The 72,089-nt window shown below is 34.7% G+C and overlaps 1 long non-coding RNA gene and 1 other non-coding gene across 2 annotated transcripts; one reads left to right on the top strand and one right to left on the bottom strand.

The window, feature by feature from the left end:
• Nucleotides 1–17,145: 17,145 nt before the first annotated feature.
• Nucleotides 17,146–64,013, bottom strand: LOC118143681 (uncharacterized). The gene is made up of 3 exons (XR_008473371.2): nucleotides 63,861–64,013; nucleotides 18,655–18,758; nucleotides 17,146–17,325 (listed from the first exon to the last, which is right to left on the bottom strand). It is a non-coding gene; the product is annotated as an uncharacterized LOC118143681 (long non-coding RNA).
• A 5,824-nt stretch (nucleotides 64,014–69,837) lies between these two features.
• On the top strand, nucleotides 69,838–69,978 carry LOC118143879 (U4 spliceosomal RNA). Its single transcript, XR_004728369.2, has one exon. It is a non-coding gene; the product is annotated as a U4 spliceosomal RNA (small nuclear RNA).
• The last annotated feature ends 2,111 nt before the right edge of the window (nucleotides 69,979–72,089 follow it).

Here is a 72,089-nt window from a genome sequence, read left to right as displayed (position 1 = left end):
AAATTTACAAAAATGGGAGGTGAGATGTGCTGGGGAATGGAAGCAAGTGTGTGTATTACCTGGTGATGACACAGCACTATAAGGTGGAGGAGACAAAGGGTAAAAAAGGACCTATGAAGAACCTATAAGGTCAGTAGAAGATAAAAGAAACAAGAATATCATTATTTTTAATTTTTTGTGTAAGAAGACAAGTTTGGGGGCTTTTTTCTTAATGGTAACACCTGAATGTGGTAATGAATTCACAGAACAACAGTAGACCTAGACACACACAAATGAGTAGCTCTTGTGTTAATGTAGGAAAGTAGAAAACTTGCCAGTGTTTAAACTATAAGTTCCCAAGTGTCTCTTTTCCTTTTTGTTGCATGCCTATTCCAGTAAATTATTGGTAAAAAGCATGTTTTCTTTAAAAATACACTAAAATGGTTTCAGATGGTAATCATGTTTTTCCTTATTGGATATAAAATAACAGATACACACTTTAACTGTTCCACAAAAATTACAGGTTCCCAAACCAAAAATAGCACCCTTAATATGTATGTGTTTTATCTTCATTGCCCCTTTTCCTTAAAATACTTAGACTGACAGCTCTTATTAGTAGGTAAGTTGATTATGGGTATCTTCTTTTCATTCAGTTGAATGGACTCCTGCAGTTTTTGACTGATAAAATATTCCTACATTTTAAAAATGAGAATATAGAAACTCAAGACATGAAATTGACCATATCATGCATAATTCACACATGAGTTTTGGGTACATTTTTATTTTTCTATTAATTTAATATTTGAACTGTGTAGCTTAACCTTCTTCTATATAAAAATCATTTGCCCTTGTGGCCAAATGAAGTTATGTAGAAACAAACTATTATGCAAGTAATTCTAGTCTTCCCCAACAGAGACAAATAATTTCCCTAATTGTGAATGGGAAAATGACAAAATTAATTTGCATGAAGTAAAACAGTTTACAAATAACAATCATGTTACCCTTTAAATTTTTTTTTATATTTCAAATTTTCTTCTGGAGGGCTCAATTTAAAAATAAAAAATTATTAAGAGAGCTTTCATAATGTAAAGGGCAAGTGGGAATCAGAATGGAGACTTGAGTGTAAGCTTCTTGAAGGAGAGGACTTGATCTCTCTCATTTACTATTTTATTCCCAGTGCCCTGAGCAATGCCTAGCTGAAAGTAGTTGACAAATAATTATTAATATAGCAATAAACTGTTATTGATACCAGTGGGCGAGGGAAGTCCTCAAATGTCAGTGGGACCCCACCCTAGCCAGTGTCCAGGGTCTTGACAACATCTCAAAACTGACTTCAAGGATGAGTTGGAAAATACTGAAAGTACAGAAATTGTAAAGTGAAAAGTACGCACTCAAGAAAGGGGAGTTCGGATGTACTCAAGAGATAGTGGCATAGTGCAGTTTGGGGCTTCTATCTTTATGGGTTTTTTAACCAAGGGGTGGAATATTCATGATATCTGGAGAAAGATGGAGATGAATGGAATTGTGGTACCACCCATTTTTACGCCAAACATGGATGTTCCTGGAACTGTCATGATGCTAGTGAATGTGTGATTTAATATGCTAATGAGCATATAATGAGGTCCTAGATGAAACCTAAGTTAAATCGAAGCCATGTTGGGTCCAGTCAGTCTTAGCCAGCTTGGGCCACACCCTGGTTTTTCAGGGCTTCCTTAGCCCCTAGATTCTATGGGAATTTCGACAGGTTCCTTTCGCTAGTTATATGAAACTGCTGCCTGGAATTTTCTATTCTGCTGCAACCACCCTATATTTATCCTGCCTCATTATTGCTTAAACTTATCTTATGTATGCTTCGTATCTTACTGGGATTTTGCGTGTGTGTTTTGGGGTGGGGGGAAGCAGAGGTATTTCCATATATAGGCAAAATCTATACTTGAAGAAACAAAAGTTAAGCATTCCATTTATCTGCTAAAATCATATCCAAATTACTGCATCATTGATTAAACTGTGATTTAATACCCAATACAAATTAAATGGGAGATATGCTAGGGGCAGCTTAAAGTGTTAATTTTATTTGCTTATTTGTATCACTGAAGTGATATGCTCAAAATCCCCTTATTAAAATATGTTTAAAAATTACATTACAAATTATATGTTTTACCTTTAAAAACATGAAACAGAGGCTCAGAGTGGATCTTGTTGCTGAACTTGTTTCATAGAAACTTCTTTAAAACTTCAATATAATAGAATTTTTGTGAAAATTTTGCATATTTTCTTTTTCACATTACCAAAATAAAAATAATCAATTTAGATTTCTTGCTAAAAATATGAGGGAAAAAATACCGTTTCCCAGTTATCTTGTTTTCCAAAAATTGTCAGCATCTTCTTTCAAAATTTTCCTGTAAAAAATGAGTGCCATCACTGAGTATAAGGTAGTAATTGATGAGCACGCTGAATAAAAAACATCTTGCTTTTACAGTTCTTCAGTTACATTAAGATTTATTCACATTGATAAAGCAAGATACTCATTACCCATTTGGTTTAGTTTTTATATGCACATATCAGTCATTTAATTTAGATGATTAAAATTAATATTGAAAATGTAAAAAAAGCTTTTACAATTTTGTTTCCTATTTCTAACAAGGTAAGTAATTTTTCAGTCTGATAAAATTATACTCAATTCAAAAGTCTAAATTTATATTAAAATAGGTAGGATTTGTGTTTCTTTAAGGTAAAATTTTCATGATTATCATCAAGATATTTTTGCTTTACAGAATGTTGTCTAAATTCTGGTGTGTGTGTGTTTTTTATTCTTAAAGCAAATAGGCTATTTTTCTTCATGAGCTATGTAGATATTTTCACTAACCCATCTGGTTTAGAAGCCACAGCTTGAATTTTAATAAGGCAATATTATTTACTGTACTTGTTCATGCAGATTTTTTGGTGTTTGCACTGTCTTTGTAATCTTCTCTGTGAATGGGTCAAATTACCTTTGCCTCTTGGGAATTTGGAAATACATTTTGGCACTGAATTGGACAGTGAAGTTCAGGGTTGTGAGACCTTAGTATTTACAAATACAAAGTGATGCACACTAGATTTTAAGCCAGGAGTCAGATTCCTTTGCTCACCATGATATTTCCTGTAGATAGTCAGATGAGCTTCCGCTGCAGCTCTGTTATTTTTTTCAGGCTCCTGGGACATTATTCCATATAAAGAAGCAGAAATACATTAAATAGCACATTTATGAATTTTAAATAGTTAATTCAAGCAAATAATGACAGCAAAACTATTACTTTCAACATTGATAATGTTATTGTGAAACATGTTACATTAGTTGAACTTGACTCTTTGTAGGTCTGCCTTGATGAGTTTTAGGTTATATTAGGTCATATTGAGAGAAAATCATAGCTTGAATATTTTAAGATTTACATTTTTCCTAAAATATAAGGGCTGGGAGAATATTTTCTAACATTTACATTACATATCTTGATTTTCTATCTTTTAGAAAAGGGCACTATAGTGTTTTAATATTAACACTGTTTCCATTCAGTTAATTTTTTGTTTTGTTTTAGAGACAAAAAGGTTTGACTTTGATGGGAGATTATTAAGAAATGAATATTTCAGATGGTTGCCCACAAGTTCTGTTTTTCTTAGGGACTTCTTTTGTGCAAATGAATAATCATGTAAAGTTTAAGTCATTAAAATTTCAGAGTAAATGTACAGAATGATATAGATTTTTAGAGGTCTTAATTAAAGTTCACGAAACTTTAGAAAATTGAGAAAAAAAAAGCCCTCCCTTGACACTTTGTCTACTGTGTTATTTGGTTTTCTGATTTAAATATGTGTTTAATTAGTTATTATTAGTATACAATAGCCTACAGAGAATTGAAGTGAATGCCCTCTGACTGTAAGACAATTTGGCACTTTTCAGAGAGAGTGAAATGAAGGGTTATTGACTAAAGGGTTCCAGCCTCTTCTAAAGCGTCTCACCTCCCATGATACTCTCTAAACATAACTGGTCTCTGGAAACACTGAGATCAGACACAGCAGAAACCACATGTTCCCTTCCTAGGAGTTTGCAGTTCTGCGACACACCATAGATGTTTTGTCTAGTTTCTAATACATAATCCACTTAGTCTGAAGTGAATAAATGGGCAGGAAGTTAACATGAGGAACTGAACATAAAACTAGTGACTGAACCAGTAGAAAAAAATAGGGATTTCTATCTGTACATCTGTTGTTTTCTGACAGTTGTTCTTTGCTTATAAATGTGATGCTCCTCTGGCAACCCACCCAGAAGTGACCAGGGACTTCCAAGTCTAGGTGAAACCCAAGCTTTTTCTCTGGTTAGGGGAGTATCCTTTTATGTGCTCCCCAATATTTGGGAAAGGTATTTCAAATATGACTATTTAATTAAGGAATAGAAACACACACTGATATGTTAGCTGAATGAGCTCCTTCACTCCAAATACTTAAAATCTATTTTATAATGTATGGTTAAGAGTCTAGAAACATTTTTAAATTTTCCTGCACTATATTTTTGAAATTGAGGCTGCTCTTTAAGGGATGCAATGTAATGGTGGCATTTTGGATTAATAATATTCCATCTTCTAGAAAAGAGTTTATATGTTAAATGGTTCCTATGAGGAAAGATTACTTTGGCATTTAAATTTGCTGCTTGATTTTACCTTTTTTTTTTTTTTTAAATAGAATTTCCTTTAGTTGTGACTTTGGTTCTTCCTGCTAGGGTTTTATAAATCTAACAATTGAAGTTCTGGCTCATAAGATCAGAATGTGTTTCCAAGTTATAGCTCAAAGGATATGCAAGGGATGCACATAATGAAAACTCACCCTTATGTACCTAGTGGTACAACCCCTTTCTCCTTTCTCTGCTAAAGTCATGGAATACACTACTATACTCTTAAATAAATTAAACCAAATTGTCTTTTAGGGTAGGCAGAATAAACAGAAGTCAAACAAAATCACAACAGCATAACAAAGTTTTGCTGAAATCAGTCCACAATCAGTCCATCTAATCTTGGCTTCAATCTTTTAGGAATATAAATGTATTAGCAATGATATTTTTCCCACAAGAAATATAGCTTAAACACATACTGTAAGGCAAGGAGCTTCATTTTAAATCTCTAGTCGTGATCACTGGGGAAGACTCGTCAAAAACCTTTCTTTGTCTTATTAGCAACTACTAGGCGGCAGATACTGTCAGTTTCCTCAGAGCATTTTTATAGAACGGCTCATTTTTTTGTGGAGAAGCAAGACACTTCATTTAGAAAGAAAGTTGTGAATGGGCCCAAAATTTTCTATGAAATGTACTTTCTCATTAAAGGAAAAAGACAGTCAGGAAAAGCCTTTACTGATCATTAATGAAAACACATATTCAGAAAAACTAGTAAGTCAATTTTGAATTGATAGGGAATAAGTGTAATTTCTTACTGATTATAAACATTTATATTTGAGGCGACATAAGATTTTGTTTAATAATTTGCTTACTGTTGTTCAGGCTATAGTCCCATAGACATGACTGTCTGGTCCTTTTCATTTAAGTCTTTACATTAGAGGTTGAAAGAAGAGAGTCATGGCTAGACGAAGAAGAGGCTCAAAGACTGCAGGGACTAGATCATTTAGAATGTGTCAAATATTTCACAGATATTTACTTCCTAGTTAGGAAAGTGTATATATACAGATAGCCTATATGATCTAAAGCTCTTTATTTTTTAAATTATGTCTTTTTTTTCCAGAAACCAATCAATTATGCCATAATCATAAATGAATTGACTTGCTTCACCACATTCAAATTTAAAATTTACTTAAAAAAATCTTCTGGATAAAATATCCAGCACTTCAGCTACAAAATACATGTTGAATGAATATATTTTCTTGTTACTGTTGCATGACTATAGTTCAGGGATTTAAAAAAAATCTTTAGGATATATACCTTATACTGAATTCTGATTGCATTAATATTTATAGATAATATAAAACATTATAGGAAGATGTCATTTTAAAATGCTAATATACTTGTTCCAATGTTAAGCAAGTCAACCAACTCACTTGGCCTCCAGTTCTTATATGTAGAACTGTCTTCTCTGCTGAAATTATTCTCTGGAAAATTTGAAATTTCTTGATGGTTTTTACCTATTCAGTTAGTAATAAAAGTCTATTTTTTTCATCTGAAAAGTAAGAAAGCAAAAGAGTAATCATAAGGAAAAACAATAATAGTGATAAGTATGGAGCATAGGTTATTACATGCCTTTAATAATTTGATAACAATTAAAAGCCTTTGGGTTATATATAATTCCATTTTTTCTAATTAAAATAAATTATCAGTCACAGCGAGAAATGGAACGCTGTTGTAATTTTTTGAGGGGCAAAAAAAAAGTGGAAAACAAATTTGTAAGATTTCAATTAATTTCCCTGCCGCATATATCAGGTAAAAGTTTCAGTATTATTATTTTTAGGTAAAGAGTCTCTGAATGAATCATGTTTCTGTTTTTTAAAAGACAATGTCCAAAACTGATTCAGCATATGCTCTGCAATACAAAACTCTCTAGGAATGCAGTATATACAAACAATTCCTTTGTCTGAGGAAAAAATTAGTTTATAAAAGGCAGAAAACTACCCCAGAAGTAGATGGCTTTCAAAGATACTGCATTAAAGATGTTTGAGTACATAAATAGCATTTTTGAAATATTAGAATCTGTACTAGAATTTCTACAGAATTACATGTAGGGCTATTTCATTAACTTATTGTGAGAACAAAGAAAATTCTTTGCGTTATACACCCACAACTTCATTGATATAAAATGTTACCACTAATTGGAATAAATTCTTACCTTCCCCATTGAAAGTCAGTGCTGCTCAAAATTTCTTTCTGATTATGTGGCAAGAGTAGCCTCACTTTCATTTATTAATGTCATCTCTTGCATTCCTGCAAAATTTGCCAGGACTGATTAGAGAAGATATTAAATGATAATTGGACATTTAGTGCTCATCAAACAGAAAGTGACAGATGGGGCACTAATTAAATTATAGTTTTGACATTATTCACAATGGTTTATGACTCTTCAGTGATGACCTTCATGCATCTCTTCTCCATATTTTTTCCTTTGTTGGGAGGGAAGGATAGGATGTTGATTAGTAGAAAGAAAAACTATATTTTAAAAACACTGAGCAAAGCTGAAATGTTTATGAAATTTCTAAATCTATCTATCAAGATAAATCATTGATCTTTGCTGAAATGAGTAATCATAAAGCAAAAGGAAAACTCAGTATAAAACTAATGGAGTAGAAAGAAAATAGGTAATCATAAAGAATACACAAAGAAAGTTCACAACACAACAAACGTATTTCTTGGAATGGTAAAGACCTCTTTTCTAATTTGAATTAAAAAATATAATTCTGATATCAGGAATGAGGATGCAGTGCTTTTTGATAATGCCGTATTTGTGTGTTAACTCAAGCTTGCATTACCGGTTATCTCCGCCAGCTAAATGAAGAACCTTGTTGAAATGGAAGGGGTGGGGGTGAGAGGGGGGATTAAAAGAAATTCTAAGCCATAGTTGCTGAACCAGAACTGCATTTTCCTTTTCAATTAAAAGAAAAAACACAGTGTTGATTACTTTCTAACTTTAGTTTCTTTAATTTTACTCCAGTGTTTAGTAGTTGTCTAAAAAAACACTAAAAGCAAAAATTTTAGACTTGGATGCTTAGCTTTGAGTTCCCATAGTGAACCCACTCTGTCTAGTGATTAGCCATAGTTTATATTTAAAATTAAATCGTTTGATATAATGTCTCTTCTTGGTAATTTTTAAAGTATACTATCTGCTGACATATATGCACTGCTTTAGTTACTACTAATGATGAGACTTAAGTCTGATAACTCATTAGGACCCATTTTCTCTCCTACCCCTACTATACAATGAGTAAAACAGGAGGGATGATCATTTATTCTGACTGATGTAATCTTTTCAACATGTAGAGATATAGAAAAGATAGTAAATGAATATATAATTTGTTCAGATTCTTCTGCCTAAATATATTCTGTAGTTTAGACATGATAACCAACTAGCTAGCCTATTCAATATAAGGGATTGAGTGGAATGGCCACAGTCATGGGAATTCCAGTTCTGCCTAGCTATCCCTGTAAATTCAGAGAAGTATGTCACTGTATTATTCAATGAAATGCAAATATATTCACTTAATAAAACTGAACATTAGCATTTAAAAATTTTTCTGGTTAATAGTAGGCTACTCAGCTATTCAAAATCTTTATGATATTTTTCATGTTTTTTTTTTTTTTGTTTAATAGTAAAAGGCTAAATGTGCAGGCTGCATTTATGGGCGTTAAGGATATTTGTGTATGTTAATGCATTTTTTAACTTTTTTTGTTTTGAGCCATGTTGCCCAGGCTGGATTGCAGGTTACTGCAACCTCCCAGGCTCAAAAAATTATTGTGCCAGCCTCCTGAGTAGCTGGGATTAGAGGCCGATGCCACCCTGCTTGGCTAATTTTTGTATTTTTAGTAGAGACAGGGTTTCAAAAGCTGACAGGATGTGGAAAAAGATCTCTCATGCACTGTTGGTGGGAATGTAAATTAGCAGAGTCATAATGGAAAACAGTGTGGAGGTTCCTCAAAAAATTAAAAGTAGGACTACCATATGATCCAACAGTTTTATTACTGAGTATATATCCTAAGAAAGTGAAATCAGTATGTTAAGGAGATATCTGCACTCATGTTTTTTTCTTGCAGCACCATTCCCTCCACAATAGCCAAGATACACAATTAACTTAAATACCCATGTACAAACGAATGGGTAAGGAACACCTCCCCACCCCCACTACACACATACACAGGAATAGTATTCAGCCTTAAAACAGAATGGAACTCCTTTATTTGTGGCGACATGAATAAACCTGAAGTGTATGTAAAGTGAAATTAGCCAGGTACACAAATACTAACACTGTATGTTCTCGCTCATATGGGAATCTAATAAAGTTGACTGCATAGAAACAAGAAGTAGAACGACGATTAACAGAGGCAGGTTTGATGTGGGGAGCAAGGAATGAGAGACACTGGTCAATGAATAAAATGTTACCTTAGACAGAAAAAATAAATTCTGGTGTTCTGTTTCACAGTGAAGTGACTATAGCAAATAACAGTGTTCATGTTTCAAGATAGCTACAGGAAAAGATTTTGACATCAGAAAGAAATAATAAATGTTTAAAGTGATGGTCACGGTAATTACACTGATTTGATCTCATGCAATGTACACATGCATTGAAATGTCACACTGTACTCCTGATAGAGTTTGAAGGGTTTTCCCCTCCAAATCTCATGTTGAAATGCAATCCCCAGTTTTGAAGATGGCACCTGGTGGGAGGGGTTTGGGTCATGAAGGTAGATCCCTCATGAATGGGTTGGTGCTGTCCTCATGATATTGAATGAATTCTCACCAGATCTGGTTATGTAGTAGGTGTGCGACACCTACTCCTTCATTATTTTGCTCCCACTCTTGCCATGTGATTTGCCTGCGCCCACTTCACTTTCTACCATGAGTAAAATCTCCCTGAGACTTCCCCAGAAGCCGCTGGTGCTTCCTGGACAGCCTGCGGAAGTGTGAGCCAATTAAATTATTTTAAAGTTTCTCAGTCTCAAGTATTTTTTTGTAGTTAGGCAAATGGACAAAGACAACTCCATAACTAAGTGCATTTATTATGTGTCAATTCTAAATTTAAATATAATATTTTTGATAAAAAACTAAGATACAAACACACTCATTAATTTACACAAAGTCAAGGTGATCAATGTCTCTGTCTTCCACACCTTTATCTTTGCTCACAGAAAGGTCTTCAGGGGCAATAACATGCATAGAGCTGTCATCTCCTATGATAACAATATCTTCTGGAATACCTCCCGAAGGACTTGCCTCAGGCTGTTTTATAGTGAACGTTTTAAAAACATAAGTAGAAATACACTCTAACAATAAAAAATGTTGTGCAGTAAATACATAAACCAGTAACATGGCTGTTTATGTTGAATATCAATTATTATATACTGTATACAGTTGTATATGCTATACTTTTACAGAACTAAGCATGCAGCAGTTTTATTTACACCAGCATCATCACGTGAGGAAAATGTTGTGCTATGACATCACATTACAATGGCTATGATGCCATTAGACAGAAGGAATATTTTAGCTTAATTGTAACCTTATGGGACCACCATCATATATGTGGTTTATTGACTAAAAACATCATGATTCCTCATGATCCCTCATGAATGGGTTGGTGCTTTCCTCATGCTACTGATTGAATTCTCACCAGATCTGGTTATTTAAAGTGGGTGGCACCTACTCCATTATTTTGCTCCCACTCTTGCCATGTGATGTGCCTGCATCCACCTCACCTTCCAACATAACCTTATATCTAAGATATACATAAACATTCACACGGTGAGGTGACTACTCCTATAGTTGAGTAAATTAACATATCCATTGTCTCAGTTACTGTTTATGTATGTACATGTAAGTGTGCATTCACTCATATCTTACCACATAAGATCACCTCAAATCTAATCTCTTAGCAAATTTCTGTCCATGACATAGTAATACTAACTAGAGTCATCATGTGGTACATTGGATCTACAGACTTATTTATTCTAGACAACTCTATCTCTTTACCCTTTGATCTATATCTTACAATTTCCCCTCCCTCCCAATCCTGATAACCATTTTTCTATTCCGTTTTTATATATTTGATTTCTTTCTCTTTTTTAATCTTTCACATATAAGTGAGATCAGCAGTATTTTTTTCTTGTTCTGATTTATTTCATTGAACTTATGTCTACCAGCTTCATCTATGTTCTTGCAAATGGCAGGATTGCCTTTTTTCTTGAAGCTAAATATTATTCCATTGTGTATATACAGCACAATTGCTTTATCCGTTCATACTGACCATCACGTAGATTATTTTGACATCTTTTCCATTGTGAATAATACTGTGATGATCACAGGAACACAAATTACTTTCATTTTCTCTTCAGATTGTACGCATCTTTCACTTTTTATTTCAGCACAGATTTTAATAAAGATGTTATCCTAGTTTATTACATATAAGATGCATTTCATATAGTTTTCTATTGCTACTTCAGTTACTTCTATGTTTTAGTGCCTTAAAGCAATAGGATTATATTATCTTATACTCCTGTAGATTGGAAGTCTAATGCAGGTTGCATTGGAAAAATCAAGATGTCAGCAGGGCTGTATCCCATTCTGGAAGCGTCCACAGGATATCTGTTTACTTGCCTTTTCCAGCTTCAGGAGGCCAAACACATTTTTTGGCTTGTGGCCCCCTTCTTTAATCTCAAAGGCAGAAGTTTGAATCTCTTTGACAATTTTCTATAATCACACCTCCCTCTGACTCTTGCATTCTGCTTCTATCTTTCATATTCAAGGATTATCATGATTATTGTTTGCTCCCCTGAATAATTCAGGATAATCTCTCTGTTATAGTGTTAGCAACCTTAGCTGAAGGTCATCTGCAATCTAATTCCTCTTTGCCATGTAAAATAACATTCACAGCTTCTGGGGAGTAGGATGTGGGCATATTTGGGCTTAGAAGAGTGGTGCATTATTGTGCCTAACACATTCATAAATAAATTTTTTTCTTCCCCTAAAGTATGAATAAGCTAAGGAAATATTGCCTGGTAGAGATGTTCTGGTGACTTCTTTTGCTGAACAGATAAAAATGGTTTTATTTATTTTTTATTTTTAATTGAACATAGTAATTGTATATATTTATGCAGTACACTGCAATGTTTTGATCTATGTATGCATTCCGGAATGATCAAATCAAGCTAATTGGCAGGTCTATCGTCTCAAATGCCTAATAATTATTTGTGTAAAAGCATTTTAAAATCACTCTTTAAACTATTTTGAAATAATCAATACATTATTGATTATTGAGACATTTCTCAAAGACAGACATATAGATGACCAATAGATATAATAAAAAGTGCTCAACATCTCTAATCACTGTATTAAATGTCATTGAAAACCACAATAAGATATGACCTTATAACTGTTAGGTTAGCTGAAAATGATTATTTGTCAGTAAAAAAAATACTGTTATGTCTCAATAATCAATCATATCTTAGTTAATATAATCATTACTAACTATAGTCACTAGGCTATACAATAGATCACCAGACCTATTCCCCCATATAACTGAAACTTTGTATCCTTTGACCGAAGTCTTCCATTTCCCTATTTACTCTCTTTACATACAACCCTCCCCACAACCTCTAAATTGTGAGTAACTATCATTCTACTCTCTAAATCTATGAGTTAGATATTTTTAGATTTCACATGTAAGTGACATCATGTGGTATTTGTCTTTATGTTTGTTACTTATTTCACTTACTTTAATATCCTCTAAGTCCATCCATGTTGTCACAAATTACAGAATCTCCTACTTTTTAGTGGCTGAATATCATTCCATTGTCTATTTTGTAATGGACTACATTTTGTAAATCATCTGTCAAGTTCTTCAGTTGTTTCCATATCTCAGCTATTGTGAATAATGCTGTAATAAACACAGGAGTATAGGCATCTTTTCAACATAATAATTTTAATTCCTTTGGAAAAGACCCAGAAGCAGCATTGTTGGATCATATGATAATTCTAGTTTTTATTTTCTGAAGAAGCTCCATACTGTTTTCCAAAGTAAGTGTACTAATTTACAGTATCATCAACAGTGTACAAGATTCCTTTTTCTCCACATCCTTTCTCAGGCAAGTAAAATTTTTTTTCAATATGAAATTTCTTTTTCAAATGAAAAAGCCTAAATGCTGAAAAAAAAACCATTATTTTAGCAGATTGAAAGTATGGGTCTCCATAGAGCACCCCTGAGATATAAGTACTAAAAGTCATTTCCTCAAACTAGAACCTGATGATACAATTGCATTCCGTTAATTTCTGAATCTGGTGCAGCTTACAATATTGTAGGCCAGGTGCTGTGGATCATGTCTGTAATCCCAACACATTCAGAGGCCAAGGAAGGAGGATCACTTGAGCCCAGGAGTTTGAGGCCAGCCTAGGCAACATAGGGAGACCTTGTCTCCACACACACACAAAAAAAAACTAAAAAAAAAAAAAAAAAAAAAAAAAGAAAGAAAAGAAAAAAAATTAGCTGGCATGGTGATTTGTGCCTGTAGGGTTAGCTATTTGGGAAGCTGAGGTGGGAGGATCACTTGAGACATAGAGATTAGAGCTGCAGTGAGCTGCGATCATGCCACTGCACTCCAGACAGGGTGATAGAGTGAGTCTCTCTCTCTCTCTCTTTCTCCCTCTCTCTCTGAATATATATATATATATACACACACATACACATACACACACATATACATATATACACATATTACACATAATCCATAAGATATACATCCCAGAACTTTATAGGCTGGTCCACTCCTGGCATCTTGCACCCCTTTTCCATCATTTTTCCCGCAGGATAGGCTGCCTGCACGTGCAGTGCTCTCCTTTCTCTTGGGAAGTAAGCACACACAGTTTGTTTAGGAAGTTGTAGAGTGTCCATCTGAGGCTTTCTTCTCCTTTCTGGTGGTACGCTCCGAGAAGGTTATATTCCGCCATTTTGACTCTTAATGCGCATGCCTGGAAAGATGCTTTTTCCTGGTGTCTGCATTCAATTAAAACTTTAGTGCAACAGGCGTGGCCATCGGAAATTGGCTTCTTCCTGGATCTGGCTGACAATTTATCACTTTTAGAGAGGCGATATGATAATTGTCGAACCATCATCCAACATTCCTAGTGGGTTAGGAAAAGCCCTCTCTTGCCCCACACATGCCTAACTATGTGTGACAAATCAAGGGTTTATTTATAATACATGTAATTCATTTAGAAAACAGACAGTTAAGCAAAGATTTTTACTATCTTAACAACTCTCACTGTTTATTGTGGCTGAGTCAGACAATTACTAATTTTAGTGGTTAAAGTGACCAAGCAAATAAACTCATCTGTTGCTCAGTCCTTTCATACCTAGTTGCAGGTAATTTTTTTTTTTTTTTTGAAAATCACAAATCGTGTGAACAGTAGACAAACAAGGCAGAAATACAAAAGCAGTTTGTTAAAGCAAATACTGTGTAAAGTATTTTAAATACTGAGTTTGAATTTTTCAAAAGTAAATTACATTTTATTAAGAAAACATATTAATTTATTTAGAAATATGCCAGTATTTAAGAATCAATATATATAATATAAAAAAAGCTTATCAAAATTTACTATGAACCAAGAACTTCTTTGTGCTTTGCTGATGTTTTTGTTGCTCAACACTGATAAAAACTCTTTGAGGTCAGCAATTTTATTAACTCCATTTGATTGATAAAAACATTGAGTCAGAGATTGGCTAAGAATATTCCACAAGATCCAGTAGCCCCAAAGTGGCTGAGTATGGCTTGAAATCAAGGCTTTCTAACTTCTGAGTTTACTTCTTAAGTGCTACACTATATAAATTACCTCACTATCTTAATGTTATACATAAATGCTAGGAACAATGTCAGCTTTTTATTCATTTTAAATAAAGGTGAGAATATCTAGGGTTTAACTAAGTCATAAAAAATCTGTCATTTCTTCTTTAATAATAGGGATATGAGCTAGACTCCCATTTAGTTGGCCTTTCATTTAAACACTCTTTTAAAAATCTAATCAGCACAGCAGGATAACGATAAACATATCGTTACATGTGAACTAGAATGAGCCATATAAACTACAATCATTGTGAAATAGTCATTCATATGTGATAAAGGTTAAACATTATTCTGTTCAGCAATAACTCGTGTCCCATTAAGCAGTATCTTTCACAGTATCTCCCAAATTAAGTTGAGTTGAGCTATCAACCCCCGAAAGGGAAATTATTTACAGCAGTCATGGATTATCTCTTCATATATACACTTTGGTCCCTTCTTCAGGCCTCTCTGTATTTTAAGTTCCAGATATTTACTGCTTTTGTTTTCTTTCTTTTAGCATAATTGAGAAACTTCATTGCATAGCTAGCATAGTATGCTCGGTTTATAGTTTAGTAGATTTCCTTAACTTGAGAAGGCAAGAGGTCAACCTCTGTCACATCGTGAAATGAATTCAAAACGTATAAAGCTATTTTGATCCTTATCTTCATTTAGAGAATGAAAATAATAGTACATTAACCTAAAATCCAAGTAACATCAGAGATAGGAACAATTAGCATTTTACGTGTCTCATCCCATAAGATGCTTTCTCAGTAGCTGAAACGATGTTCTCCAGTAGGTGATGGTGAGAAATAGCATCAGATGCTTAAGGAAAGTAGCTATGCTATGAAGTTGTTTATGACAAGTAATCACTGTTTCTAGGACAGGTAACACTGCAAACATATCAGAATTATAAGACAGTTTGTTTCCAGCTACCTAATAAAAGAACCCAATTCTTTAATAAAAACTAAACATGGATTTTAATAATACTTCAACAAGATAAAATTATTAACACCCTCCACATGCCTGTAATATGCCTCGCTCTTTATGTACATCATTGCCTTCAATCTTCACAACCTTTTCTGCAGGTTAGATGTAATTATTTCCATTTTGTAGAAGAAACTTGAGTTTAGAAAGGTTTATTTGAGTTTACCACCAATTGCAGATCATAAGCAACAACCTCATTAGACTGCCTAGTGGACTAGAATGGAAAGAAAATGCAGAAGATTTGCCATGTGTCTGTATACAGTTAAGCTGTGCTTATGTGTTTTTGAGATTGTTTCTTGCCAGGAAGTGGCTTCAGACTAATTCATCCATCCCTTGCCCTATATATTCTTTACAATTTTTCCTCCTCTGTTTCTATTGCCCAGTAATAATGGCAATGAAAGCCAGAGATTTTAGATACCAAGTGAATAGCATGTGAGTCTGTAATATCAAGTACAACTTGGGGAAAATTTTATGCAGGGGAAAGTAATATGTTTCTCCACAATACCTACATAAGGCCAAGTGAATTTATGATTTTCCACATTTTATGATTTCTTGACAATTGGAGTTAGAGGTGGGGCATGGTGGCTCATGCCTGTAATCCCAGCACTTTGGGAGGCTGAGGCAGGCAGATCATGAGGTCAGGAGTTTGAGACTAGCCTGGCCAATATGGTGAAACCCTGTCTTTACTAAAAATACAAAACTTAGCCAGGTGTGGTGGCACACGCCTGTAGTCCCAGCAACTCGGGAGGCTGAGACAGGAGACTCTCTTGAACCCAGGAGACAGAGGTTGCAGTGAGCTGAGATTATGCCACTGTACTCCAGCCTTGTTGACAGAACAAGACTCCATCTCAAAAAAAAAGAAGAGAAAAGGAAAGAAAATTGGAGCTAGAGGAAAACTTTAATTTAGTCCCTACTATGGAGTGAACCTACACTCCCAGATTTTACATGTTAAATCCTTAACCCCTGATGCGACTGTATGTGGAGATACAGCCTTTAAAGAGGCAACTGAAGTTCAATAAAGTCATAAAGATAAGGCCGTAATACTATATGACTGGTATTCTTATAAGAAGAGGAAAACAAACCTGGTATGCTCACATGTAGAAAAAATGGTATGTGAGGAAATAGTGAGAAGGTAGTTCTCTGCAAGCTAAGGAGAGAGACCTAGGAATAACTTGCCCTGCCGGAACCTTGAGTTTGGACTTCCAGTTTCCAAACATGAGAATATATATTTTTATTGTTTAAGTAATTCATCTGTGGTATGTAGTTGTGGAACCCCTAGCAAACTAAGACAGTTCCTTCACATTTTACTAAAGCTAAAATTGTAATATGAATAAACATTTTCAAAATGTTTGAAATAAACATTTTCAAAGCCTTTAAGTTAATAATAAATAAAAAATTAATATGCATTCAGTGCACTCTACCCCATGCATATTCTAGGTTCATAATTTTATATCTATTGTTTTATTTTATCCTCTGCAAGGCACTCATTGAGGTTAAAAAAAAAAAAGCATTACTGTTAAAGTTCAAGTGCATTTTTTCATTTTTTTATTCAGTATTATTTGGTAGATTCCAAGGTTAAAATGTGAGCACATTGACCATAACATTTGTCCTTGAACACCTAGAGAAATAAGGAAACTTTTATAATCTGATCCCTGTTTATTTCTCTGCCTTTCTGCCCATTCTCCAGTCTATAATTCTATAATAGAGGGTGAAAGCAGCACAGGCTGGTTTTCTCCATTCCTTTGCCGTGGGTAGAAATTCATCCTAGTTTTGTATGTCTTCGGAGTGTTGGCAAGTGGTGTGGAAAAGCAATACTTGTGCTGAAACGGAATTATAGAGAACCTCATTGAATACCCTGCCAGCCAGTAAATAATTTCCCGTGACCATATAGAATATAGCTGAAAGGTTTTAAGTAGACACTTTTTCCACACTAACTTTTAAATTTAACCTTCTCATTAGGAAATGTAACAAATAACATAAAATTTCAAATAAGAAAGATATACAAATGAATATATCTTAAAGTATACCCTGATACAACTTTTGCTTATCAAGAAATACAATACTACTTGCTCTTAATAACTATGCATTTTTTCCTTGGAAGAGTAGCTACTACTTTGTATAGTAATTTCTTCCTTTTATTTTTATTGTTTTACAGTTTTATATATAACTCACAACACTATACACTTTAGTTTTGCTTGGTTATTAAATAGTATTTAAAGAAATGTATGTTCTTTTATAGTTTTATTTATTCAAATTCTATTTTTGAGATTTATTCATGCTAATTTATGCAGATATTCATTTATTTGGATTTTGTGTCTATTTCATTGAATGTACATCTCATAGCTTATATACTATTAATGGACATTGAGTGGTTTACATTTTTGGAAAATATGAATAATGGTGCTATGGATATTCTTAATATATGTTCATGTTACTTGGTGTACATGTATATGAATATACTTAGGAGCATAATTAATACATTATCAAAAAAGCATTGACTTTTTAAATTAATGCCAAAATATTTTCTAAAGTACTTGGACTTGTCTGCACTACCACAGCAGTTTTAGTACCTCCACATCCTCAGTATAGTCAGGCACTATGTATTTTTCTTTTGCATCTAGATGTCATGAACTCTCTCTCACTGTAGTTCTATATTTTATTTCCCTGACTATTAATGAGCCCAAACAACTTTTCATACATTTATAGATCACTCAATAATCCTTTCTTTTGCAATACATATTCAAGGCTCATACCCTTTTTTTGGACTCTCTTTTTTGTGTGAATTTAAAGGACTATTCTAAATATGAGTCTTTTTTAGTTAAATATATTATAAATATCTTCTGACAGTTTGTGACATTGCTTTTAACTCTCTTAATAATGTCTTTTGATGAATAGCATTTCTTCCTTTGAATATAGTAGACTTTATTAATCTTTTGTCCTTATGATTATTGCTTTCTGTGCCCTAAGAACAGTTCCTCAGACTAGGCCCAATGGCTCATACCTCCAATCCCAGCACTTGGGATGCTGAGGCAGAAAGATCACTTGAGACCAGGAGTTTGACACACTGGGCAACATAGAGACCCTGTCTCTAAAACAAACAAACAGAATTAGCCACGCCTGGTGGTGTGCCAAAAGTCTTAGCTACTTACAAGCCTGAGGTAGGAGGATCGCTTGAGTTCAGGATTTCAAGGCTGCAGTGTGACATGATCATACCACTGCACTTCAGCCTGGGAAACAGTGCAAGACCATGTCTCTAAAACAAGAATAAAAAATAAAAGTAAAAATAGAAATGAAAACTAGCTCTTTAACCTGGGAATCATGAAAATACTATCTTTTGTTATCTTTTACGGTATCTTTCAAGAAACAGAAAATTATTTGTCACAGTTCTGGTGGCTAAAACATCAAAGATTATGGTGCCAGCAGATTGAGTTTTGATGAGAGTCCTCTACCTGGCTTGCAGAAAGCTCATTTATTGCTGTGTTCTCACATGGTTAAAAGAGAACTCTGGCCTCTCTTCCTCTTCTTATAATAACTCCAATCTCATTATTTGGGTCCCACCCTCACAACTTCCTTTAAAACTAATTTTCTCTGCAAAGCTGCACCTCCAAACACGATCACATTTCAGGTTAGAGCTTTAATATATGATTTTGCTAGTGACAAACATTCCATTTATAACGCTCTGCTTCTGATCACCCCAAATTTACACCCTTCTCTCATGCAAAATACATTAATTTTACCCCAATAGCCCCAAAAGTCTTAACTTTCTAGCCTAAATCTAACGTTCAGAGTCTCATCTCAATATTATCTGAATAAAATATGGATAAGACCCAAGACATAACTAATATGGAGGCAAAATATCTCTCTAGCAGCAAACCTGTGAAACCTGATGTTTCCAAAATACAGTGATAGGAAAGGAATAGATAAGCATCCCCATTCCAAACAGAAAAATTTGGAAGAAAGAAAAGTGTGTCAGGTTCCTAGCAAGTCCAAAATCTAGCAAGATAAATACCATTCGATGTTAAGGATCATGAATAATTCTCTCTGGTTCAATGTTCTCCCCTCCAGGCCGACTGGGGTTGCAATGTCACACTTACATCATCTTCACAGCTCAGCTAGGCAGCTCTCTTCAAGGGCTCCACCCCTGCTTTCTGTGAAGGCAGCCTTCAACACCTCACCATAGTGTAATCCTAGCCCATTGAAACTGAAGAGCCAGCTCCAGTTTCAGCTCCTTTTCTCCAGGACTGATAATCTCTGACTTGTCTTTGGAGTCATTCTTTCCTTTTCTTAAAGAGTATCATATGTATGTGGCCAAATAGCTCCATGGTATTTCCTTATAGAATCCAAGAAGTTCCACAGACTGCTTCATTCTGCCTCATTTTCTCTGTCCTTTCAGGTCAAAAATTACAGCATTTTTGTTGGTATAATCCCAGTTCTATTTTTGGCTTCCACTGAGGTGACTGATTAAATCCATACTTATACCTATATTTTTTTTATCAAATAGTTGTCCTTTTCAGAATAAGTTTTCTTATTTTTTGCAGCCTACCTAGGCTGAGACTATTTTAAAACTCCAGGTCCTTCAGGATCTCTTACAAGCCAGGCCTAGTGGTGACAAATGCCCTTACCATTTACTTGTCTGAAAAATATTTTCTTTTTTCTTCATTTATGAAGCTTAATTTCTCCAGTTATGACATTCTGGGTTGAAAATTCTTTTCTTTAAGTATGTTGAATATTGGCCCCAATCTCTTCCAGCTTGTAGAGTTTCTCCTGAGAGATCTGCTGTTAGTCTGATGGGCTTCCCTTTGGAGGTGTCCTGGTCTTTCTCTCTGGCTGCCCGTAACACATTTTTCTTCATTTTGACTTTGGAGAATCTGATGAATATGTGTCTTGGTGTTGATCTTTTCTCATTGAGTATCTCACAGAGGTTCTCTGGATTTCCTGGATTTGAATATTGGCCTGTCTTGCTAGGTTGGAGAAGTTCTGCTGGATGATATTCTGAAGTGTGCTTTCCAACTTGGAGTACCTGAGAGATTCTCCCCATCTCTCAGGTATTCCAGTCAGTTATAGGTTTCATCTTTTTACATAATCCCACACTTCTCAGAGGTTCTGTTTATTCATTTTCATTCTTTTTTCTCAAATCTTGTCTGCCTGTCTTATTTCAGCAAGACAGTCCTCAAGCTCTGAAACTGTTTCTTCTGCTTCGTCTATTCAGCTATTGATACTTGTGGTTGCATTGTTAAGTTCGCTCTATCCACTCATTTATGTTTCTCTCTAAATTGGTTATTCTAGTTAGCAGTTCCTGTAATAATTTATGTTGGGTTAGAACATGGTCCTTTAGCTCAGCAAAGTTCATTACTACCCACCTTCTGAAGCTTACTTCTGTCAATTCATCCATCTCACCCTCTGCCTAGTTCTGTGCCCTTGCTAGAGAGGTGTTGCAATCATTTGGAGAAGAGGCAGTGTAGCTTTTTGAGTTTTCAGTGTTTTTTTCCTTGACTATTTCTCATCTTCATGAGTTTATCTAGTGTCAATATTTGAGGCACCTGACCTTCGGATGTGGTTTTTGTGGGGACATTTTTGTTGATGCTGTTGTTGTTTCTTTCCATTCGTTTTTCTTTTAACAGCCAGGACCCTCTTCTGCAGGGCTGCTGCAGTTTGCTGGAGGTCCATTCCAGACCCTATTTGCTTGGATCCCTCCTGCATCTGAAGGTGTCACCAGTGGCAGCTGCAGAAAAAGCAAAGATGGTGGCCTTCTCCTTCCTCTGGAAGCTCCATCTCAGAGGGGTACTAACTAGATGCCAGTGGGAACTCTCCTATAAAAGATGTGTGGTGATTCCCGTTGTGGAGTTGGGGGTGGGGGAAGTTCACCTAGTCAGGAGGCATAGGATCAGGGACCTGCTTAACAAATCTGTCTTCCCCTTGGCAGAGGAGGTGCACTGCCCAGGGGGGAAATCCCACTCGTCTGGACTGCCCAGATTCCTCAGAGTCAGCAGGAGGAAATACTAGGTTCACTGATTTACAGAGACTGTGACTGCCCCTCTCAGGTGCTCTGTCCCAGGGAGATCAGAGTTGGCTGGAGTGGCTGAAATTCCCGCAGGGAGGCCCCACCCAGTGAGGAGGGATGGGTCAGTGACCCCTCTGAAGAAGCAATCTGGCCATGATCTGCCACAGCCACTGTGCTGCATTGTGGGGAACTCCTCCTGGGTCCACACCATCCTGTTTCCCCAGCTCCAGCAAACGACAGACTGGAGCTGCTTGATGTTTTCTACCCCTCCCTACCGGAGCTGAGTCATCTTAGGCTGTGGGCAGTTACGGTGATGGTAGCCACTCCTTCACAAAAGAGCTCAGTCATCTCAGGCAGGAGGCAGCTGCAGTGATGGCGGCTGCCCCTCCCCCTGGGAACTTGGTAGTCTTAGGCACCTAGTCTCCAGCCCAGTGGCTGCTGAGAATCTGAATAACGCTGTGCTTGGTACCCAAGCTGCTGGTAACATGGGCGCATTAGGGGGATCTCTTGATTCATGGGTTGCAAAGATCTGTGGAAAGCATGGTTTCCTGGGTGGGGTAGCACAATAATTCACCGTCTCTCTTGGCTGGGGGTGGGAGTCCCCTTTCCCTGTGTGACTCTCAGGTGGGCCATCACACACCCTGCTTCTCCTTGCTCTCCATGGGTCATGCGAACACCTAGTCAGTCCCAATAAGAGAACCTGAATACCTCAGTTGCTGGTGCAGGATTCACTCGCACATTCATTCTTCTCCAAGTCTAGTTCCAATTTGCTTAATAATTTATTTTTCAATATATCTCTCTCCTTTCACATTGCACTATAAACAGTTTGGAGAACCCAAGCTGCCTCATGAATACTTTGCTTAAATGTCAAATTTCATTTCTTGCAAGTCCTTACTTCTACAATACACCAAAACACAATTCAGCCAAGTTCTTGCCTCTTTATAACAAGAATCCTCTTTTCTCCAGTTTCTAAAACCACCTTCCTCATTTCTGTCTGACATCACCAGAAACTCCTTAACATTTATATTTGTCACATGCCCCTCAAAACTCTTCCAGCCTCTACCTATTACCCTGTTCTGAAGTCACTTTTATGTAGTTAGGTATTTGTTACAATAATACCCCGCTTCTCTGCATCAAAGTCTGTATTAGTAAGCTGGAGCTGCCATAACAAAATACCGTAGACTGGATGACTTTAAATAGCAAAGATTTATTTTCTCACTGTTCTGGAGGCTGGATGTCTGAGATTAGTGTGCCAGCATGGTCATGCTCTGGAAGGATCCTCCTCTTCATTTTTGTGTGGCCTCCTTGCTATGTCCTTGCATGGTGAAGAGAGATAATTGTAGTAGTCTCTCTTCCTTTGCTTATAAGGATACTTATCTAATATGAGGGTCGCACCGTCATGAACATACACAGGTACCGTTCTTTGTTCCACAAATTCTCAGGAGGGATACCTATCCCCTAGCACCTCCCTTTTAGCTGCAGGAGAGTTTAGATTGAGTCAGAAAATATTATATTTATTTTTAGTTTTATTTTCCCTATTCTGACCAACTCTTGATGATATATTTTTTTTAAGATTCTTGATCTACACCATGTTTTTTATTCCATCCCTTCTCCTTGCTCTGCCTTTTGTCTTTTGTATCTATCTGGCCTGAGAATGGCTCGCCAACCCTAGGACTCCAGGAGCTCTTAACTTCTTAATGCTCTTGTTTTTACTTTCTATTCTATATTTAGCCCTTGGGACTTCTCTTGGTTTCTTGAAAGCACTACTAGCCATTTAAATAATGCTTGCTATATTGTATACAGTCTTCCTAGGCACTTTGGGATGCAAATATATTTAAGTTAAATAGATTGCCATATTGTAGGCCATACAAGTGTCCGTATCATGTTTATGACTGCCTTTAGTCTTAAAGGAATATGGAAAATTATAATGCAAATATTGAGCTTGTCTAAATACAATGAATTATCTTTTATGGGGAAGAGATACACAGCATTTCAAAGTGCTACAGGAGACACCTCCAGCTTTTCTTGTTAATATTAGATTTTAGTCTTATTTGGAGCTGGTTTTCTGACACTGCTCATGCCTATTGGGCACTATTGCTCAACTGCATGAACTGCTATCATTTTCAGATAAATTCAGAAACAAAGTACATGAAAATGAGCCTTTCGTTTTCAGGAGAAAACAAAAGAAATAAACTGACCTTTGATAGAGTTTCCAAAGGGCAATACCTAGTGATTTATCTGTAGCTTCAAATACAAACTTCACTTACATGAAAATATACAACATTTTTTACTTCCTCCTATTGTCATCCAAACCTGAAGTAGTGTAGAAAGAAAATTATTTCAACTATGAAGATAGCGATGGTAATAGTTCCTAACAGAAAATTCTGCTTTCCCTCTCCCTAGCCCTCTCTCTCCCACGTTTTTTATCCCTCTCTTCTTTTTTCTTACCCTTTTTTGCTATCACCCTGTCTCCTATATCTCTTTCCTTTCTCCTCTTTCAAGCTCTTTCCTAAATTCTCCTTAAACAAACATTCAAACAATTCAATTAAAATGCCAAAAAAGGGGTGAAGGGCAAGATGGCTGACTAGATGAAACCAGGTGTAACAGCTCCCACCAAGGGACCCAAACAACTGGCATGCTCCTAACAGATGGTCAGAGGGAAGGTGCTGAGGATGGATGGAAGGAAGATACAGAAGCTGTGCTGAAGGGAAGAACGCTGGGAGAAAGCCCCTGCTTGGGGCTACTGTGCACTGGGACTCATTCCTGGCCCCCAGTGGCTCTGGGGGAATGAGTGAGTTGAACTGGCAAGGAGCAGCTCACTCTTGCCAACCTGCTCCCTGGGGCCTCTGGAATCCCAGCAGGAGGAAACCCCTCAGCAGCCACGAACACTCAAGTTGGCAGGAAAAGCTGCTTAGCTAAGTGATCCTTGAGAGAGGGGGAATCTCTTAGATGAGCAAGCTGAAAGTTTTCCTAGCGAACTGCGTGAAGAAAGTTTCCAGGCTGCAGAACATGAAGAGAGAACCCAGGTAGAGCCCAGTGGCGTGTCTTAGGCGAGGATGCTGAGCTGGGTTTTGGGGAGGCCAAGAGAATTGGAATTTATGGGGCTGAGTAACAGAGAGGAAAAGGCTTTCCAGACTTGGAAAGTTCTAGGGATTTGTAGAAAGTCTTCCTCAAATCTGCAGCTGAGAACAGAGAAACACATTCATGTGAGGAAATATAGAGGGCTTAAAATGGAACCATCCAGAAGGAGTGAACAGAACAATCCTTGGGGAAAAAAAAGAACAAGGGATAGCTCACGTTCTCTGCAGTCGAGGAAGAAACATGTGACAGTGTGCAGAGTATTCAGAAGGGCATTAAAGCAGGCAAACGTTTTCTGTAGAGTCAGATTGTACATTTTTGTTGTTTGGGGCCATTATAGTCTCCATAGAAACTGCCCAATTCTGAATTATGGCACAAAAGCATGTGTAAACAAATGATCATGGGCTGGAGGGGGTGGCCACAGGCTCTGGTTTACCAACCCCTGGATTAAAGGCAGCTTCAGTTACACTTACAAATCTTGAAGCAAGTCTTGAAATAATCAATTATTTTTCCAAGTAACTTAACTGTGTCACAGAACAAAGCACAAGAATATTAGAAATAATACAGGAATATCTAGTCACCAAGAAAGCAAAATCACAATGTTCAGCACCAAATAAACTATTACCAGGCATAACAATAAATAGAACATTTTAAACTATAATAAGAGGAAATAGCAGGTAATTAGCAGTTACCTGAAAATAAAAGAGATCATAGAATTAGAAGACAAAGATATTAAAACTGGTATTATTAAAACTATATTACATATGTTTAGGGATTCGGGGAAAATTTGAGCATGTAAAGTAGAGCCATAGAAAATCTAAAAACGTGGAAATTAGACTTCTAGAAATAAAATAAAAATTCTGTTACAAAAAGTAAGCTGGATGAAATTTACAGAACAAATTAGACATTGGAAAAGAAAACAAACTATTCAAAATTAAACACCAAGAGAAAAAAAGACAAATAAATTAGAAGTGTCAGTGGTGACTGGGACAGCCTGAGGCAGCAAAATGGAATGTAAAGAGAGTCCTCAAAGGATAGGATGTAAACAGAAGGCAAAAAAGTATAGTTTTAAAAAACCCTAAAAATTGTATTGCATTTTTGCAATAAAATGAAAATTTTCAATTTGTACAAAGTTAAACATTAAAACAGCCAAGGATAAAAGGTGTAATACATTCAGAGGATCAAATATAAGAATAAAAAATACTTAGCTTTGGAAACAATGCAAGCCAGAAACCACTGGAGCAACACCTTGAGGTAGTAAAATGAAAAAAACAAAACAAAACAAAATAGTCAACTAGAATTATAGACAGTTAAAATATATTAAAAATTAAGGTGAAATAAATACTTTTTTTGGTAACAGAAAAGCTGAAAGAATTTATTCCCAGGAGCTTTACTGTAAGAAATGTGAAAGGAAGTATTTCAGGGATAAGGCAAAAGCATCAGATAAAAATATAATTCTTCAGAAAGAAATGAAGAGCCTTAAAATGTAAAGTTTTGATATAACATTTTCGTATTTTAAAAAGTAATTTATATTTGTTTAAAATATAATTACTATAATCTATAAGCTTAGAGATAAAATTTATTATAAAAATAACTAGCTCAAAATGAGGCAGAACGTCAGTAGGAGGATGATGTTTCAGGTGTATAGTCTGTAAGTGAAGTGGTTTAATATGTTTACAGGTATATTGTGATAAGTTAAATACGTACTAGAAACAGTAAATCATCCACTATAAAAACAAACAGTTATATCTAATATGTTAACAAAATATTAAAATGAAGTCATTTAAAAAACTCAAGACAGGGTAGAAGTTGCCTAAAGATAGATATAAGAACAATGGAACAGAATAGTGAACCAGAAATAGATCAACACAGATGCGGCCAATGACTTTTATGATTAGTGCCAAGACATTGGGAAATGGATAATCCTCAAAACAAATGGTGCTGGAACAAGGGGATATTCCTATGCAAAATTAAGGCCTCTGTTCTTACTTCATACCATTTGCAAAAATTAGTTCAAAATGGATCATAAAACCATGGGGCATGGGGTGAAGAGGGCATAGCCAGTAAAGAATTAGTCATAAAACATCTAAATTAAAACAAGACAAAACCTTGTGATCTTGGTTTGGTCAAATTTTTGTGAGTAGATGCACACAAAAGTCCGAATTGTAGAGCTTTTTTGGGGGGTGGGGAGGTTGGGAGAGACAGTGTCCCACTCTGTTGCCCAGGCTGGAGTGCAGTGGTACAATCACAGCTCACTGTGGCCTCAAGCTCCTGGGATCAAATGATCTTCCTACCTCAGCCAGCTAAATAGCTAGAACCACAGGCATGCACCACTACACTCAGATATTATTGTATTTTTTGGCAGAGACAGGGTCTTACTATGTTGCCCAGGGTGGTATCAAACTCCTAGCCTCAAGTGATCCACTGGCATTGGCCTCCTAAAGTTCTGAGATTACAGGCAAGATCATGCCCAGACAGAAAATATTTTCAAAACATGAAATGACAAAGGACTTGTACATGGAATATTTAAAGAACTCTTAAACTCAATATATATGTTAGGAAGACTATTAAGTCAAATATGTTATATAAAAAAAGGAAAAAATTCTCAGCAAATTACATGTACAAAGAAACTAAACACATAAATATATGCTCAACAGCATTGGCTAGAAAAGTACAAATTAAAGCAAAATGAAATATCATTACGTCTATTAGAATGGCTTAAATTTAAAACACTATTACTAGTATTGTAGAGGATATAGAACAATTAGAAGTCTTATACTACTGCAGGAAAGATAGAATCATTTTGAAAACCAGTATGTGGATTTCTTTCCTTCTCTCTCTCTCCCTCTCTCTCTCCTTCCAACCACCCCTGCCTCCTGGGTACAAGTGATTCTTGTGCCTCAGGCTCCTGAGTAGCTGGGATTACAGGTGCACACCACCATGCCCAGATAATTTTTCTATTTTTAGTAGAGACAGGGTTTCACCATATTGCCCACACTGGTCTTGAACTCCTGACCTCAGGTGATCCACCATCTCGGCCTCCCAAAGTGGTAGGATTACAGGTGTGAGCCACTGCGCCCAGCCTAAGGATTTCTTAAACCATTAAATATACACCTGATATTCAACCTAGTCATTTTGCTCTGAGGCATTTATCTAAAGAAAGTGAAATTATATGTCTACACAGTTTTGTGCACAGATTTTGTTGTAATAGTCAAAAACCTGGAATAAATCAAATATTCATCAAAAAGTAAATGAATTAACAAACTGTGGTGGTATATCCATACAATGCAATACCACTAGACAATAAGAGAGAAGCAAACTATTGATACATACAAGAACGTGAATGAATCTATAAATAATTACTTTAAGTGAAAAATATTAGGCAAAAAATAGCACATATAGTATGATTCCATTTATATTATATTCTAGGAAATGAAAACTAACGTATAGTGACAGATAACCTCTATTATCAGAAAGTGCTTGGGGATGGGATAGAAGCTGAAGGGGAAAGATATTACAATAGGGCACTAAGAAATGAGGGCATGAGGGATATGTTTATTATCTTGCCTGTTGTGATGTTTTCACTGGTGCCATCAATGTAAAACATTCATCAAATTGTACACTTTGTTTTTGAAAGAGTCTCATTCTGTCCCCCAGGCTGGAGTGCAGTGGCATGATCATGGCTCACTGTACCCACAACTTATTGGACAAAATAATGCTCCCACTTCAGCCTCCTGAGTACTTAGGATCATAAGCATGTACCACTATGCCCAGTGAATTTATTATTATTTTTTTTGGCAGAAATAAGGTTTTCACTCCATTGTTCAAGCTGTCCTCCTATCTATGCATCTCAAAATGCTAAGATTATAGGTGTGAGCCACTTCGACTGAACACTTAAAGTGTACACTTTAAATGTATAAAATCTATTGTCCTTAATCGAAAAAAATAAAATATCAGCCCACATCACCCCCAATATTCTTTTTTAAATTTTTGTGGGTATATAGTAGGTGCATATATTTATAGAGTACATGAGATGTTTTGATACAGGCATGCAATGTAAAATAAGCACATCATGAAGAATGGGGTATCCATGCTTCAAGCATCTAACCATTGAGTTGCAAGCAATTCAACTAGACTCTCTTGAAGTTATTTGTTGAGTATAATCACCCTGTTGGGCTAGCAAATACGAGGTCCCATTCATCTTTCTAACTAGTTTTTGTACTAATTGACCATCCCTACCTCTCCCACAGTTTCCCACTACCCTTCCCTGTCTCTTGTATCCATCCTTCTACTCTCTATGTCCATGAGTTTAATTGTTTTGATTTTTAAATCTCAAAAATAAGTGAGAACGTGTAATGTTTTCCTTTCTGTGCCTGCTTGTTTCACTTAACATAATGATCTCCAGTTCCATTCATGCTGTTGCAAATGATTGAATCTTATTTTTTTTTCCTATGGCTGAGTAATGCTGTTGCATATAAGTACAACATTTTCTTTATCCATTCATCTGTTTCCAAATCCTGGCTATTGTAAACAGTGCTGTAACTATCATAGAAGTGCAGATATTTCTTTAATAAAATGACTTCCTTTCTTTTGTGTATATGCCCAGTAGTGGGATTGCCTGATTTAGCTAAATTCTTTGAGGAACCTCAAAGTTGTTCTTTATTGTGGTTGTACTGGTTTACATCCTAGTAACAGTGTACAAGGTTTTCCTTTTCTCCACGTTCTTGCCAGCATTTATAGTAGCCTGCCTTTTGGATAGAAACCATTTAAACTGGGGTGAGATGATATTTCATTGCAGTTTGATTTGTATTTCTCTGATGATCAGTGATGTTGAGCACCTTTTCATATACCTGTTTGCCATTTGTGTGTCCTCTTTTGAGAAATGTCTGTTCAAATCTTTTGCTCATCTTTTGATCAGATTATTAAATTTATTTCTACAGAGTTGTTTGAAATACTTATATATTCTCTTTCTAAATCCCTTGTCAAATTAGTAAATCACAAATATTTTTTACCATTCTATGGGTTGTCTCTTTACTTTGTTGATTGTATCCTTTGCCATACATATCGTTTGCTTTTTAACTCGTGATCCCACTTGTACATTTTGCCTGTGCTTGTGGGGTATTGCTCAAGAAATTTTTGAACATACTAATGTCTTAGAGAATTTCCCTGATGTTTTCTTGTAGTAGTTTAATAGTTTGAGGTCTTTTTGTTTTTAATTCATTTTGATTTTATATTTGTATGTGAGAAGAGAGGAGTCTTGCTTAATTATTCTTCATATGGCTATCCAGTTTTCCCAGCATCATTTTTTGAAGTGACTGTCTTTTCCCCAGTATATGTTCTTGGTATATTTGTCAAAAATGAGTTTACTGTAGATGTGTGGATTTGTTTATGGGTTTGCTATTCTGTTTTATTGATCTATGTGTCTGTTTTTATGCCAGTACCACTCTGTTTTGGTTACTGTAGCTCTGTAGTATAACTTGAAGTCAAGTAATGTGATTTCTACAGTTTTGTTCTTTTGGCTTAGAACAGCTTTGGCAATTCTGAGTCTTTTTTGCTCCCATATAAATTTTAGAATTTTTTTTCTATTTATGTGAAGAATTTCATTGTTTTTTTCCAATGGAAATTGCATTGAATCTGAGTAGATTGCTTTGAGTAGTATGGATATTTTAACAATACTGATTCTTCCAATTCATGAATATGAAATATTTTTTCAGGTTTTTTGGTACTCTCTTCAATTTCTTTCATCAATATTTTGTAGTTTCATTATAGAGATGTTTCTCACTTCTTTGTTTAATTTCTAGGTATTTTATGGCTATTGTAAATGGGATTATTTCATTTTCAGATTGTTTGTGGTTGGCACATGGAAATGGTACTGTTTTGCTTTTTGATTTCATATCCTACAGTTGTACTGAATTTGTTTATCAGTTCTAATTGCTTTCCTGTGGAGTCTTTAGTTTTTTGCAAATATTATATCATCTCCAAAAATGGATAATTTTACCTCTTCCTTTCCAATTTGTATGTTGCTTTATATCTTTCTCTTGCCTGTTCTTGCTAGGACTTCCAATACTCTGTTCAATATCTTAGTGAAAAGGCTTTCAGTTTTTCCCCATGGAGTATGATACTACCCCTGTGTCTGTCATATATGGCCTTTATTTTGTTGAGATATGTTCCTTCTATCCTCAGTTTTTTGAGGCTTTTTATTATAAATGAATGCTTAAGTTTATCAAATGCTTTTTTGGCATCAATTGAAATGATCGTGCTGTTTTTAGCTTTCATTCTTTTAATGTGATACATCACATTGCTTGATTTGCAGATGCCTAACCATTTTTCTCAAATGCTAGCATAAGCTCCACTTGGTCATGATGAATGATCATTCCAATGGATTGTTGAATTTAATTTGCTAGGATTTTGTTGAGGATTTTTGGGGGCATCAATATTTATCAGAGTTATTGGCCTATAGTATTCCTTTTTGAATGTGTCTTCGTCTGGTTTTGGCATCAGGGTAATACTGGTCTTGTAGAATTAGTTTGGAAGTATTCCTTCCTCCTCTAATATTCAGAATAGTTTGAGTAGGATTAGTGCTACTTCTTTAAATTTGGTGGAATTTAGTAGTGAAGCCCTCAGGTCCTAGGCTTTTCTTTACTGGAATACTTTTTATTATGGTTTGAATCTTGTGACCTTGTTATTGGGCATTTGGGTTGGTTCCATGTCTTTGTTGTTGTTAATAGCATCAATGATTTTGAATTTTGTTTGCTCTTGCAATTCTAGTTTATTGAGACACATCATTAGATTGTCTATTTGAAGTATTTTTCTCTTTTTAAATGTAGACACTTAAAGCTTTAAACTTTCGTCTTAGTACTGCTTTTGTTGTATCTTATAGGTTTTGGTATGTTGCATTTATATCATCTTTCTTAATTTCCTTATTGACCTACACTAGTCATGCAGTGTGGTTACATCATTTAATTTCTACTTATTTGTATAGTTTCCAAAATTCTTATTATTGATTGATAGTTTTATTACATTGTGGTCATATAAGATGCTTGATATTATTTCAATTATTGTGAATGTTTTAAGACTTGTTTGTGACCTTACATATGGTCTACCATTGAGAATGATCCATATGCTAAGGAAAATAATGTGTGTTCTGCAGCTCTTGGATAAAATGTTCTATAAATATCTATTACACCATTTGGTCTATAGTCCACATTACGTCTGATGTTTCTTTATTTTCTGTTTGGAACATCTACCCAATGCTGAAAGTGGGATATTGAAGTATCCACCTATTATTTTATTAGGATCTACCCTTCTTGTTAGCTCTAATGATATCTGCTGTACATACCTGGGTCTTCAGGGTTGGTGCATATATATCCTCTTTTGGATATATATGAATTGACCCCTTATTATTATATATTGACTTTCTTTGTCTCTTCTTATAGGTTTCTGTCTTGTAATCTATCTTGTCTGATGTAAGTCTAGTGTGTCTTGCTCTTTTTTTTTTGTTTCCATTGGCATGTAAAATCTGTTTCCATCCTTTTATTTTCAGTCTATGTGTGTCTTGATAGGTGAAGTGTATTTCTTCTAGGCTATAGATCAAAGAGTCTTGTTTTTTTTAAATCCATTCATTATGTCTTTTGATTGGAAAGTTTAGTCCATTTACATTCGATATTATCATTGATAAGTAAGGACTTCCTCCTGCCATTTTGTTATTTGTTTTCTGGTTATTTTTTGGTCTTCTGCTGCTTCTTTCTTTCATCTTTGTCTTCCTTTAACAAGGATAATTTTCCCTGATAATAGGATTTACTTTCTTACTTTTTATTTTTTATGTATCCATTGTATTATTTTTTTACTTAAGATTATCATGAGACTTGCAAATACTATCTTATAATCCATTATTTTAATCTAATAACAACTTAATGTTATTTGCATTTACAAAAGCAAAAAAGAAAATAAAATCTCAACTTCATGCCTCCACTTTTAAACTTTTTTTGTTTGTTTGTTTCTATTTCTATCTTACCATACAGACTATATCTTAAAAACTAGTTGTTTTGGTTGGTTCATTATTCTTTCTACCTAGGATATGAGTAGTTTACATATTGTACTTACAATATAATAATATTCTGTGTTTCTCTGTGTGCTTAATAAGTTTTGTGCCTTCAGGTAATTATATGTGGCTCATTAACATCCTTTTCTTTCTGAATGAAATATTCCTTTTAGCTTTTCTTGTAGGACAGTGCTATTATTATTGATTGAAGCCCTCAGCTTTTTTTGTCTGGAAAAGTCTTTATTTTTTCTTGATGGTTGAAGGATATTTTTACCAGCTATACTCTTCTGTGATAAAAATTGTGTTCCTTCAGCACTTCAAATATGTCATGCCACTCTCTGCTGGCCTGTACAATTTCCACTAAAAACTCTGCATCCAGATGTATTAGAGTGCTATGGTATATTATTTGTTTCTTTTCTTCTGCTGCTTTTGAAATCCTTTCTTTGTCCTGGACCTTTGGGTGTTTGATTATTAAATTCTCTGAGATAGTCTTCTTTGGGTTAAATCTGCTTGGTGTTCTATAATCTTCTTGTATTTGGATATTGATATCATTCTCTAAGTTTGAAAAGTTCTCTTTTTATTCTTTTAAATAAATTTTCTACTCCTGTATCTTTTTCTACCTGCTCTTTAAGGACAATAACCTGCTCTTTAAGGACAATAACTTTTTGAGGCTGCTTTCTAGGTCCTGTTGGCATGTTTATTGTTTTTTACTCATTTTTTAATCTCTTTTGTATTTTCAAATAGCCTGTCTTCAAGCTAACTAATTGTATCCTCTGCTTGATCCATTCTGCTAAGGACCCCAATGCATTCTCCAGTACACCAATTTCATTTTTCAGCTCCAGAATATCTCCTTGATTCCTTTTAATTATTTCAATCTCTATCTCACAAAATTTTGAATTCATTCTCTGTGTTATTTTGAATTTCTTTGAGTTTTCTCAACATGTCTATTTTGAGTTATCTGTCTGAAAGTTCACATATCTCTGTTTCTCTCAGATAGGTCCCTGGGCCTTAGTTTATTTCGTGAAGTTATGTTTTCCTGGATAGTGTTGATGCTAGTAGATGTTCCTCAGTGTCTAGGTAGATAGCTAGGAAGTATCTAGTTAGATATTTATTGTAGTCTAAACTGTCTGGACTTATTTGTAACTAGCCTTTTTGGCTTTCCAAATATTTGAAAGGACTTGAGTGTTGTGATCTAAGCTGTTTCTGCTTTAGAAAGAACCCCAAAACCAGTAACATTATGGTTCTTTCAAAGTAGTAGAAGCACTACTTTTTTGGTCTTTGACAAGATCCAGGAGATTTATTTGCATTACCAGGCAGGGGCTCTTGTTCTCTTCCCTACTTTCTCCCAAATGTATAGAGTCTCTCTCTTTTTGTTTGCAGATACTTAAAGCTGGGGGTGGAGTAACACAGGCACTTCTGTGGCCATCACCACTATGACTGTGCGGGGTCATACCTGAAGCAAGCATAGCACTGAGTCTTGCCCAAGGTCTGCTTTAATGACTCCTTGGCTGCTGCCTATTTACACTCAAGGCCTGGGTCTCTACAATCAGCAGATACCAAAGCCAGTCAGGCTTATCTGCTTCCCTTCAGGATGGTGAGGTTCACAGGCCTCTGTTAGGCTCAGAAGTGCATTCCGGGAGTCAGAGACTAGAGTCAAAAAGCTTACAAGTCTACCTGGTATTCTATTGTATTGCAGCTGAGTTGGCATACTTACCCTAAGACACAGTTCTTCCTACCCTTCCCTTCCCTTTTCAAAGGCAGAGGAGCTTTACCTCAAAGCCACCACCACCCCTGGTCACAAGGATTACTGCCAGAATACCACTGAGGTTCACTTAAGGCCCAAGATCTCTGAACAGCTTGTAGTGAATGCTGCCTGGCCACAGATTCACCCTTTAGGGTTGTAGCCTCCCTTCTGGCTCAGGCCAGGTTCAGAAATGCTATCCAGAGTCAAGTGCTGGAATTGGGAACCCCAAGAGCCTGCTTGGTGTTCCGCCCATTTATGGCAGTATTGTACCTGAAGGCAGCAAGTCTCAGCGGCTCACCAAGGCCCTCAGTGATGTAGTACTTAGGTATTGCTGTTGTTTATTCAGCACCCAAGTCCTCTTCTGTTAGCACTTAATATATGCTTGCAGGACTGCATCCTTTCCTTCAAGGCAGCAGGTTCCCTTCTTGCCCAGGGTGTGGTCTAGAAATGTCATCTGGGAATTAGGGCCTGGAACAGGGGCCTCATGACTGCTGACCTATCCTCCTGTGGCTGAGTTGGTATCCAAGATGCAAGATAAAGTCTTCACCACTCTTCCCTCTCCTTTCTTCCAGCAGAATGAAGGGTTCTCTTTTGGATCTAAGAGTTATGCAGCCTAGGGTTAGAGAAGGGGCAATGACACCACTCCCTTGGATGCTCCAGCTGGTGTCTCAGTGTGCCACATGCTCTCCTAGTCTACTGTTTCTGGCCTAGGTTAGCCCTAGCACTCGCTTAAAAGCAGTATATTTTCAGGCCTAGACTGCCTTTCAAGTCTACGTAGAGACTGAGAAAGGCAAGGTTTATGGACACTCAAGTTCAGAATGCTTGGATGGGTGAATTCCCCTTTTGGTAGGGCTGTTTTTAATGCTCCTTCCAGAAGCAGGTGTCAACTGAGTATGGTCCGGTGTTCCTTTCTGCTCTAACAGGACAACACTGAGTTTAGTGCATCATAATTGCTGTGTTCTCCCTCCCGCAGTGCCCAGGAAATCTCTGCACTAGACCACTACAGCTGGGGGCGGGTGAGGCATTTGGTTGCCAGTTCAGAACTGTTTATCTCTTAATTTCCTCTTTCAGTTATATGAAATTAAAACCAGTTACTATGAGTGCTCACCTGATTTTTGTTTCTTAGGAAGGTATTTTGTTTTCTGTGTAAATAGTTGTTACGTTGGTGTCCTTGCTGGGGAGAATGATTGGTGGAGCTTTGAATTCCACCATCTTGCTTTGCCTCAATCCCAATATACTTTCTGTCTTTCTTTACTGCAGATGCGCTCATCATTCTCTGACTCATTGTTCATAGCACCTTTCAGTTGTCTATCTTCTCATTAAAAATTGCTTCAAAAATGCTGCTTTAAAACACTGACATGTATTTTCTTAGGAATTTGCAATTTGGAAGGTGTTAATTGTGGACAACTCATCTCTGCTCCTGTCATTACCAGTTTTGGCAGCTCAGAACCTGGGAGATTAAAATTATCTGAAGACCCAGTCAGTTATATTTCTGATATTGGCTGCTTTCTGGTCCTTCCATGTGGCTGTGGGGCTTCTTTACAGAATTATGTGTGGGTTCCAAAGCAGAGGCAGGCAGAAATTGTATTATTTTTATGTCACAACCTTAGAGAGTACGTAGTTTTACTTCCATAGTATTTTATTTTTCAAAATAATCACTTAATCTAATCCATATTCAAAAGAAATTATATTTCTCTATTTAATGGGACAAGTGCCAGAACTTGCAGACACATTTTAAGACATCATGCAAACCTCGTCCTAGCATATAATTGTATGTTAGGTTTTGTTTAGCTTTCTATCTTTTCCATTAGCCTCAATTCTTTGACAGTAGGTACTTTTATATATAGCACAGCTTAATAAATTATTTAATCAATATAAGGCATTTAAAACATAGTTCGGCTTTTTTTTCATTTTGTAACAAATCAACCTATCTGGGTATGAATCTCCAATTAATCCATAGCTACATATGCCCAAAGTCATTATTGGTTTTTATTATAACTAAGTTAAATAGGATTCTAATATTAAAATTATGCTACAATGATGATAATAGATTGATTGTTAAATGCTATACAATATCTCTTTGGAATGCCATCAGAAATGTGATGATACGTATAATAAAATAAACACAAAGAAATCAAAACTATTTTTTATTGTCCTTGTATATCCTCTGCATTTTCTAATTAAACTTTTCAAGTTAAATAATAATTTCTATATCTTTGGCATAAAAGATACAATTATTTACTTTCTTGGAAAAGTAGAAGTGATTCAGGAGTGAATTGGTACAGTAATGTTTGATTGTTTAACTGAAAAATTAAGTACTGAAGGGCTATTGACATATGGAAACTCTTTTATCAATAGTTCTCACAATATTACTTAAAAATTAAATTAAAATATTGCTTCTGTACTTCACTTTTGTTTGTATATTATACTTTAAAAATACAGACAATAGAAAATATTCCCTACCTCCATCCTATCTTCAAATGTTAAAAAGTATATTAAAGCATCCAAAAATAAATTGTATAACTGTATATTTGAATTCAAATTCTCTTTGTGTGAATTCTGAAGAATTACATAGATTTACTATCTAAATTTAACTTTCATTCTATTCATCCTTTTTGCATTTTGTTTATTATATAAGCCTTAGTTATTTACAGCAACTGACATGTTTAGCCCATCACAATTGAAGATCTATATAATGAAATAAAGTCTCTTCAGGAAACACAGCCATCTGTTCTCCATCTCAATAATATTTTAATTTTCAGCAAATATTTGAAAGGTAGTATTTTATATTGCCATTGTGATTGTTCACTAACCCTAAGTTCTAGACTAAATGTTAATTAATATACTACATTTTTTAAAAGGCAGTGAAATAAACTAGCTTTTCCATTTTATTCATTGATTGTTAACAGCATTAATAATATATACATTGTTGAAATTTAAATTTTTGAACACTCAAATTATAACGATTTCTTTCTAAAGGTGAACTTAGAAGGAAATGCTCTTAACTTGTATCAAAGAACAAGTTAAAGTTTAGTTAAAGGAAGCCCTTTGACTTCTATAGAGCTATGCATTACGAGTTTTGAACGAAGACAGCAATGATTATTCTGGAGATAGCATGAAGCAAGAAAAATTCTTAGCTGTTTGAAGAAAGTCAGCATCAAGACATGAGCTATAAAAACAGCTTCTGTAGAGAAGAACTAGGGGGAAATGAGTATTTACCAATAAATGGACATAAAGTTTCAGTTACATAAGATGAATAAAATTTAAAGATCAGTGTATTTAACATCAACAATAATGTGTTATACCCTTAAAATTTATTAAAAGGGCTGCTCTCATGTTAAGTATTTTTGCCACAATAATATTTTTCTAAAACAAACTAAGGGGGACAAATTTTAGGAAATTATATTAAGTTGGCTATGTGAAGAGAAGCACATACATGTGGACTTAAAGTTATGCTACTACTGAAGTTGCAATAAACATTTACACCAACTTCTTAAACATGTAATATTTTAATTTGCTTCCCACTTTCTTTCTTCGAATTGAACTTATTTAGGATCCTGTCTTTCGCTCATCTGGATGTATTCTCTTGATTGCTAATGTATACTCCTATATTTTTGCTCTACCTCACAAAATCCTGGGATAAATATTCTTTAATCATTTTACCTCCTTTCCTTTGATAGAAATGTTACAAACTCTTTATCTGCTTCCCTAAGAACTTGATATGTGTGTTTTGTAATGGTACAGTCATAGCTTAAAAATTTATTTCTCTCTGCCATCTTCCTTTCTCTTAGAAGTTCCTCTCGATCCTGACACAGAAATGTACATGGTTTTAACAGCAGTCCACTTAAGAAATGGTGCATTATTTTATATATATATATATATATGTGTGTGTGTGTGTGTGTGTATATATATATGTGCAAATTGTGTGTGTGTGGGGTGTGTGTGTGTGATGTTTCCTCGAGTATTTACAGATATAATATTGTCACTTGAAACACATAAATTTCCATTTTATTATATTACCCATTCTCATTGTTTGCTTTAACAATTTAATGTTTATTATTCTGTTTCCTCCCTTATATCTTTATGGGGAAAGGTAATTTTCATATAAAACTGAAAAGAATCTAATATTAGTGCCTTTCTTCAACAAAGTAATGCTTTCATACTGTGTGTCGACATGCATTTGTTCCCCTACTGCAATGTATTTTTTACTTTATTTGAGTTGAAATACATTAAAAAAATCAACAGCATAGTTATATACTATTGTTCTTATACACCCTCCTCTCCTGGGTCAGATGCTTAAATTGTCATCAAAATTTTTCTGTGGGTCCTACAATGGAGAATAATGTCTCAGCAGAATCACAAATCTTATTCTAGTGAATAAATATGAGATTCTGAGACAAGAAATTACCTGCCAGTCTTAACCTTACCTTTTTCCCCATTTTATTCTTTTGCCTATTCAATTTATGTTTGAACCTTTTTCCTCCATAAGCCAAGATTTATGGAAGACTTAATATACACTTTTGTGTTTTCAATAATATTTTGTTTCCTTTTGTTTCTCATTTTTATGGATGTATGCTTACTTTGCTGAGTTTTTATTTGTGCTTGTCTGAGGTGTTCTATGTACATTATAACTCTGATCAGACTAATGCTATTTCAAAAAGCTGTAACTTGTTTCTTCCTGACCATTTATATTATTTATCTTGAGTCACTCAATGTAATGATAATATTTTATTAGACTACTGAATACAATTTTATTAGTCCCTATTGAATACCGGAAAGACTAATTACATTGAATTGACTATAATCTCTTCACATATTTTGATAATGTATCTAAACTATCATAGTTGTGATAGATAAAATTATATTTTAATAAAGGAAAACTTTAAAAAATCCAAACATACTATTCTACCCAACCAGTTTCTTTATTCTCTGGTAGCTCTCTCTTTGATTTCAATGTTTCTGGACCAGCTAAGGGATAAGGATATGCCTTGTATACCACATTTTTCAGGTTCTTTTCAAATTCTACAGCACAAGACTTAGGAAAAACATATAATTTTAGTGCTCAGAAATGGTGTTGCTGATGATCTCTGATCTCTTTCTTCTCTTTTCTCTCTCTCTCTTTTTTTTTTTTTTTTTGTGATGGAGTCTTGCCCTGTCACCCAGGCTGGAGTGCAGTGGCGCGTTCTTGGCTCACTGCGACCTCCGCCTTGCAGGTTCAAGTGATTCATGTGCCTCAGATATGTGCCACCAAACTCAGCTAATTTTCCTATTTATAGTAAAGACAGGGTTTCACCATGTTGGCCAGGCTGATCTGAAACTCCTGACCTCAGACGATCCACCCACCAAGTGCTGGAATTACAGGCGTAAACCACTGCACCTGGCCAGTGTCTGATTTCTCATACATGTCATCTCTTCTCGGTTCTTCTTTTAAATTTTTTATTAAATATTTTTTTAATTGTCAGAGAAGAAGACCTTAAATCATTTCTGTTATTGATTCATTTGACTGGTTATTTACTTTTCACTCCACTTTCATGAAAATAGACTTTGAATTTTATTCAACCAAAGCCCAAAAACAATGTGCAGTGCACAATGTCAGAATGTCTGCTATCCACAAACCCTTTCCTGTTAGTTTCCTAAATTCCAGTAGCTTCCATAAATTTACCTGCACTCTTTAATTGATGTACTTTTTAGTTTTATTTTTACATATTACATTTATATTTATTTTTAGTTGGTGGTAGGCTTTTAAGAATTGTCTATTTCTTTATTTTTCAAGATTCCACGAATATGCTTATTTTAAATTCGATATTATCTTCAAAAAAAAGAAAAAGGCAGATAGGAGGCAGGACTAAATTGCAGCTTCCACTCAGACAGACAAGGCAGTGTGTGGAGACTCATGCTGTGAACTTTTACTCCAAGAAATACTGCAGGAATATACCAGAAAAGCTGAGAGAACCCACAGACTCTTTGAAAGAAGTGAATTGCTTCTACAGGTCCCAGGAGACAGCTCAAATACTGTGAATGCCCAAACTGTGAAAGTGGGAAAGGGTGATCATCTGCCCAGGAACACACACTCTCACTGGGGAATCTGAAGGCCCAGATCACAGAAGGATTTGACCTTACCTGGCTATGAGACAACTTGAAGAGCCAGATGAAATGCAGGGGTAGAGGAAGCAGCAGGAAAAGCCCTATGGTCTGTCTGGGTCCCCAAGAAAGCTGTCTCTGACTTATCTCACAGGGGTCCTTGGGGAGGGTTGCCAGAGAGAGGTACAGGGAAATGACCACGGCTGAAAGCCTCCAGCAGAACTTTCTATCAACTCCAGCTGAATGTAAAGTTTCCTGGCCAAAACTCAGGGATGTGAATCTGGCGTGCAGATTCAAGAGGTGGGTAGGCACAAAAGCCTTGCTTGCTTACTCAGCCAGGAAGCTAATAGCCTGAGGCAAGTTCTCAGCCCTCTTCACCTGCTGTCTAGAAACAAACTCAGTGCTGTAGGTGGGGTCATGGTGGAAGTGAGATGGGCCTTTTGGGTTGCATGGGAGGTGGGTGAGGCTTATAACTGCCAGCTTTCTTCCACTTCCCTGACATCCAGCCTGACACACAGAGGCAGCCATAATACTCCTGGGAACATAACTCAATTGACCTAGGAACCACACTTCCATCTCTCAAAGCAGCCACAGCAAGCCCCACCCAAGGAGAGCCTGAGTTCAGACTCACCTAACACTACTCCCACCTGATAGTCCTTCCCTACACACCCTGTTAGCTGAGGACAAAGATTATTTTCTTTTGGCAGTTCTAGGACCTTGCTCCTTATCCGATCCTCCCCTATGCTACCACAGCTCATGCTTTCTTGAAAGTTCCACCTCCTGGTAGGAGGCCAAGAAGCACAAAACTAGTGCATTAAACAACTACAACTAAGGACCCTCACAGAGTCTATTTCACTACCAGAGCAGGTGCTAGAATTTATGGCTGTGAGACCTGAAGATGGTTCATATCACAAGACTCTGTGCAGACACCCCCCAGTACTAACCCAGAGCCTGGAAGCCCTGCTGGGTGGCTAGAGTCAGATGAGAAATAATACTCACTACAGTTTGGCTCTCAGAAGCCACATTCCTAGGAAACAGGGAAGAGAACTACCTCAAGGGAATACCCTGTGGGACAAAATAATCTCAACAGCAGTCTTGAGCCTCAGATCTTCCCTCTGACATAGCCTACCCAAATGAGAAAGAATCAGGAAAACAATTCTGGTAATATGACAAAAGGAGGCTCTTTAACATCCCACCAAAATTACACTAGCTCACTAGCAATGGAACCCCACCAAGAAGAAATCTCTGAATTGCCAGAAAAAGAATTCAGAAGGTTAATCATTAAGTTAACCCAGGAGGCACCAGAGAAAAGTAAAGTACAACTTAAGGAAATAAAAAATATGATACGATATATGAGGGGAGAAATTTTCATTGAAATAGATAACATAAATTTTAAAAATCACAATTTCAGGAAATAAAAGACACATTTAGACAACTGCAAAGAGTACTGAAAAGTCTCAGCATAGAATAAAACAAGCAGAAGAAAGAACCACAGAGCTCGAAGACAAGGTTTTTGAAATAATGTGATCCAACAAAGACAAAGAAAAAATAATTTTAAAAAAATGAACAAATGCTCCAAGAATTTTGGGATTATTTTAAACACCCAAACCTAAGAATAATTGGCTGGAAAAGAAAAATCTAAATGTCAGGAAAACATATTTGGGGTAATAAGGAAAACTTCCCTAGCCTTGCTAGATATCTAGACATTCAAATACAAGAAGCTCAAAGAACACCTAGAAATTTATCACAAAAAGATTATTACTTAGGTACATAGTCAACGGGTTCTCTAAAGTTGAGATGAAGGAAAGAATCTTAAAAGCTGTGTGACAAAAGCACCAGGTAACCTTTGAAGGAAAACCTATCAGATTAACAGTAGATATCTCAGCAGAAACACTGCACACTAGAAGAGATTTGGGCCAGATCTTTAGACTCCTTAAAGAGAACAATTATCAGCCAATAATTTTGTATCCAGTGAAACTAAACTTCATAAATGAAGGAAAGGTACAGTCTTTTTCAGACAAACAAATGCTGGGAGAATATGCCACTAGCAAGCCAGCACTACAAGAATTACTAAATATTAAAGCACTGAATAGTAAAACAAATCCTGGAAACACATCAAAACAGAAACTCTTTAAAGTATGAATCTCACAGATCCTGTAAAACAAAAATTAAAAATAATCTTTAAAAAAACCAAACCAAGGTATTCAGGAAACAAATTGCATGATGAATGGAATAATTCATCACATCTCAATACTGATGATGAATGTGAATGGTCTAAATGCTTCACTTAAATGATGATACAGAATTGCAGAATGGGTGAGAATTCACCAACCAACTATCTGTTGCCTTCAAAAGACTCACTTACCACATTAAGACTCACATAGATGTAGGTAAAGCAGGGGAATAAGATATTCCATGCAAATGGACACCAAAAGCAAGCTGAAGTAGCTACTCTTAGATGAAAAAACTTTAAAGCAACAGTAGTTAAAAAAGACAAAGAGGAACACTATGTTATAATAAAAGGCCTTGTCCAACAGGAAAACATCACAATCCTAAACATATATGTACACAGTACTGGAAGTCCTAGCCAGAGCAATCAGCCAAGAGAATGAAATAGAAGGCATCCAAATGTGAAGAGAAGAAGTCAAACAATCTTTTTGCAGCTGACAAGATTCTACACATAGAAATCCCACAGTCTCTGCTCAAAAGCTCCTGGAACTGATAAAATAACTTAAGCAAATTAGGAAACAAAAATTAATGTACAAAAATTAGCATCATTTCTATGCAACAATAATGTTCAAGCTGAGAGCCAAATCAAGAATCCAGTCACATTCAAAATAGCCACAAAAAGAAATACAACACCTAGCAGATGTCTTGTTGGACATCTCTCCAACGAGAATTGCAAAACATTGCTGAAAAAAAATCAGAGATGACACAAACAAATAAAAAAAATTCATGCTCATGGGTAAAAATAATAATGTTATTAGGTTGGTAAAAAGTAATTGTGTTTTTTGCCATTAAAAGTAATAAAATAGCTGTCCTGCTCAAAGCTATTTACAAATTCAATGTTATTCCTGTCAAACTACCAATGTTAGTTTTCTCAGTATTATATTATAAAAATAGATTATAAAATTTATATGGAACCAAAAAAAGAACCCGAATATCCAAAAAAATTCTAAGCCAAACAAAAAAAGCTGTAGGCATTATACTACCTGATCTCAAACTGTACTTCAAATTTATACTAACCAAAGCAGTATGTTGCCAGTGTGGTAAGAAAAACAAACGAACAACAGTAACAACACCAAAAATCATGGACCAGTGAACAACTCAGAGAACTCAGAAATACAGCCATGCTATTCCCGTCATACTACCATTGATTTTCTTCCTAGAATTAGAAAAAACTACTTAAATTTCATATATAATCAAAAAGAAAAAAAAAAGAAAAAGCCCATTTAACCAAAACAATCCTTCACAGAAAGAACAAAGCTGGAAGCCCATCAAAAAATGGTTGGAGGATATGAACACACAGTTCTCAAAAGAAAATATTTATGTGGCCAACAAACATATTTTAAAAAGCTCATCATCACTGGTCATTAAATAAATGCAAATCACAATGAGATGCTATCTCACACCAGATACAATGGCAATCATTAAAAAGTCAGGAAACCACAGATGCTGGAGAGGATGCAGAGAAACAGGAATGCTTTTACACTGTTGGTGAAAATGTAAATTAGTTCAACCATTGTGGAAGACAGTGTGGCAATTCCTCAAGGATCTAGAACCAGAAATACCATTGACCCAGCAATCCCATTACTGGGTATATTCCCAAAGGATTATAAATCATTCTACTATAAAGACACATGTTCACATAAGTTTACTGCAGCACTATTTACAACAGCAAAGATTTGGAATCAACCCAAATGCCCATCAATGTTAGACTGGATAAAGAAAATGTGGCACATATATATACACCATGGAATACTATGCAGCCATAAAAGAGAATAAGTTCATGTTCTTTGCAGGGACATGGATAAACCTGGAAACCATCATTCTCAGCAAACTGACGAACAGAAAACCAAACACCACATGTTCTCAGTCATAAGTGCGAGTTGAAAAATAACAACATGGGCACAGGGAGGGGAACATCACAAACCGAGATCTGTCAGGTGGTTGGGGCAAGGGGAGGGATAGCATTAGGAGAAATACCTAATGTAGATGACAGGTTGATGGGTTCAGCAAACCACCAAGGCACGGGTATATCTATGTAACAAACCTGCATGTTCTGAAAAAAAAAAAAAGGAAAGAAAAAAGATGAATATCTTTATCTTTAGTTTTTCCCTAAAACTAAAGCTATTTTAAAAAATAAAATCTAGTTTAAAAAGCAAAAAAAAAAGAACAGGAAAAGGAAGAAAAGAAATAAACCCATACACTTACAACCAACTGATCTTTGTCAAAGTCAACAATAAGAAGCAATGAAGAAAGGACACCTTATTCCATAAATGGTGCTGGGATAAATGGCTAGCCGTATGCAAAACATTGAAAATAGACCCCTTCCTTTTACCATATACAAAAATAAACTCAAGATGAATTAAAGACTCACATGTAAAATCTAAAACTGTAAAAACCATAGGAAAAAACTAGGAAGTATTATTTTGGACATAGGCCTTGGCAAAGATTTTATGACAAAGACTCCAAAACAATTGCAATAAAAACAAAAATTAAGTGGGACTTAATTAAATTAAACAGCTTCTGTACAGCAAAAGAAACTGTCAACAGAGTAAACAGCCCACAAGAAGATGGGAGAAAATATCTGCAAACTATACATCTGACAAAGATCTAATATCCGGAATCTATAAGGAATTGAAACATATCAAGAAGCAAAAAACAAACGCATTAAGATATGAATAAACAACATGGACTTTTCGAAAGAAGGCATACCCAGTGACCAAAAAAAAAGAAAAAAAAATCAACATTACTAATCATTAAAGAAATGCAAATTAAAACCACAATGAAATACCATCTCAAACCACTCAGAATGGCTATGATTAAAAGGTAAAACTCTAATAGATATTGGCATGGTTGCAGAGAAAAGCAATACTTATATGCTGCTGGTAAGAGAGTAAATTAGCCCTGTGGAAAGCAGTTTAGAGAATTCTCAATGAGCTAAAAATAGAACTACCCTTTGACCCAGCTATTCCATTATTGGATATTTATTCAAATGGAAAATAAACTGTTCTACCACAAAGGCACATGCATACGTAAGTTTGCTGTACCACTTTTGACAACCATTAGGGAACTGGAGAAAGAAAATGTGTTCCATGAGATACTACTTTGCCATTAAAAAGAATAAAGTCATGTCCTTTGCAGCCACATGGATACAGCTGAGGGCATTATCCTAAGTAAATTAACACAGGATAAAAAACCAAATACAGCATGTTCTCACTTATAAGTGGGAGCTAAACGTTGAGTACACTTGAACTCAAAGAGGGAAACAATAGATACTGGGGCCTACTTGAGAGTTGAAGATGGGAGGACGGTGAGGATTGAAAAACTACTGAGTGCCATGCTCACTACCTTGGTGATAAAAAGATTTGCATATCAAACCCCTATAATGCAAAATTTACTTATGTAACCAACTTGCACATGTATACCCTGAATCTAAAATAAAAGTTGAAAAAAAAGATAAATAGTAAGACAAATGAAAATAAAAAGAAAGAAATGGTAAAAGAAGTTCTGTAGTCTGAAGAGAATTAATACCCAACAGAAAACTGAATCTACTGAAAGGAATGAAAAGAGATAGTAGTGGGAAATATTTAGATAAATATAAAAGATTTTTTTGAATTTCTTATCTTAATATCTTTAATAGCAAACTGACCTCGTTAAGCAAAAAATATACTTACTATCACAATCCTTCTGGAGTTTACAACACAATACCAAAATAAAACAAATAACTAAATAACAAAAATGTAGGTTTAATGAAATAATGCAGTGATAAATTTCTTACAGTTTACCTGAAGTACTATAGCACAAATTATGTCTAGACTGTGACATTTTAAGAATGCATATTATAATCTGAAAATTGAATAAAGAACATAAAAAACCAATAGAGGTAATAGAATGGAATAATTTAAATTATTTGATTAACCTGAAGGAAGATACAAAAGGAAAGAAATAAATTATATGAAATAAAATATCAAGATCTTGGTGAAACCCCAATTAAAAGGAGAATTGTTGCCTGGTGGAGTGAGGAGTGAGTCATGGGTATGCTCTATAGGAAGTGAACTTCAGATTTAAATGCAGGCAGATTGAATATAAAAGTTAGAAAATCAAAATAAATACATAAAATAGAGTGTGTCTATAAAAACATAAGAAAAAGCAGGTCTTAGGACAAGAAATATAATAGAGATATAATTGAAAATTTCATAATGATAAGAAAATCAATTCATGAGGAAGAAATAAAAATCTTATGCGTGATAACCCAAAATAGAACTTCAAAGCTCTGGAAGGAAGAACTGACAAAACTAATCAGTCCAATGTATAATTATAGTAGGAGGCTTTAACACCCACTCCTCATGTGTAACCCCGCATGTAGGTTGATACCCCATCCTCTAAGTAACTCAGATCTACTTCCTTTTTAGAGTGTACAGTTCAAACAACAAACCTTTTGACTACTCTTTCTGAAATATTAGATACTGCATTATTCTTTAAAGCAGGAAGCTCTTTTCCTGTATCTACCCTTTCATTTCTGGAAAGCTTAGCTGAGGGGTTGCCTATGACTCACTGAGTAAAATCATCACCATTTGCTTGAGATCTGAGAATCAAACATTCCTACATAGACGGAAAATTTTGGGATTTGAGAAATCACATATACTTTGTAGGGCACTGAGAAAATCCCTCATATTGTGTGTGTGTGTGTGTGAGTGTGTATCTACCTGAATGTGTTAAAGTGTGTTGTAAAAGGTTAATAATATATAGAATGTGGCAGTTAATAATTTACAGACTTTTTAGAAGAAAAATTTACCTTGTCTCAAGGTTTTCCTGCAAGCCCAATAGTGTTCAGAATTCAGTTTTATCAGCAGGGGTGAAAATTACAGTCATGGAAGGAAAGTAAATCTTTTTATTAGGTAAAACACATACAATGCAAAAACAATTGGTAATGCCTTCTCTGATAGATACAGTAACAGTTGCAAAGGCTGTAGAGCACTGCTAAAGTATTTATTTGACATTTATTAAACAGAGTGTAATGACAGTGACATTTTAATCTTATTCATGAATTTAATAGTTTTCATGAAAATGCTTCATTTACTTAGATGCTCTATGTATCTTTCCTGTTCTCACTAATCATTTTGTTCATTTGCTATTGAACCAGTTTGTCTTGAAATAGTGCATTAGAATCAGAATAATATAGCTTCATAAAGCATTATCATTAAAAACCTATCTAGATTAAGAAGTAGTAATTATAATTTTACAGGATTATTTTTTCATTTGTCTCAATGACAGTAAATCGTTAGGCCTGAGAAACTATCTGTATGGATCTATAGATACATGCCAGAGGTCATCTTTGGAAACATAATCATACATTATTCTGAAGTCCCAGTTTGGAAAGGGGTTTCTTCTTAAAAAAAAATCTTTAGTAGTGATCTCTTCTAATGAACATAATAAATCTGATAATCATCAAAGGAGTTTTAGTTTCAAATTTCTTTGCCAAATCAGTAGAACCCCTAGGGTGAAATAATGAGTAGACAAATAATCTTGTTCTGCCCCTTAGGGTAGATGTTTTGTACTGATGATACGGCTAGTGCTGACCTTCCAAATTCAAGTGTCTAAGTTTATAAGTAATTAGTCAGTATTCCCTGGCACTTTGAAGATTTGAGCCTAAGTGGATTTTTGTTTTCTGCTGTTTTCTAGTGTCTTCACTTCCTGAGTGTAGAGTAGTTGAAGGCATCTGATACCTGTGTTTCCTAAGCCCAAAAGAACCTCAAGAATGGTGACACAGAGAAGAGATAATTTTTAAATATGGATTTAACTGATATGAATATTACATGGTAAAAGGGAAAAATGTTGCATTATTAATTTCTAGCCACTTTTTAAAGTTGTTCCAGTATAGTTCATCTGGTCTGAGGATGTGCTGCTCTGTAATTATTCTGGATGAATTGCTTCTTAAGGAAATTATGTGTTGAGGTTAGCGGCATCAGAGAATACCAACTTTCTGGATACGAAGTGTGACCAGTTGACAGCCTTGACCAATGAGCCTCCCTTTAGAAACTTAAGATGGTCAGTATCGTGGATTTCTTGGACTTAAATTAATAATATTGATTACTAAATTCTCGATGTAGCATAGATTAGAATAGTGGTTTACTTAATACATCAGGTAGAATAGACATGAGTGGGCCAGTGGTGGTACTCTTATAAAAAGAAACTTTCATGTGAAGCTGAGATATCAGAATTTGAAAACAGAGCAGGGGGAATTGTTTATGGGATATGAACATTGAATATTATCATACTTATATGCATACATTTGCATTTGTCTCAACAACATAGATAGATGTGCTAGGCAGATGTAATATGTTTATCATGCCTGTTGGAAAAATTTCTTTTCCGAATCATGTCTGGGTGAGCTTTCCCAGTATTCAGTGGCCTGTTGATAAATGATTAAGAGTTGTCTCTTAAAGGAAAATCATCCCAATTTGTAGGTTTGTCTGTTTTAGTGGTATATTACCATTATGGCTAAGTTAAAGCCACTAATATCATTAAAAATACAACTGTGATACATACAATCCAGTTCTCAAAAGTCACCACCAGCTGATTCCATCACACCACTGCAATGCCTCCCTTTCAAATATTGCTTATATTTCTCTGTTTTGAAAGGTATGATCTCCTTTGGATGTTATCTTTAAGCATATAAGTATATAAATATGTAAATATATAAATGTATAAATATGTCTGATTATATGTGAATATTTTGTAATTTAAAATAAATTTTATTTATTTTTTTCTGACTGCTCACATTCTTAACTAATTTTGTGAATTAATTTTCAGAAGTACTTTTTATTTCTAAGTTCTTAGGGAGCTTCATGGTCATTGCTTCATCAACTCTAGACTTTCTAAAGTGTTTTTCTTAGGCCATCTGCATCAGAATCTCTGAAAGAAAAGAGGACTTGGCATCAGCATTTTAACACATTCCTTTGGAGAGACATTGTTAAGCTTTGATAATTTCTGTTCTGGAAGACCTGCCTTTTATTAAAGATAAAATTATTTTAATATTGACTTTCAATATTGACAAAATGTAATTGAAAGAGAAGTGGGGAAACAAGAAGTAAGAAATGGTGAGAAGTTTTATGATCTCATGAAAATATAATCTTGATGGACTTGACTTTGGAATAAGGACCAATTTCTGGAAGAAGGCTTTCTTTTCTCTTGTCATCTATTAAGTAGATTATTTATGATGGTATTTCTCAGTCCTCAGGTATAGAAGAATTCCATGTTGAGGTTAAATTTGTGTTTAATTATTCCATATGATGCTAACAAGCAGCTAGAATTGAAAAACTGTCTAACAGGGAGCCCAAATTTTTTTGGTTTATGACACCCGAAGTAATTTTTTTCTATATAATTCCTAGATCAATGAAATAAACAAAACACTAAGAGTCCTGATTGAGTATTAGCTTGGAGTGTCTTAATACATATTTATGTCTCAAACTTATGAGCAGTTTGAAAATTAATATTTATAAATTAAAAGAAGAAAATATCAATATTTCTTAAGGAAAATTATTTTCTTATGGGATGTGTGCAATTACTTGTGGGCAATGCACAACTTCTCAGAACTTGAATTCAGATAGAAGACCTTCATCCTCCTTTCTTATTCTACATTTTTTCAGTTTGCTTGCATAGCAACAAGTAATATCCAAGCTTTGAAAATATATAATGTCATTGAAAGAAATAAACTGTGATCCTTTCTTGGTCGTGTCTATGCATCTCTTGAAAAGTTCAAATATGTAGGAGTACCTCTATTAACTATTTGTAGCTTCCCAGTTGCCTTGGTACACACTTTGGGAGCCAGGGTCTTATAAAACAAATCTTATGTAAATAACAAAACACTTTTAAAACTCCCCAAATAGAGTAATAAAAAACAAACCAAAAAAATCCAGTAAGAGTCAGGATTGCTCATTGAGTTATGATTTTTTATCAATTTTTCATGACAGAGAAAGTGATGATGAATGGATGATGATGATAGTAATACAAATAATGAAATAATTATGTACCAGCCATTAATGTATATGTAAATGCATTTCTAAGTGAGTGTATTTTATACAATATTCTATTTTTTGTAACAGATCTAAGAAATAGATATCATTATTATGCCCAGTTTTTAGGTAAAGAAAACAGGCTTAGAATGTTAGTGATTTCTCCAGCTACTAAGTGATATAACTTGTTAGGGAAAGTGTTCTGCTTGAATTAAGAGGCTATACATTCTTCTTGAAAGGAAGCTGCTGTAATCTTGAGGAATGGAACTGGTGGGGAGTCTATGCTATCAGTGAATGCAGGAAGGTCAAAAAGTTAAGTAATGAGAAAACCAAGTATTCCTTGCATCATTGTCACATGTCTTATAGGACTAGTGAGAAGAACCATTGCAAAATTTAGGTGGTTTGGAGGAGTGAGAGCCTGGTGTGCGTGTGTGTGTGTGTGCGCGTGCACACATGCGTGTGTGTGTTGTACGTGTGTGTGTGAATACAAACACATGTAAACATTCATAATTTCCAGATATCATTTGGCTAGGGTCATGTCCTATTGCAAATGACAATTAGATGAAAAAGCAAAACAAATAAAATGAAACATTAGAGACAAAAGGGTGGATAAAGTAATATGATAAAAGTGAAGTTAAGGGAGAAGACAGAGAAATGTCAGTAGCTTCTGCTACTTTAAGCCTTCCCAAGATCACTATTGCCCTTTACTTTCAATATTCAAATTCTTAAACATCTGTATTTCTCTTCAGATAGCCCCTGTTTCAAACATGCTGTTAAATTTAAAGGAAAGTTTGGGCCACACATGGTGGCTCATACCTGTAATACCAACACTTTGGAAGGTCAAGGCGGGGGAGATCACTCAAGGTCAGGAGTTTGAGACAAACCTGGCCAAGATGGCAAAACCCTGTCCCTACTAAAAATACAAAAATTAGCTGGGCTTGGTGGTGCATGACTGTAATCCCAGCCACTCAGGAGGCTGGGGCAGAATTGCTTGAACCTGGAAGGTGGAGGTTACATTGAGCCGAGATCATACCACTCAACTCTAGCTTGGGCAACTGAATGAGATTCTGTCTCAAAAAACTAACTAAATAAAAATAAATGAATAAATATAAAGTTTGGACAAAATATTTACCTTCTTAAAATATTTTCTTATTAGGAGCTATATATTATGTCATCATATGAGGCAGGGTTTTGAGAAAAAAGGCAGAGTTTTTGAGTTGGGTGTATATTATTGAAAGACTGTAATGACAAGTGCTAATTTGTATTTGTGAAGAAATGTAAGGAAATAAAATGTCATGTAATGTCAGAAATATAAGAGTATACTTTAACTAAGTTATTCAACACCTTCCAGAGAATTTATTTTAAAGCTTCTCTATCTGGCATTAGGCTAGAAAAGGATAAGAAGCAATTGGATGTTGTCAACTTTCCCCTCTATTTTTTCCCTGCCCTCCTTATCCCACAATACTTTAGGTACTCAGGACATATACTATTAGGTTGCATTTTTTTTCTTCCTTTATAGAGACAGGGCCCTGCTTTGTCACCCAGGCTGGAGTGCAGTAATACCGTTATGGCTAACTGCAGCTTCTAACTCCTGGCCTCAAGCGATTCTCCCATTTTAGTCTCCCAAATACCTGGGACTACAGGAGCATGCCACCATGCTCAGCTAATTTTTAATTTTTTTTTTTTTTTTTTTTGTAGAGACAGAGTCTTACTATGTTGCCCAGACTGGTCTTGAACTACTGGACTCAGTCTTCCCACATCAGCCTCCTAAAGTGCTAAGATTACAGATATGAGCCTCCACACCCAGCTAGAAGTGACTCATCTCTGAGAACCATAAGACGTTTATTCTGACACTTCCCTGTATGTACTCTGATGCTTCACCCTTTTGGTGGGTGATTTTTTGCATTTCTGTACTCCATAATTCAAGTGAACACAGTTCTTAGCACTAAACAGTCAATTAATAAATATGTGTTGGATGAAGTAATAACACTCCCATATAGGTTTCAATTATTGTCCATGTAATTTACATGGTGTGTTTTAAATTGTAACTATCTAACTGAGCATCTTCAGGTTAGATTTGCTCTGCACAGGGAAAATTACTTAATGACAATTAAGAGAATCATCTAACTGGACTCCCTGCTTCCAATGTATCTGCCTTTCTGAACTTCATGCTGCTGTTAACTTATCTCCAGCACCATGTCCTAAATTTCTCATCAGTTTGCACTCCAGCTACTACTTATTCTGTTGTTTTCTCACTCTGGAAATCTCTTCTCACCTCTTGTTAATTATTCCCCTTTTAGTCTCATGCTCCCACCCCTCAAATTCTTCTCCCTCCTGGAAGGCCAGTGTAGACATGCTGTCTTTCTCTCAGTTGCCACTGATTTGCACACTTTTAATCACCCCTTTCTTTTTGTATAAAGAGGGCTTTGCATTGATTTTTTTTGCATAGCATTTATTTTGACTTTTCTATGAATTGGTTTTTGTATGAGAATTAAAATGTCTGTCAAATAAGTGAATGAATGTCCTATTGCTCATTCTCAAGCAGAGTTTGTTAAAGTATAATTCATGTAATGCTCAACTCTATTTCAGTTACTGGTTTATGGATATATACCTATGTTACATTGCTCCTGTTTGGGGTAACCCTTTGTGGGATAAAACTCTCTCCTAACTAGAGAAAATGTATGAGAATAGCAGACACTACAGTGCTAGATTCTATGTTTTTCTCTCACTGTAGTATCTGTTATTCTCATACATTTTTTAGTGTTTAGTTGTCATAAAGTTTTTAGTGTTATCCACTACTTAATTGTTTTGTTTTACTTGTATGTATGTGTGCATATATGTTTTCATACATACACACACACTATACATACTATACATATATATATATATAAACACATACTCATGTACACAGACATAAATGCAAAAGATAAGTAAAACGAATTTATAATTTTGAAATGAACATAAGATGCTTCTCAACTTATATTGAGGTTGTGTCTTGGTAAGTTGAAAATATGATATATTGAAATTTCATTTAATACACTTACACTACCAATATCATGGTTTAACCTGGCTTACCTTAAATGTACTGAGAACAATGATATTAGCCTAGAGTGAGGCAAAATTATCTAACACAAAGCATATTTTATAAAAATATGTTGAATAGCTTATGAAATGTATTAAATTCTGCCTTCAAAGTGAAAAACACAATGGTAGTATGAGTACTCACCATTCACATACATAGTGGAAAGCACACTAGGTCTGAAGGAAGAATGCTTGAAGAATTGAACTAAAATTGATAACTATATGATGGGGTTGCAACAGAAAATGAGTACCCAGTTTCTTCCTCTTCTGATGAGGGTTGAGAGTACCAGGTAGAAGGTGGTGGGCCATGGGACACTTGCTGATGATTTAGCAGGTATAGTGTTCTTTGGGAAGATACCATGTATTCAGTGTTTTCCCTCGTGATGATCTGGCTGACTAGGAGCTGTGGCTCACTGCTACTGCAAAGCATCCTGAGAGAGTATTGCACCACTTATTGCAAGCCCAGGAAAAAATCAAAATTCAAAATACGTTCTACCCTGAATGCTATCACTTTCATACAGTTGAAAAGCAGAGAAATTATAAATAAAACCACTATAACTACTTTCAGAGAAATGCATCATTAGACAATTTCATAATTGTGTGAACACGATAGAATGTACTTAAACAAGCCTCGTTGATACAGCCTACTAACACTCCTAGGCTATGTTGTATAGCCTATTGCTCCTAGGCTCCAAGTCCATACAGCACATTACTGTTCTGAATGCTGTAGACAATTTTAACATAATGGTATGTGTTTGTGTGTCTAAATGTAAAAAAGATATAGTAAAAATATGATATAAGTGATAAAAAATGGTACACTTGTACAGGGCACTTAGCATGAACGGAGTTTACAGGACTGGAAATTGCTCTGGATGAGTCAATTGCTCAGTGAATGAATGTTGAGTGAATGTGAAGGCTGAGGACATTATGCTACTGGTGACTTCATAAATACCGTACACTTAGGTCACACTAAATTTATTTTCAAATATTTTCTTTAATAAATTGATTTTAGATTACCGTAATTTTCTTCTAAAAGTTTATAATTTTTAAATTTTTGTAATTTTTTGACTCTTTGATAATATTAAAATACAAATACATTTTATAGCTGCACAAAAATATTGTTTCATTTTATCCCTATTTTGTGAGATTTCTTCTATTTCTAATTTTTTAAAAATTTATAATTTTACTTTTTAAACCTTTTCGTTAAAAACTATATACAAACATACACCTTAGCCTAGTTCTACCCAGAATCAGGATTAACAATATCACTGTCTTCCACCCTCACACCTTGTGCCACCAAAAGGTTTTCAAGGGCAAGACCTGTCATCTCCTAAATGCCTTCTCCTGGAATGCCTCCTGAAGAACTTGCCTGAGGCCATTTAGAAATAACTTTTAAAATATATATAACTAGAAGGACTATACTAAAATAATGATAAAATATAGTAAATACATAAATCCGTAGCATAGTAATTTATTGTCAGCATCAAGTAATTGTACCGGACCTAATTGTCTGAACTATACTTTCACATGACTGGCAGTGCAGCAGATTTGTTTACACCAGAATCACCACAAACGCTGTAATGAATTGCACTAAGGTGTTAGGAAGTCTAGAAGGTCACTAGTTAATAGGAATTTCTCAGTTCCATGATAATCTCATGGCACCACTTTTGTATATGGGGCTTGTGATTGTCTGAAACACCATTTTCAATGTAAGCAACCTCCCAGATTCTTTTTTATCTTTTTTGTTCTCTTTTAATGTTACCCCTGCTCCCAGCAATTATTGTTCAAATGCTGTTTCTTAAGTTGGATGATATTTATAAAATCAGCAGGCTAATAACTGAGCTTCTTGAATGTATGGAGTTTCTATTTTTTAAATGTAGTTATAGAGATAGTGCCTTGCAAATAACAGAAAATTGGCAGAGGAAGTTCAATATATTGCTATATGAGCCCCAAGTGGTAAAATATGTTTTAATGTAGATTGAAGTCAATTGTATTTCTTGATGTGTCTCTCCACACATTCCTTTTGTGTATGATAATGTCACTCTTGAGCAGTAGAGGCAGAGAGGGGAACTGAATAGGTAATGATGCTAATTTACCTCATCCAGGAGCAGTGCAAAAGTGCCCTTCTGCTTTTACTAGGTTAGAGGGAGAAAGTGATGTGGGAGTTTGCTTTAGAAATACATGGTAAAAGAAAAATTGATCTTCGTCTGTGTTTATCCTCTTTTGTTGATGTGGGAACAATATTGAACGACATTTAGCAACTACTAATCAATTGCTGTCTTCCTCCTAACAATCTTTTCTGTCATTGTTTGATATTCTTTTTATCTCTTTTCTCAGTATATCCTGTATTAGTACTATTCATTTACTCAGACATTTTATTGAGTGCTTACCTGTGGTCCACACTATATTAGGCATAACAAAAATTAAATATAACTACAGAAAAAAAATGTAAAGGTTTTGGCATAAAAACACCATCAGTTAGCCTACACTCCACAACAAGACCTGTTGCTCATGAAGTATGTGATTAAATAGAAATGTTATGCACAGGCCTATTAAAACTTATCTTGCATTGTTTATCAACTTTAGTACAAATTGTTTCTAATTTATTTAAAATAAAACATAGAAATTCAACACTTTTCAGATAATGCCATATTTTTACCACATTGATTTCATTGTTCATTTTTTTAAATGTTGCATTAAAATAAACTTCTTATCCTCTGTTAGAAAGTCAGTCATTCGATAAGTATGGCCTTTATAATTGTGATGGGTATAATATAAGTGTTTTCACTCCTCCTGCTTCCAGAACCTAAGGTGATTTTAAGATTTCCTCTTATCTCCTGGTAGTTAGATTGTCATGGGGGAATCTGAAAGAAGCTCTGACAGTGATTCATGTAACAAACAACTGAACCAGTAGAAAAGGACAGGCACAAATATGTATGGGTAAAAATTTGAGGAAGAGAGTTTAGAAAACAAGAGAATTAGAAACATAGAAATGAGAGAGTTGAAGACAGCTACTGAACATACTCCAAAGAAACAGGTTAGTGAAGAATGTTAAGATATTTTTAGAACGCCGTGAAATATATTGACTCCCGATCCTTCTGCATTTCACCCTTCCCTCACCTCTTCCCCAGAAGGTATCAGTAAAGAAATACACATTTTAGTTACTTTCAATGAATTTCAGAAGAAATTAAGATGATTAGTTACCAGGTAGAACAACAATAGATTAGGGTTAATTGGATGCCAAAAATTAGGAAAGCATATTTGGGATGTGAGACTAGGGATACAGCATGCAACTGTAGCTTTCTGAGGCTACTTACTTAGTAGTCAAAGGATGAACGTTTTATTTCTCATTACAATATTAAAGAAAAAAACAGCAAACATTCATAAAAATACTTTTATTTTAAATAAGTATAAAAGATAAAAAGGTACTGCAAAGTTTCTGACTTAATAGTCTGGGTGTGGCCCAAACATTTATTTTTGCAAGTGTCATCAGGCAATTCTGGTAAGCAAGCATCCCTGAACCACTGCTGTGCATGCTGACACCTCCATGTCTTGGAGAATTTCTAGTAAAGATGATGTGATAGCAATGATAGTGACTGTGCTGGATTTCAAATGGCAGTGGAAGAGATTTGCGAATTAAAAAAATAAATATATGCACTCTAAAACAAATATTAGATCTAATATTTTTAGTGAGTTTTCATTTGCCTTTCAATTAATTACGTTTTACACATGCTTTTTCTTTTAATTGTAAGGTCTAAGAGTTCTTTAGAGTTTCTGTCTTTAATGGCATTTTAATGACATCATCTTCCAAAATTATATAGCTATTCATTTATTCTTCTTGTGATGTTTTTGACATACTATCAGTCAATATCTTTGTGTGACATGGGATAGGGAAGTAGGGCAGAAGAGTGAGTGTCAATTATGACTGAGTTTTTATATTCCCTATGCTAGTTTCATAAAGTGAACTTGTATGCTTTCCAAATATTTGTATTTGCTCGACCAGCTTAAATACAAGATTTTATTTTTCTTAAAAGGATGAATAAATTCTTTAGTAAGCCAACTGTACTGGCCTTCTGTGGTATGTATTTATAAACATTGTATCAAATTTTCACTCTTTCATTGTTCAAATATTCTGCCTTTTTAGTAACCAGTTTAACTAACTATATTTTTTTAATAAATTTCCATTCCATCTATATTTTTAAAATATTAGTTTTTATGCATATTATTGCAGCTTAATTCATTCCAAATATAAAGTCACAGCTGCTTTTTTACTTTTTAATGTTATGTACTCTTATTTTATTTCCTCTAATTTTCTTTGTCAGCAGCTTTTCCATTTTACTGATCTTGTCAAAGAACTAGCTATTTGAATTATCTTCTTTAAAAACTTGCATTTTCACCGATAGGCAAATTGTTACATACTTAATGTATAACACCTGGGTCATTACAGTATTTTTTATTAAAGTATTAATAAGCATTATTTTCAAATTCATAAATTTTCGATTAGGCTGTTTTAGTTTTTTTTTTTTTTCTTTTCTTTTCTATTTTGGTAAGTGGGATTTTGTTATGTTGTCTAGGCTGGACTTGAGTTCCTGGGCTCAACCCCTCCTTTCAGCTGGGACAAAGAGCATATGCCATTGTGGCTGGCTCTAGTGGGTCTGATTGCTTAGTTGTGTGTATGTGTGTTTGTGTTTATGGCAAACTTAATAATTTTTATTATTACCCAAATGTGTTTTGAATTTTTATATATTTCGATTTGTGCATATATGAGCATGCATGTATAACTGTATTAATTTCTATGTAGATACATTTAGGCACGGGTAATTAATGATTTGACTCAGCCTAATATGAGCTACAATTATATTGTCTGTGCCCAAACAATGAAGACCAGAAAATTAAAGATCACAATGATTAATTCTTCCTTTTTATATTCATTTCTTTCTTCCTTTTTTTTTAATTTTTTTGAGACAGAGTCTTGCTCTGTCACCAGGCACTAGCCTGGAGTGCAGTGGCTCAATTTTGGCTCACTGCAACCTCTGCCTCCCAGGTTTAAGCAATTATCCTGTCTCAGCCTCCTGGGTAGCTAGCACTACAGGTGCACGACACCATGCCCAGCTAATTTTTTTTTGTATTTTTAGTAGTTTCACCATGTTGGCCAGGATGGTCTCGATCTCTTGATCTCGTGATCCACCTGCCTCGGCCTCCCAAAGTGCTGGAATTACAGGCTTAAGCCACTGAGCCCAGCCTATATTTGTATTTCTTGAAAATACTTGATATAACACTATTTAATATTTTTCTTGTTTATACTTGTATACATATTATTCTCACCAGCATAACATGCTCCTTCCTTCCATTCACTAAACGCCCCTGTGATTTACCATTTCTTAGTTAATGACATGTCGCTCTCTCCAAACCACTCCACCTAAACTTAGTACTCACAACTATTTTGTTGTATAAAACATTTGTGTATTCATAAATGTACCCAAAAGACCACAGTTAAATCCAGTAAACAGCTTTCTGAGCATAGTTTTTGAATACTGGGACACAGAAAATATATACTCGGTCTTTGCTTTGGAATTGAGACTGCTCCGAGTCAGGGATTTTGATTTACTCGCTCAGTATTACACAGTTGGATGGTCATCAGACAAGAATAAACTCTTCCTGATTTTCAGATACTTAGCTGGTCATGCAGAATTGTAGATGAATAAATAAATTATATATGTATATATTGGCAGCATGTAAAAATGAGATATTCCTCAGAATTCCTGGGATATTGTATTAGAGCTAAAGAACAGATAGAAATAAAACTTCAAGTAAAATAATGACATTTTTTATATTCAAGTGCTATGACTATTATGTTTCTAATCAAATTCAATTCAAACTGTCCTCAGATTCTTTTTTGCCTATCATCTTGCAATTATATTGCTTTTTTTTCCCTGCATTTAATCTCTTTGGATGCAATTTTTATCCAATTAATAATTTTATTGTCCAATCAGAACAGTCTCTTAACATTTTGGTATTTCATCAATAAAATGTCACAGCTTTCTATTTTGGAGGCACAAGTCTTTAGCTTCTAACAATGTGAGACTCAATTGTGAACATAGTTTCTCTAAGTACAAAGGTTTCAAGTAAGACCATATCAATGAACATGTTAGAAAATATAACACACACATGCACATATATGTAAGTATGCATATGCTATGCTAAAAACTTAAGATAATGTATAAATGTTAACTAGCTGTGTCTGTGCACATATTTAAAATTAAAATCAAAATAAAAATACATCAGACACTTGTTAAAAATGGCAAGGAAAACTTTATTCAAGACTATTGTAATAGCAGAGAAAGACCACGCTGTAACAAAAGATGAAAAATAATTTAAACACTTTGGTGAGCTAATGAAAAGGTGCTATAAGATGTTAAGGGAGGTTGGTCAATATGATTAGTCCATCTGTGTTTGCTAATTGGTGCTTATTAAAGAAAGGTTCCTATCCTCCCACAGAAAGGAGGAGAAGGGGTTCCTATCTTTCTTAATGAGGGCATTTCAAAGGAATGACTCCAGGGTCCTTGAGAAAGACATTCCTAGAATGTGAAGATTTACATCTCAAAGGGAAAGAATTAATATAACTGCAAGTTTTCTATTGCAGATGCACTAAGAAAAGGGAAGTTAGAGGTCCATAACAGGAAGAAGACTATCTAAAGTTTAGTTCACTTGAGGGGAAGTGTTAAGACCATCTTGGTCAACTAATCTGCTAGTTAAATAACCTCCTATTCCTTTATCAGAAGAGCCAGCCTAAAATATATTTGATCAACTTGCTGTTATTTAGTATTTAATTGGATACTTCTAAGTCTCTCTGTCTCCTTCCCATTTTGGTGTTTATGCTCCCTTTTTAAAATTATCATGGAAAGGAGAGAAGGAGAGAAGATCCTTTTCTAACCAGGGAAGATTCACAGTGTAGAATGCCTCAAAGGAGAAAGAAGTATGAAGACAAGTTACACACTTTTTTTTCAATTCATTAAATGTCAGTTGTATTAATTGATATTTTCTTGAACATTCAAATAGGTTTCCTTTAACACTGCACATGAAGTTTAGTGTAATCTATTATTCATATAATTTCAAGTATTACTATCAGAAATTTTAGCAATATGGCAAAACATAACTTTCACTAGTACAGTAGTCTCAGAGAATAGGTTCCAAGACCCCCAGCAGATGTCTAAAAACTGTGGCTAATACCAAACCCTCCATATACTATTTTGTTTTGTTTGTTTTTTTGGTTCAATAACGGAGAGGGTTACTAAGTGAGTATCAGGTGTACAGCATGTGCAGCATGGATCTCCTGGGCAATAGGATGATTCACATCCTGGGTGAAACTGAGCAAGATGGTGAGAAATTTCATCATGCTACTCAGAAGAACATACAATTTAAAACTTACAAATTGTTTATTTCTGGAGTTTTCCATTTAATATTTTTGGACGGTGGTTGACTGTGGATAAGTTAAACTGCTAGAAGTGAAACCCATGAATAAGTAGTAGACTTCTGAGGAGTCTCAGTCACATGACTCATTTTTCACAACCTTTCTCCAAGCACCAAAACAGGCTTGTGAAGTTACATTCTCTAGCTTTCCAAAAAGTGTGTGCAGATACACTTTTTGATAGGCAGTAATAGACTATATCTCTAACTTGGTAAAGTTATTTACAATTGAAAACCTGACACAAGTACAGATTAAAGAGAAACCATAACAGAATTCAATTTCACAGAATAATTTATTTCTTGATTCTCAGCCAGTAGTAGTCATGAAAAACCTATTTATGTTAAGAAAACAGGATTCAATGAGGCTATAACCAGGAAGGTTAAATTTGGATAACTGCACAATTGCATTAAAACCATCCATCAAGTCTAAATGCCTACCATTATTTTGGTGGATTCTCATTTCTTTTATAATTCATCATTTTCAAATGTAAAATAATTGTAAGATTCCACACTTTTGACCTTTAGAAAATGTCAAAAGAAAGGAAAATGCTTTCTATAATGTCAATAGGTGGTTTCTTTCCAAATTATTTCATAATTTGTTTCTTTAAATTAGTTCAGAACACTTTTGATAACTAACTAAATTTCCCTAAAATAAAAGCAAAAACAAAAGAATGAACTTCTTTTATTCATTAGATTATCTTGATGGTTCTTGGTAGATAAAATTTATTTTACCTATGCGAAACCTTTATCACAGTTTGCCTGGCAACACTCTCCTTTTCCCCTAGTTTACTGACAGGATTATTACTAGTGTCTCTTTCACATTCAAATGTGTACCAGCTCAGATGATAAATTATATAGTCACTCTATTACCAATTCTATCAGTACAGGGTTCTACAGAGAAATAGAACTAGAAAGAGGAAGGGAAGAAGAGATGGATGGTTGGATGGATAGCTAGCTAGCTAGAGAGGTAGCTAGCTTGCTAGATCCATAGATACATAGAGAGAGATATATAACCAGTTAGAGATTTATTTCAAGGATAGGCTTTTGTAATAATTATGTGGGGCTAACAAATTTGAAATCTGTAGAAACTACAGCCTTCAAACCCTGGAGCAAGAGGTGATACTGTATTCTTGAGGAATAATTTCTTCTTTCTCAGATAAATGTTTTGCTTTCCACACCATTAAGCTGATTAAATAAAGATTACCCTCCTCACCAAAAATAATCTTTAATTGAGATCAACTGATTATAGATGTGAATTACATCTACAAACACCTTCCTAGCAACATTTTGAATAAGTGTTTAATTGAATAGCTGGGTACAATAGCCTAACCAAATTGGCACATAAAACTAACCATCACACTAATCAATACAAAAACTAGGAAATTTTTTCACTAGGATATTAGCAATGGGGAAAGATGTTTTTCACTTAATTGACTTATGTAATTAACCAAAGCTTTTCTGTTCCTCTATAAAGCATACTAAATGATGCCCACAACACACCTAAGAGTAACAGTTAAAAGTTTATTCTCTTGCCCTCAAATTTCTGCTCTTATCAGTTGATTGACATGTATACTATAAATCAGTTGTTTTTCACCCAAACTATGTATTTCTCCCTTTAGCTCAAATGTTAGCAATTTTCAGTGCATAAATTTGGCTCTTACCATATGTCCATTTAGCACATATTCATCTTTCAAACTGGCTATATTTTGATATCATTCAAATAGATGCCTTATTTACAATGTTATGGAATGGGGTGAAATCACCTTTGCAAAAATTATAACATAGATAATTGTGACAATAAAAGAGATGTGACCTAACTAACACCATCTTGCTTTGAATCTCCAAGCTGTTCTTATTCATTCTTGGGCATAGACAAAACTAACTTTGGGAGGAACTTCATTTATAGTTTAAGTTTGAAACAAAGATGATAATAGCTCTTTCCCAAAATAAACCCCATTTCTGCCTGTGAACTAGACTGCCTTTCAGGACTCACAGATTAGCTGCAAGATTAGAAATTACAGTTTAGAAGTCATGCAGCTGGAGGCTCAAAGATTCTAAACCTCTCAAATTTCTCCTGAGGATAACACCACTATAGTAAAACTTAAGATCAGTCCTTAAGATATTTTGCAGACCCTCCACTGCATGGGTCATCTGGTATCATCCAGATTGATAAACTGGCTCATCTGGTTTTATGTCCTCTACCCAGGAACTGACTCAGCAGAAGAGAACAGCTTCAACTCCCTACGATTTAATTTTGACCAGACCAATCAGCATTTTCTACTTTCTGACTCCCTACCTACCAAATTATCCTTAAAAACCCCATCCCTGAGTTTTCAAGGAGAATAATTTATTATTTTGAGTAATAATACCACTCTCGTCTCCTGTACAACCAGCTCTACCTAAATTAAACTCTTTCTCTGCTGCAATTCCCCTGTCTTGATAAATTGGCTCTCTCCAGGCAGCAGACAAGGAGAACCTATTGGGCACTTACAGGGATAGAGAATTTGCAATGCATGCCCAAACAAAGTTGAAGATCCATTAGTGGTTCACTCCACGTAGGCTGCTATAACAAATATACCACTAACTTCATGGTTTATGAAATATGAACATTTGTTTCTCACAGTTCTGGAAGCGAAGAAGTCCAAGATCATGTTACTGATGGATTTTGTGTCTGGTGAGGCCCATTTTCTACTTCATAGATGGTGCCTTCTCACTGTGTCCTTACATAATAGAAAAAAAGTGAGCAATCTCTCTTGGGTTTCTGAAGACATTGTGTGAAAGTTCCACTTTTATGACCTAATCATCGCCCAAAGATTCTATCTCCCAATACATCACCTTAGGGGCTAGAACTTTAATACATAAATTTTAGGGGGACACAAAGATTTGGACAATACTAATTATATGTTTCTTCTTTGTCCAGAATTACTTCATCTTTCTTACCCCATTTACTTTATATAGTTTTGAATGTTCTCCCCATACCATAATTTTCCAGAAATATTTGTTTTTGATTATTAAGTTGCATAATCAAAAATCATATTTTCCTTTTTAGGAAAATAAAATCAGGCATCGTCCCTCTAAACATACGTTCCCCTAGAAAACCAGCTCAGCTCAGTGTGCATTTACAATTATTCTAATAAATCCTCATATTTCACAATTCAATTATTTACTGTAATCACTAAAAGAAATGAGAATTTTGCAGAGCTAGAAAAATTCCTGTCAAGGAAATAAGATTTACTTCATATAGTTATGGGGATGCTACTTTTTCTCATAAAAATATCAATGAGTTTTAGAGATATTATATACAAAATACAAAATACCTATTTTAATGATTGGTATATACTATTTGCTCAAGAGAAATATTATTATTGATTTCAACACCTTGCTTTTGTGGCAAGCTTTTACTTTTCTTAGAATGTGTACTTGATAATAATATGTATTTTATAAAAGCAATAGGAACTGAAACATAATTTTACATTATATGTTTAATTCAATTTTCTGTGCCTTGTTCTATACGTTTTTTTAATCTCAACACATCATTTTTAACTAAAGATGAAATAATGTATCAAAATGTCATACTTGCTCAAATACCCATTTCAATTTTTTTAATGTAATCTTCTATGTTTGTATGTTTTCCAGGATAAGACTTTCCTCTAGCCTTTTATGTTACATTTTCAAACATGTACAAAAATTTTAAAGAATAACATGAATACCTATGTACTAAAAGCCTTGATTTTTTTCCCATTTGAGAATAAATTCACACATCATGACACCTGAGACCAAAATACTCAGTGTATTTCTACTAAGAATAAGAACATGCTTCTACATACTCACAGTACTGCTTTATGCCTAAAAAGTTACTCGTATTTTTCAACCTCATGGAACATAGAATGTATATTTCCCCAATTTCCCTTAAAATACTTTTTATATCTTATCACTTGATGAAGCATTAAACTTTGAAAACAGCTAGAACTGACCGCATAAGTAGGTTTGAGTTTTCATGTAGAGTTTATGTTACCGTATTTAAACTGATGTATAAAACCAGTATTTCAATGTATACATCTCCAATAAGAAGTATCAGTGTTTCAGCTACTTGCAACCATTTGCTAATTTTGTTTGATAAATTTAGAATTCAAACAAGGCAGTTAGTTGTTTAATTAGAACTTAAGCAACTATATGCAAAACAAGTGCCAAATAGTATGAGGATGAGACTGGTTGACTCCAAAGCCAGAAATATTTCTTGCGCTTACAATTGTCCATGTATGGGTTTTCCTTCTTAATAATTTGAAGTAGTGCACTTTGTTTTAGTCCAGCTATCACTATCTTAGTTTAGACTTTGTTTTCTTTTTGAGACAGTCTTGCTCTGTCACTAGGCTGGAGTGCAGTGGCACAATCTTGGCTCACTGCAACCTGTGCCTCCTTGGTTCAAGTGATTCTCCTACCTCAGTCTCCTGGGTACCTGGGACCACAGGTATGTCCCACCATGCCAGGCTAATTTTTTGTATTTTTAGTAGAGATGGGGTTTCACCATGTTGGCCAGGATGGTCTTGATCTGATCTCATGATCCGCCTGCCTCGGCCTCCCCAAGTGCTGGGATTACAGGCGTGAGCCACTGCACCCAGCCTAATCATTGTTTTCTATTGAATTATCATTCTGGTTCTATTGTTAAATAACAATCACACACCTGCCCTCAAAAGAGTGGCTTAAAATAACATCATCATGACTTTTGCTCACAAATCTGAAGATACTGGTCTTAGCTAAGCAATTCTTTCTTGGGATCTCATTTAGTTTTAGTCAGATGGTAGCTAGATTGATGTTTTTTTTCAAAGGCTTCTTGACTTGCACTTCTGGTGATGGGGCAAGGATAATTCAACAACTGAGGATCTTTGATCATCTCTTTCTTTATCTTTATGGGCATGCTTTGGGTCTCCTCACATGGTGACTGTAGATGAGCCAGACTTATTCAGTAAGCACATGAGAAAACAGCTCTCCATTTGTGTCATCAGAGGACTAGCATGCTTCTTCTCTAGACAGCAGTGACTCTTTTCAGCTCCTGTATTCCCTGTCCCTGGAATAATCAGCTTGGAGAAAGGGCAAACATGAGTGAGACAGAATTCTTGTCATCCAAACATTCCCTTGTGTTGCCCCAGAGGGACAAAATCCAAGTTTCTTAGAATGTAAGGAAGATAAATCAGATACTTATACTATAATTTTACATTCAGCTTCTTAAGTAGTTTTTCTCATGTGTCTTTCTTTGAATTCATAACTCACATGGAATTACAAGACAGGAGCACAAATAGACCAAAGAAAACATCCATTCCATCTGCATCCATCAGACACATCTGTGAGCACAAGTTTTCAGGTATGTATCTTAGTTTGGATTATAATGTTAGTTAAAAACAGGGTTAAGTGTATCCTACTGAAAGGGTTACACTACGGAAGAGATTGTCTCTGTCCTTATCAGCAACCCATTGGACCTGCAAAAACTCTCCCAGTCTTCTGTAGTGTCAGGCCACTTCAAATAACAGACAGTTTCATTTTTTTTTTAGCTTTATTGACAAATAATTGACAAAAGTTTTATATATTTATGATGTACAACACAAAATGATATACACATTGTGCAATAATTAAATTAAGCTAATTAAGATATCCATCACCTCACTACTTAACATTTTTGTGGTAAGAATATTTAAAATCTATTCTTAGTAATTTTCAAGTATGTAATAGATTACTATTAACTACAGTTAATAGTACGTAATAGATTACTATTAACTACAGTCATGACACTATATGGTAGATCTCCAGAATTTTTTCATCCTATGTAATTGAAACTGTGCCCTTTGACCACCATCTCCCCATTCCCCTACTACACCTAGGCCCTGCAAACCACCATTCTACTCTATGCTTCTAGGAGTTCAACTTTATGAGTAAGATCATGTAGTCATTTCTTTCTAAGTCATGCCTATTTAACTTAGCCTAATGCTCTCCAAGTCCATCCATGTTGTTGCAAGTGACAGGACTTCCTTCTTAAAATAGTTTTTAACTTACAAATTTTACAAGTAGGAAGCCAAGGTATTTTCGCAAGGGATGTGCAAACCAGTCTTTACAAGAAGATGAAAGTCTTCCAAGGATGATATAAGGAAAAGATGGCACAAAAGGACCCAAGTCTTTCTCTTTTATAGCAGACTTGAATTGTCACTCCACTGTTTCAAAGGAGTAGCAGTGGGGTCACTTCAGTGTCTTAGCCACTTCTCCTAAGTGCTTGGGCAGCACCTACAAACAAGCTCCTGCTAGAAAGCCATGTGGAGAAGTGACAAGAGCATATCCAGACAGATGTTGCAAGAATGGAAAACAGAATCTACAGTTAGGATTGAAGATTTATCTGCATAAGGTAGTAGTAGTAAGAATTTTGGATGCTAGTTCTGTCACTTTTTAGGTTCCTGAATTTCATTAAATTGAAGGCTCTTCAACTCAGTTGAAAAATAGTGAGAAAAGTGATACATACGACAGAGGGCTGTAAATTGCCTGAAATGCGATAACCTATAAGGTTCTTTTAGCTCAATGCCTGATATACAATAATGCTCAATATGTATTTACTATTTCATTATTATTACAGAGTGACTTTTAGAAATAAAGGCTTTTTCAACAATAAATACAACAGGGAACCTTAAAATCAGAAATTTAGCACATATAAGAGCATAAAGGCATAAAAGTGGTACAGCGATGCCAATAAAATGATCCAGTCAGATAGTCAAACATAGGTTTAAAGACAGAAAAGATGCATTTAATGGAAATGGAAATGAAGGAATTAACAATAAGAGCTGACCACTTTATACTTTTAATCTAAACTCACTGTAATTTTTGACAACTGTGACAGGCAATACTTTGATAAAAAGACTGGGAACTACTGAATATGGAGCTTGCCTCCCCCACCCCCATCTCTCTCTCTTTTGTTTTTCCAGAAGAGGTCTTGCCGTGTCGCACAGGCTGGAGTAAAGTGGTGCGATCTCGGCTCAATACAACCTCCACCTCCCGGGTTCAAGCAATTCTCCTGTCTCAGCCTCCCAAGTATCTGGGATTACAGGCCCATGCCACCATGCCCACCTAATTTTTTGTGTTTTTAGTAGAGACAGATTCATCATAATAATCAGGCTGCTCTGAAACTCCTGACCTCAAGTGATCAACCTGTCTCTGCCTCCCAAAGTGCTGAGATTACAGGCATGAGCCACCGCACCTGGCCACCCTCCGTCTCTATATCCATCTTTATTTACCCTTTTGCTTTACTGCTCAGGTTATGTGTTCCATTTTCACAACTACTAGACTCCCTAGAAACTACCTCAGTAAAGAAAATTTTTTTTATACTTTAAGTTCTGGGGTACATGTGCAACTCGTGTAGGATTATTACGTAGGTATACATATGTGATGGTGGTTTGCTGCATCCATCCCAGTCATCTACATTAGGCATTTCTCTTAATGTTATCCCTCCCCAATCCCCCCCACCCCAAATTTATCCAAAAAACAAGGAAAAACAAAAATGTTTGCTTTTGTCCCCTGTGAAAATATTTTGTTTTGTTCATAATCAGAACATGCAGGACAGCTTTTGGCCATAATGTGTGATCTGACATTCATTCGTCCATTGACATATTCTAGTAGAGGTAAGGAGAAAAAAATGAGGCATGGCTCTGCAAATGATTTAGGCACAAAAGAAGAGAAATGCAGCTTTTAATGTACAAAGTTTACAAGTGGAATGGATCTTTTTCACAAAACTCATATACTGAATAATAATGTATGTAAGCCATGCAGGACTTTTAATCCATGCAGGTGATGAAGCTGGTATTATAAAAATGAATCACAGTTTTATAAATGTCATCTAATTTTACCAATGGAGCCCAGAAAGATTTTAAGCTTTTTGACTTGCTGTTTGATAATCCAGAATTAATTGTGATGATTATCATTAAAAATAATCGTTCACACGTATTTTGATATCTTATATGTACAGCAGGCACTAAAACTACTCCGTCTTGTTCTTTCAGTCTCTAATATAATTAAGCAGTACTAGTTTCTATTATGAAACTTGAACACAAAGTTAACATTGGAATTTAGTTTGCTCACCCCTTCTTTCCCATGGTTTTACCAAAGCTCACTTTTATTGCAAGCCTAAAATCAAAATTTGAGATTATTAGATTAAGACAATCTATATTTGCCATCAGACTTGTGAAATTTGCCAACTTCCAATATGATACTGTTTCTTTGACTTCCATTAATCCATGCATGATGGTGCTAGCCTTTAAGATAGTCTTTTCTAAGCCGGGCACAATGGCTGACATCTGTAATCCCAGCACTTTGAGGGGCAGGTGGATCACCTGAGGTCAGGAGTTTAAGACGAGCCTAGTCAAAATGGCGAAACACCGTCTCTACTAAAAGTACAATAATTAGCCCTGCATGGTGGTGCACGCATGTAATCTCAGCTACTTGGGAGGCTGAAACAAGAGAATCACGTGAAGACTAGAGGTGGATGTTGCAGTGATACAGTGAACTTAGATCGCACCACTGGACTCAAGCCTGGGAGAAAGTTAGACTCTGTATCAAAAAAAAAGAGAAAGCTTTGCACGGTGGCAGTATCGTAGCCAATGAGGTTTATCAGAGGCGCGATTATTGCTAATTGAAAACGTTTCCCAATACTCCGCTATGACGACTTGAAATATAGTCAGCATTGGCAAGTTTTGACAGTCTCTACAGAGACTGAATTAATAAATAAATAAATAAATAAATAAATAAATAAAACAAAAAGCCTTTTCTTTCATTGAGATAGCAATGAACAATTGAGTTTTCTTCTTCTTCTAAGGGATGTTTCTGAAACGTATATGAGTAAATAACATACAGCTTTTCTGAAATATCTTCCAATTAACAGAAAGCTTAGAAAAAGCCCTTACAATGTTGGGCAGACAGTGCAGTTTCTATAATGAGGTACCTCCGGTTTTCTGCAGTTGTGGTATAGCTCTTGTTGAGTGATATCTAATTTATATTTATTTCCTATTGTCTCTGACATAAGTGTTTTAATAAATTTTAATTTATTTTATGACTTTTGCTCAGAGGGGGAAACTGAGGTTGTTCTCCATAAGAATGTAAAGTCAGTGACTGACTCAGATACACAAAAAAGAATTCCAGTCAGTATTTAGTATCTCTCAGAAATCTTGGACACAATAAAATGTATAAGTGTTTAGTCAGAAGATCAAATGCTTGTGCTTCACTTTGAATTTAAAAGAAAAGCAATATATATTATCACTTCTTTAAAACATAGTATTTTGGAATCCCTTAGAAATCTTTCTATCACGTAATCCAAAAGTGTGTCACCTCTAACTTTCATTCTCTGAAGTTAGTTTTTCCTTACAACTACAATTGTCTTGGATGAAACAACTTGTCTACTTGACAACCTTAGTAGAAAAAGAAAAAGCAGATGACATAAGAACTAACATACTATCATTTGTAACAACGTGGATAGAAAAGGAATTTATTTTGTTAAGAGAAATAAGCCAGGCACAAAAAGACAAATATTGCTTATGTTCACTCATATGTTGGGGCTAAAAATGTGTGTATCTCATAAAAGTAGAGAGTAGAATGGTGGCTGCCAGAGTCTGAGAAGTGTAGTGGGGAGAAGGAATATAGAGAAATTGGTTAATGGGTACAAAACTACAGTTAGATACAAAGAGTAAGTTCTACTCTTCAGTAGTACAGTAGCTTCAGTAGGTTGACTATAATTAATTATGTAATTTAAAATAGCTAAAATAAAATGAGAATGTTTTCAACACAAAGGAAAGATAAAAGAGGTAATGGAAGTCCCAAATTACCCTGATTTAAGTGCTACATATATATCTGTGTGTGTTTATATATATATATTTATGTGTGTGTATATATATATTTATATATATGTGTGTGTATATATAATTATATATATTAAATATATTATATATAATATTAAATAATATAATACTAAATATATTTTTATATATATTTATTTTATATACATGTATATACATGTATATTTTATATGTATATATATTTATATATATTATATGTATTTATATATTTTATATAAATTATATATATTCATATATTATTTATATATTATATATAATATATTTTATATAAATTATATATATTCATATATTATTTACATATTATATATAATATATTTTATATATAAATATATATGTATATGTATGTATATATGTATATGTGTATATATATTATATATGTGTATATATAATATATAAATATTATAAAATATATGTAAAATATATATAATATATATTTTATAATATTTTAAAATATATAATGTATATAAATATATAAAATATATAATATATAAAAATATAAAATTTTATATTTATATATATAAAATATTATTTATAAATTATATATAATTTATAATGTTTATAATATATAATATATATTATATAAATATATATTTGACATTAGATATTAATATTTATTAATATAAATATTTTATATTATATTATTATTTTTATATTTATTATATTAAGAAATATTTTATATTAATATATAATGTATATTATATATGTATGATATATATGTATAATATGTATTATATATGTATAATATATAATGTATAATATATATTTTATATGTATATATTTATAAATGTATATATATGTATTTATATATATACATACATCACAAATGCCCTCCAAAATATGTACAACTATGTATCAATTAAACAAGAAAACAGAAACTTCAAAAGCTAAAGAATTATATTGATACTTAAAATTATCAGGATATTTACTGATTCACTCTTGAGAATAAGAAATTTATTTGGATTGCTTTTATTTATT

This window comes from Callithrix jacchus, chromosome 11 (genome assembly GCF_049354715.1).
Source record: "Callithrix jacchus isolate 240 chromosome 11, calJac240_pri, whole genome shotgun sequence".
NCBI classification, from domain to species: Eukaryota; Metazoa; Chordata; class Mammalia; order Primates; family Cebidae; genus Callithrix; species Callithrix jacchus.
The sequence above is the reverse complement of the archived record's forward strand: the minus strand, read 5'-3'. Positions and strand labels throughout refer to the sequence as shown.